The sequence below is a fragment of the Ictidomys tridecemlineatus genome, unplaced genomic scaffold (assembly GCF_052094955.1).
Source record: "Ictidomys tridecemlineatus isolate mIctTri1 unplaced genomic scaffold, mIctTri1.hap1 Scaffold_225, whole genome shotgun sequence".
NCBI lineage: Eukaryota > Metazoa > Chordata > Mammalia > Rodentia > Sciuridae > Ictidomys > Ictidomys tridecemlineatus.
In genome coordinates this window covers 22519-94607 of record NW_027521943.1, presented here as the reverse complement: position 1 = coordinate 94607, position 72089 = coordinate 22519, and the positions used below count along the sequence as shown (strand labels likewise).

The following is a 72089-nucleotide window of genomic DNA, read 5'->3' as shown; positions in this document are numbered from 1 at the left end:
AAACTGAGATCTCAACTACTACCTAACACCTGATTATTATTTTGAGGGGGGGGTACCAGGGATTGAACCCAAGGGCACTTAACCACTGAGCTACAGTCTCAGCCACTTTTTGTATTTTATTTAGAGACAGGGTCTCCCTGAGTTATTCAGGCTGCCTCTGGACTCCCCATCCTCCTGTCTCAGCATCCTGAGCTGCTGGGATTACAGGCGTGTGCCACTGCACCAACCTAACACCGGATTATTAAGTGGGGGGGCTGGACTTCAACTCAGAGGGCAGCCTCCAAAGCCCTGGGTCTTAACCACTGTGCCTCAGCACCTGCTGCATACAGCCAACTACGACAGAAAACAGAAGAAATCGAGGCTTTGCTTGTTGAAAGCAGTGTCTGCTTGTGTTTGGGGGGGCACAGACCAAGTGGGGAGGAGCTCTGAGGGAGGTTACTGGAGTCTCCCTGCTTCTCCTTTGCCAAGATATTCTCTGGATACCCAAGGGACCCAAAGCCAGTGCCAGCTACAGGAGCAAGGGCTTGTGGGCCACGGGAGGCCTTCAGCTTTTATTCTGAATAAAGATGGGGAGGACTTGGAGAGCAGGATTGGCAGGGAAGTCCTGGTTCTTCCCAAAGGAGGCTTGGTGGGGAGACTGGGGTCCCCCTCCTGGGCCCCACCTGACTCCCCAGTGCAGAGTCCTGGGAGAATGTCTTCAAGCCCGTCCTCAGCCTGCTCTCTGGACTCCCCTGTACATTTCACTGGGGTCTCCACCTGACTCAGGCACGCCCACCCGAGCTGCAACTCAGCCTTCCTCTTGTAGCTATGGCTGCTGGGTTGCAGTACCCATTTTGCCATTTACCAGCTACAGGAATTGGGTAAATCTGTGCCTTAATCTATTCCTCTTCCTCCTCCTCCTCTTCCCCTCCTTCCCTTTCCCTCCTCTTCCTCCTCTTCCTCCTCCTCCTCTTCATCTTCTTGTACTGGGGATTGAAACCAAGGACACTTTATAGGTGAGCTACATCCCCAGTTCTTATTTTTTGAAACAGGGCCTCACTAAGTTGCTGATGCTGGCCTCAAACCTGCAATCCTTTTGTCTCAGCCTCCAGAATTGCCAGGATTATTGGTGTGCACCACCATACCTGGCTTCAGTCCCTATTTCTGCAAATGGGGATGGAAAGGTTACTAATTAATAGGGTTGTTGAGTGGATTAGCTAAGTTAATATGAGTGACATACTTGGTGTTGTGTCTGACACAGAATAAGAACTTAATAAATACCAGCTGTTTTGATAATTGCTGCTGCTGTTTTCTTTCTTTCTTCCAGCTGGTCCTGGAGACAGGGTCTCGCTAATTTGCTTAGGGCCTCACTGAGTTGCTGAGTCTGCCTGGAACTTGTGTTCCTCCTGCCTCAGCCTCCTGAGATGCTGGGATTGCAGGTGTGAGCCACCATGCCTAGCTCTTTAATCCTTCTCTCTTTCTTTTCCTTCTGATTTTGCAGTGCTGGGAATCAAAACCAGGGCCTTGTGCATACTAAGCTCATGCTCTACCACTGAGCTGTACTCCAGCCTTGTTTCTTAAATAAGTCCAGGGAGCCCAATCTTCACTAGTGAAAAAAACTTTTCCACCCTTTCAAGCATACTGGAGATGTTAAATTACAAGCTTGGGAGTTCCACAGAGATCCTGGTCCCTGGCACAAACCTAGATAAGTTTCTGTTGCTTATAAGCCACCTGAGCCACCCCAAAAGACAAAGCCTGAAAGTTGGCACCCACAAGTGGGGGAGGAGCTGCTGTTGCAAATATTCATAGTGTGGAAGAAACTTTGGAACTAGAGGAGTTTTGAGGTGCACGCCAAGAAAAACCTACGTTGCCATGAACAGACTATTAATATTAAGGGTGAAAAAAATATATATTAAGGGTGATTCTTGTAAAATCCCAGAAAGGAAAGAGGGAGCTTGCCCTTCTGACCATCAAAGAGAACACTTTTGAGGCCAGGAACAGAATGCTGAGGGGTTATTAAGAGTAAGCCATTCTGATGAGGAATGTTTTTGGGAACTGGGGGAGAGGCAACCCTTGTTATAAAGTGGCACCAAATTTGACTCAGTTGTATGTCATGGTGCTTCATGAAGATGGAACCTTGTGAGCAGTAAATAACCCCAGTGATTTGGGAGGCTGAGGCAGTAGGATTGCAAGTCGGAGGCTAGTCTCAGCAACTTATTGAGAACCTGTCTTGAAATAAAAAGTAGAAAGGGCTTGGGCTGGGGATATGGCTCAAGCGGTAGCGAGCTCACCTGGCATGCGTGGGGCCCGGGTTCGATCCTCAGCACCACATACAAACAACGATGTTGTGTCCACCGAGAACTAAAAAATAAATATTAAAAAAAATTCCCTCTCTTTCTCTCTCTCTCTCTCTCTCTCTCTCTCTCTCTCTCTCTCTCTCTCTCTCCTTTCTCACTCTGTCTTTAAAAAAAAAGGGCTAGGGATATAGCTCAGTGGTAGAGCACCCCTGGGTCCAATCTCTGGTATCTCACACACACACACACACACACACAAAAAAAAAAAAAACGAACGAAAGAAAGAAGTATGTTTTTAAGCAGTGTTGTAGGTGTAGATAGTTCTTTCCTAAGTGCTTACAGTAAATGGGAGAAGACAGAAGTGTTAATCAAAAGGTCTGAGCCCTGGAATACAGGGGAAAAATGAAATGCTGCTCAGGAGAGAATAAAGGTGTCACCAGAGGACATTCTGATAAGGCTAGTGTGGGTCTGTTGTCCTAGAGAACTGGAGAATGACTGAAGGCATTGCAGGGGGTCACTGGCCTGCCCCTCCCATCACAAGCCCGGATTGCCAGACCCCAGCAATTTCAAAGGAGGTGTGGGTGCTGTGGGGCCTTGGCTGCCTGCGTCGCCCCAAGGCTCCCCACCTCCATTCTGTCTCCTCAGCCACCCAGTTACAGCCCCAGGGAGTCCCGGTATGGCACACGCTGTGCCCCCAAATCTGGGGAGGGGGGTACGGCTGCGTCCACCTGTTACCGCTGTTGACCCCAATGTTGAAGAATAACACAGAGAAGCATGCCGAGGCGAGGTCAGAGTAGAAATTAGAAGTTTATTAAAGGACAGCAGGAAAGACTTCTCAAGAAGGAGACCCAAGAGGTGGAATCCGTGGACCTGCGGTTGTCTCCCCTTTTTATAGTTCTTTTGGTGATGGAATGTAGGTGGGAAGGCCCGAGGGGTGGGGCACAGGTGGGCCAAAGAAGAAATCTTCATTAACATTTCTTTGGGATGGGCTCTGGGCCTTGGGTACATTAACATTCCAGTTGTTCCACTGTTCCGGGAATTTGTTCTCAACCTGGCCTCCCTTTTGGGTCTTACTGGATATTAGACCCGGTTTACCTGACCACACTGACTGCCTAACTTTAAATCTGGCTTCACACCTAGGTTTCCAAGAATGGCCAAAATCTCTGGGGCTCAGGCAGAGAGTAGCTGCAGGGACAGCAGAGAATCCCCCAAGGGAAACGTCCAGCAGGGCTCTGGGGCAGGGCTGCTTTGGAGCCCCCAAAGCACAAGTCCAGCCCCGGAGAGCCCCAGGCTCCGACTCTAACCACCAGAGTGTGCAGAAGCTGTAGCAGCAAAGCCTTGGAGTCGGGCTGTTCTGGGAGTCTGTCCTGGGAGTCGGGCTGTGGGGGCAGGACTGTGGGGGCAGGACCTCCACCCTAGGGGGTCTGGAAGGCCACAGCCAACCCAGAGAGCCTGGGGGCAGAGACTTGAGTCCAAGACCATTCTCAGGCCTCGGGGGTTGAAGCTGCTCTTGGACCTGTTACCCCTTCTTCCTCCCAGTTTCTCAGGAATGTCTCCGCTGAGCAATCTGCCTCTTGTGAGTCATCCAGTCCTTCCCAAATCTAATTTAGATAATCTTTAGATGAGACTTTGGACTTAGACTTTAAAGTTCAAGGAGTGAGTTCAGACGTTGAGGCTGTTGGGACAGAACAAATGTATTTTGCATGAGAGACAAATAGGAATCAGAGGGCTAGGAGCAGCCTCTGGGAGGGGGTGATCTTGCCTGAAGGCCGAATTCTCCAGAGTCCATAGGTAGACACTGGAGGCTGGAGGGAGATTTCCTGTCCACCCTCTGAAATTTTACTGGAGTGAATTGACATTAGGCAGATTAAATAGGAGAAAAGATACACACATTTATTAACATGAATGTGGAAAAAATCAGAGACAGGACTCGCACAAAACATGAGACTCTCCAGCAGCCAGCTTAAGTAACTTTCTGAGCTACCTTAATGAATAGTTTTGAATAGGGAGGTTTTTGGGGGATCTGGAGGTGCTGGTGACCAGGGATGGCAGAGGAGAGGGGAGAGATACCTGGTAACAAAGTTTGTTTCATTATAGGTAAAGTCTCTCAGAAGAATAGATGAGACGTCTGTCCAGATAGGCAGGTGTCCTGGTGTGGAGATCTTTAGTCTTTTCTCTCTGGTTAATCTTACCTGATTAATGAAATTTCATAATTGTTGCAGTCCTTCTGGGAAAGGGACCTCAGAGGAAGCCCCTCCCAGCACTTTGGGAAACAGAGAAAACCCAGAGACAAGACAGTGGCGGGTCAGGGACATGTGAGGGACTTCCCAGGGTGACCTGCTCTCCTGGGTTCCAAGTCAGGGCACTTTGGATCCGGTGTGTCGTGATCTCGGTACGGCATCTACACACAGAACTTTTAAAAGTGTTTCCTCAGGTTTCTTATTACTATAGTGATTTAAGTTACAGCCAACAACTTAGTCCAACTTTTCATGGCCTAGAAGGAGTGGGAATGATATCACTCCCAGGAATCAGACGCCGATACAGCAGCCCTTCAGGTAATCGTATAGGACCGAATTCTTCATAGGCAGGGCAATCATATCAGGTATTAGGAGACCGGACCTTGCAAAGTGGTAGGTCATGAGGATGGAGCCCACCTGGATGGAATTTGTGATCAGTGTCCTTATAAGGGGCCCCAGGCAGCTGCCTCCCCGCTCTTCCACCCTTGAGAGCACTGTGAGAAGACCCCAGCTAACCAGAAGGCAAGGCCTGGCTACACACTGAATCCGCCAGTGTCTTGATCTTGAACTTCTCAGTCTCCAGAACTGTGAAAAATACACCTCTGTGGTTTATAAGCCGTCCAGTTTATGGTAATTGGTTATAGCACCGCCTGGATGAAGACAGCGGGCGGGCGGGTCGGTGGAGGTCTAGGGAACAGAAAAGAGGAGCTAAGCAGGCCAAGAAACCCAAGTACAGGGATGGAGAAGCACCATTCGCTCACTACAAAAGGCTGAGTTCTCCTAGTAGAGAGCATCTTCTTTTCAGAAATAGAAAGAAAAGTGTGCATCCAGTGGGGAAGCGACAGAGAGAATGAGCAGAAAAATACACATGGCTCCTGAACATGTCGAAAGAATGCTCACAGAAAACGAAATGCAAACTAAACTACAGAGATGCTGCCTCCCTCAGCGAGGCTGGTGAAATCAGGCACCACGCACTTTGCTGCTGGGGACGTGCATGGTAGGGCCAGTGTGGCACCATCTGGCAGTGTCAATCACCACTACGGAGATGCACCTGTTGATTCAGAAAGTCCATTTCTGGTCATTTATCCTGCAGGATATGCCACAAAGCATAGAACAGCTATGCTTTGTAACATTGTTAAGGTAAAAAGAGGTGGGGTAGAGGCTTGGGGTGGGTTAGAGGCTGGGGGTGGGTTAGAGGCTGGGGGTGGGTTAGAGGCTGGGGGTATAGCTCTGATGTAGAGCACTAGGCCACCAGTTCTATCCCCAGCACCAGAACAGAGTTAGGAACAACCCAAATGTCTATCCCAAGACTAGTTAAACGAATTACGGTTTATCCATAAAATTGAATGCTACATGGCTATAAGAGGAATCAGGAAAGTGTAAATGCACTGGCGCATTATAGGAAGGGCAAAGCAAGATGATGCTTCTTGTGTACAAGGGTGAGAGAGGAGAATCTATATTTATATTTACTTTTTTAAAAAATATTCATTTTTTAGTTGTAGTTGGACACAATACCTTTATTTTATTTATTTATTTTTATGTGGTGCTGAGGATGGAGCCCAGGGCCTCACACGTTCTAGGTGAGAGCTCTACTGCTGAGCCCCAGCCCCAGCTCTTATATTTACTTTTATATGCATGAAAACTCTGGAAAAATCCACAAGAAATGAACAATAGTGGGGTGGGGCTGTGGCTCAGTGGTAGAGTGCTCACTTAGCACATGTGAGGCATTGGGTTCGAAACTTAGCACCACATTAAAAAAATGACATAAAGATATTGTGTCCACCAACAACTAAAAAGAAATTAAAAAAAGAGAAATGAACAATAGTGGTTAGCTGTGTGTGTGTGTGTGTGTGTGTGTGTGTGTCATGAGAGACTTGTAGAGATGGGAATCAGTTCAATAAAAAATAAGTGTGGGATGGGGCAGGAGTTGAAGCTCAGCAATAGAGCACTTGCCTTATACGTGTGAGGCACTGGGTTCGGTTCATAGCACCACACATAAATAAGCAAATAAAATAAAGATCCATCAACAACTAAAAAATAAGTGTGGAAATTGATTTATTTAAACTGGATTTAACACACACAATCTCTCTCTTTCTCTCTCTATCTATACACACACACACACACACACACACACACACACACACACACATATATATATATATATATAAATGTTATTGAGAAACGTTACAAATAGCATACAATGAATCCATTTAAAATATACAATTAAAAAATAAATAAACATAGGATTCAATGTTTTTTAGTGAATTCACAGAGTTGTGCAACCACCATCAAGTTTAGAACAATCAAGTTTAGAATATTTGCATCAAGTTTAGAATATTTGCATCACCCCCCCAAGAAACCCCACACCCGTTAGCAGCCCCCCCACCTCCCTGCATCCCCCATCCCTAGACGACTACTATCTATAGATTTGCAGATTCTGTACATTGCCTTAAATGGACTCACAGAATCTGTGTCTTCTTTCACCCAGCATAAAGCTTCCAAGATCATTCCCATAGTAGCATGTGTCAGTTCTTTCTTTCTTTCTTTCTTTCTTTCTTTCTTTCTTTCTTTCTTTCTTTCTTTCTTTCTTTCTTTCTTTCCTTTCTTTCTTTCTTTCTTTCTTTTCTTTTCTTTCTTTCTTTTTCTTCTTCTTTTTTTCTTTCTTTCTTTTTCTTTTTGGCTGAATATTATTCCTTTACACTGACATAACACATTTATCTGTTCATCAGTCAATGGATATTTGGTTTTATGTTTTTGTTTTGTTTTTTGGTACTAGGGATTGAACTCAGGGGCACCCCGACCACTGAGCCACACCCCCAGCCCTATTTTGTATTTTATTTAGAGACAGGGTCACACTGAGTTGCTTAGCACCTTGCTTTTTGCTGAGGCTGGCTTTGAACTTTCAATCCTCCTGCCTCAGCCTCCTGAGTCGCTGGGATCACAGGCCTCGGCCACGGTGCCTGAAGTCAATAGATATTTGACTTGCTTCCACTTTTTGGCTGTGATATCCAATGCTACTCTCAACTCTCGTGTATGGTTTTTCTGTGGACATGAGTTTCCATTTCTCTTGGGTCTACACCTAGGAGCAGAATGGCAGTCAGGGTAGCTGATTTTAACTGTTTGACAAGCACTAGTTTATTTTCCAAAGTAGCTCCATGATGTTGTTACATTTCCCCCCAGCAGGGCAGGAAGGTTCTAATTTTTTGATACTTTTTACTTTAGTTTCTGGTGTCCTGCTGGGGTTGCAGCAGCCCTGGCATGGTAAGCATGAGCTCTACCCCTGAACTGCCTCCCAACCCGGGCCCTGCTTTCCTTTGTGCACAGCATCGCTGTGTGAACAAGGTGTGGAAGAGGTGCAGGCAGGCAAGCCAGGCAAGGCTAGGGCTGTGCCTTCTTCCATTTTTTCCTCTAATATTGATGGTTCCATTGTTGGTGTGTGCCAGGCCAGCCAATGTCACCCCGCTGTGCATCTCATGTCTCGTTTTGAGCCCCCTCTTTTCTCATAACATTATAAATATCAATTACCGACACACAGGAAGTTCTAATTCATTCATTGTAACTGCTGTGTGGTGTGCCACCAAGTGACCAACCCATATTTCATTCACCATTCCCCAGGGATGGGATTTCAGCTGCCTGCAGTTTTTACTGCCGAGCTCAACCCTGTGCGGGGAAGGGGGGGGTGGGGTTGGGGTGGGGTGAGGAGGGGGTGAGGAGGGGGGGGCAGCCCTCTATGGCTCTTCTCTGCTCACTTGGCCAGAGTTTCTTTGGAGCACATTTCTAGAAGCAGAGTTTCTGTCAATCTCTAGATGTGAGCTGGTATCTCATTATGTTTTTAAGCACATTTCTCTGAATACTTCTGAGTGGTAGCAACTTTTTATACGATGATGAGCCCTTTGGGTTTCCTAGTCTCAACAAAATGCCTTTTGAAATCCTTTATTATTGTGATTGGACTGATGCTTTCTCTTCATCTCTCTCTCTCTCTCTCTCTCTCTCTCTCTCTCTCTCTCTCTCTCTCTCTCTCTCTTTTTGGAAGGGGTAGGTACTGGAGATTGAATCTATGAGTGCTTTACCACCGAACTACATCCCAGCTCTTTTTATATTTTTTATTTTGGGACAGAGTCTCCCTAAATTACCCAGGCTGGCCTTGAACTTGCGATTCTCCTGCCTCAGCCTCCTGAGTAGCTGTTACAGACTTGTGCCACCTCACCTGGCTGGAATATTGAACTCTGATGTAGGCAAGTGTACTATTCTTCCCCTCATAGTTTATGTTCTTTGTGCCTGGTTTAAGAAATTCCTTTCTTGGAGTGGGGTACAGCTCAGGGGCATAGCACTTGCTTAGCTCCAGCACCACGAACAAACAAAAACAAACAAATTTCTTTCTGTCTCAGTTAATTTAAAGATATTCTGGATTTGCCTTCCTTAAATCATCTCAGATCTTTTGAAGACAAAATTTTTAAAAGTATAATGTGGCGGGCTTGGTGGTGTGTGTGCCTATAATCCCAGCTACTTTGGAGGTCCAGGCAGGAGGTAAGTTCAAGACCCTCCTGGGCAATTTAGCATAACCATGGCTAGACAATAAAATTGCATTAATGATGCCAGAGGAATCTGTAAGATGCTCTTATATTCCATAAAAGGGCGGATGGTTTAAAAACTTGAGAAGCAACAGCGATCTCCTCTTCCCATCCTCGGGCCTGGGGGGTACCAGAATATGCCACTTGAAATGTGCTTCTTTGGCATTTGGATATTCTGAGTTAAAGGTCACTGAGAACCATCAGAAAAGCTTAAAAATAGGAACCACATTTTCCTTTTTTAGAGGAAATTTACATCAATAGAGGAAATTCAGTCACTTTCCTGTAAATTGCCTCCCCTCACCCCCCCAGTAGCCCCCAAGCCCTTTGTTCTATGTTTAGCACATGTTGTCACTGAAGCCCAAGTTCCACTCACCCCTGAGGTCAACAGCACTGGGAGCTCCTGCATACACGTGATGGATGCCCACGTTAATGAGCTTGTGTTCCTGCTTCTTGTTAGTTCATTTTGACTGGTCTAGTTTAAAGCGTCCAGTGAGGAGCCTCAGATGGGTAGAGGAAAAGCTTTCTTCTCTACAGACCTCGAGCTAAGGCCAGAATTGTATTCGCTGTCATGTGGGTTTGATGGATGGTGGCTGGGCTCTGGGATGTTAAGACCCTGGACTCGATTCTCTTTCCCTGCCTTTGATCAACAGCCTTCATTCCCGCTTGTGACCCTGGGGCTTAGTTGGGCTATAACTCCCCGCTCTGGCCCCATTTCAATGCTCTGGCTGGCTCAGAGCCCCCCCCCCCCGGGACTCGTGGGACACTTGTGGGGAAAGGGAAAGAGAAGCTGAAACAGCTGTTGCTCCTTCCTGAGACCGTGACAATATCTGATTCCTTCAGACACCTGCCACAGCATACTGTCCTTGGCCAATCGGCTTCCACTGTGGCCACAGGGATGGCCTTTCCTCGAAGCTGGGTGCTATCTGGAGCTCGGTCCATCTCCCGAGAGTCACTCGGTGGTGAATGAACTGGGCTTGGCTTTGGGTTGTCAGCTCTCAGGGACTGGGTTGTAGAAGGGCCATGGGTGGCTTCAAAATGGGAACTTCCCATGGAAACTTGCCTGCAGCTTCCTCCTCTAGGGCCATTTCAGGATCTTCCTGGGCCCCTCGCATTACTTTTAGGTCCCTACCACATCCTATTAAGCCTAAGAAAATTGCCTCTTCACGTTGTCAATAGGTGCAATTAGATACAATCATCTGAATCCAGAGGCAGTTGATTGATACTACATTTTGTAGACATATTAATTAAACATTGGTTAGTTTCAATTTTACAGTGTTTTGGTTTTTTTTTTTTTTTTTTGAGTCAGTCTTGGTCTCCAGGTCTCCCATATCTTTATGTGTCCTTGAAATGTTCACACAGTCAGGCTCTGACTTATGGAGTCTGATGGTGAAACGGTCCAGCCACCAACGTTCATCAGACCAGACTGACCAAGATCCTGATAGCCACAGAAACGCCAAAGATTCCCCAAGCACCTTCCTGGGTTTAAAATCATGGACTGCTTCCAAAACCCTTTATACAGAGTAAGTGGATATTGCAGAGATTCTTTCTCCCCTTGGCAGAATCAAGGAATCTTGCTGGACCCCTTCATCTGTGTAAGATCTTGGAATGGGGTCTGAACCCCCTTCTACATACGGATAAAACCACAGGATATTTGCAGACTTTCAGATTGTGAGTACAGCCGTGGCCTGTTGGCTAGCCTCCTCCTCTGGTGAGGGGCATATTTAGAGAATGGCCTCCTATCTCTCGCATCCTGAATGCACACAGAGTCCCCCAGGTTCATACCATGGGATCCCAGATCTAAAAGAGTCGAGCAAATGAACACCTTTCTCTTAGCAGAGTTTTTCATTATGAGGAGTTCTCTCCTGTCTTAGGATCGCCAGTGTGGAATCTGCTTTGACAAAAGGTCTCCACAGCTGGTCTCTGTCTGTAGAACTATGAAATAGAATAAAGCCTCCTCATTATGAAATCAGAAAACACTCCTGAGTACTTCCTGAGGATAGAATTTGGGGGTCGTAAAACAACTTCTTCGTCTTGTATATAGAATTTTGAAGAACAGTTAATCATGGGATGTTTGCAGAGCCCCTTCTTGTGCCTTGAGTTTTGTTCTATTTGCAGACCGCCTGCCTGGGTAGGAAATCATGGAATGTCCACAGAACCGCTTTCCTTATCATGATGGAACATCTGAAGAGCTTCCTCATCTGTGTGGACTTGGAATGTTAGCAGAAACCCCTTCTGTGTGGAATTATGGGAGGCTGATTGAGCTCTCTGCCACATATGTGCTCCGGGAACCCTGACTGAGCCCCCAACCCTGTAGGAACTCCTGAAATACTGACTGAGCCCCCAACCATGGAGAGACTCCCGAAATGCTGACTGGTCTCCTGGTGGTGTAGAATCACAGGCTGATACTTAAGGACATTCTTCAGTATAAAATCTTGAAGTCCTCAGGAGGGCTGGAGGAAGAGAGCAGACATGGGCCATGGCTGTGCTCTATTACATGTTGGAGAAAAGCAGAGGATACAAAGTGCGTGGCCAGATCATGGAGGGTCTTAAAGACCAAATGAAGGTTAGGAATAGTTCTACAGACTATAAAGAGCCACCAATGTTTTGAGGTAGAAGAATGATGTGATGCAAATTATATTTGAAGAAGCTTGGGGCTGGCTAGCTCCGTTGGTAGAGTGCTAGCCTTGCATGCACAAGGCCTTGGGTTCGATCCCCAGCACCAAAAACAAAACAAACAAATTATATTTGAAGAAGCTTAATCTGGTAAGAGAAATAGATCAAATAAACTGAAGGGTGGTAGTTTATAAAAATAATTTTAAAGACAAAACAGAAAATCGATATTTACTAAGTACAATAACCTATTGTAAATACTTTCATGAAATAAAGGCTCATCCACTAAAGTGAGGCTCAGCAAACAATCACCTCTGGGCAAATCTGGCCCACCACTTGTCTTTGTAAATAAAATTTTATCAGAACAGGCATGCACATTTGTTCATTTACTGTCTATGGTGGCTTTTATGCTACAATAGCAGATTTAAGTAGTTGTGCCAGGGATTGTACAGCTTGTTAAAACCAACAACATTTACTATCTGCCTTTTACAAAAGAACTTGGCTACAGAGCTATAGAAAACTAAGAACAGGGCTGGGAATGTGGATCAAGCGGTAGTGCGCTTGCCTGGTATGCGTGTGGCCCGGGATCAGTCCTCAGCACCATATACAAACAAAGATGTTGTGTCCGCCGAAAACTAAAAAATAAATATTAAAAAAATTCTCTCTCTCTCTTTAAAAAAAAACTAAGCAAAAAATTGTAAATGACTTAAATAGACCTCATCAGAAAAATGATTTTTAAAAAAGTGTGACCTAGTTATATGATAAAATATTATATAGAAGTAGAAATAAATAAACTCAATTTTCATGTATCATTATGGATACATGTTACAGAAATGATGTCAAGAGAAAGCAATTTGCAGAAGAGTATATTTATATTCAGTTAGGATAGGCCAGGTTATGCTGCAGTAACAAACAGCCCTGATATCTAAAGCTTAAAACAATGTTTTCTTTCTTGTTCATGCTATGAGTTCATCACTAGTCCAAGGCAGTTGGAGGATTTCTTTTCATTCTAGAATTCAGCTGCTCTGTAGAACATGATGGTTATTTGGTAGAGAGAAAAGAATGGCATAGGACCCACTGACTTTTATAGCTGCTTACAGGAAGTGATAAGTGTCCCTTCTGCTCTGAGTCTCATTTCTCCTGAGAGTGACTGATTAGCCATAGCTCAGCTTTAGGCTACCAGGGTGAATCTCAGGGTCAACCACTGCTCAGCCTTCAGGAGTTCTTGGCACTGGGAGCCCTTGATGGCTGCAGTTATATGCATGCTTGTGCTCTTTATCTGCTGCTGCTCCTGGAGTTTGAACTGATAGTCTCTGCTCTGTGATGTTATCTTACTCCTGCATGTTTATGGATTATGCAATGGCTTCCTCAGGGCGTGGGCCTGGGACCTGCTGTAGGAGAGTCAGAAGGGGTGAGCAGGGCAAGGTGATACTTATGATTTTTACCTTTAGGCTGGATCCTTCTTTTTGTGTTTTGGCTTGGGCTAACCTGCAGCTGGGCGGTTAGAAGCACAGGAGGCTCAACTATGCTCTCCTGAGATCTACTCAGGGGCCTCCCTTTCTTTAGGCCATTCTCCTGCTCCAGAACCTCCAAGGGCTCTGTACAGCTCACAGGAAACAGTGTAAGAACAGCAAGGCTCCCGTGGATTGAGCACTGTTACATGCCAGGAACTGGAGGGACTCTTTCCCGAATCCTCTTGGCAACTCTAAGGCAAGGAACTATAGGATCTCCATTTTACAGTTGTGCAAATGAAGGTCCAGGAGATGAAGCAACTGGTGTGAATGAAAGAGGAGGGCCAGGAGGAGGTAGGACCGGTTGATCAACAGTTATGGCTGGCTCCAGGGGCCTGCTGAGCTCCAGGGTCAAGGTCTTCCAGTCTCAGTCCTCACCTTTTCCTGTTTCTTGCAGGAACCAGCTGCTGCAGCCAGCCAGGTGCCTCCATCACTGCCCCTTGAGCAAATCTGTCTCATGTCCCTTCAAAGTCAATCTAGAATTTCTCAGGTTGCCTTCCCTAAGGCCAGCTACAATGAGTCCTGCCTTCACCTCCTTGTCCCAGCTTGCTCACCTCCCTGTCATCCCACAGCAGGACTACAGGAACCTTCACTTAGTCATCTCTGCCCCTGTCAGGCCCAGCATGCGCTCAAAGCACATCTGGTGTCTTTCCAGCATTTGTTCAACAATTATTGAGCACCTACTGGCTCTGGACACTGTGTAACATGCAAGAATATGGCAGAAAATGAAACAAAATCCCTGCCCTTGGGGAATGTAGTTTCTGATCTGGGAGACAGAAAAACGAACAAGTGAATACATGCATGGACCATACGATGCCAGGGGATGAAAAATGCAACAGACTGGCCAGGGATGGACAGAGAGGCTGGGGACAGGGAAGCTCCCTTGGAGGAAAGTCTTGGGAGAGGTAACACTCGAGCAGGAAGCAGAATTCAAGTCTGTTTGACGGATGGATTGAGCAGTCCAGGGAAGGAATGAATGAAAAACGAATACCCAGGTGAGCTGGAAACTTAACTTGGAGATGAAAAAGGAGCATGATGGGGGGAATTGAGACAGGGACCCCCGATATCTTTTTTCTTCCTTCTTCTCCCATTAAAAAAAAAGTAACCTGTAATCCTAGCTACTCAGAGGCAGGAGGATTGCAAGTTTGAGGCCAGTCAGACCCTGGCTCAAAATAAAATAAAATAAGATAAAAAGAGCTAGGGATACAGTTCAGCTCCTGGATCAGTCCCCAGTACTGCCAAACAGGAAGAAAAAGAGGGAGAGATGTAACAGAGGTTGGTCATCAGTATTTAGTCTGGATGTAGCAAGGCCTCCTTGTCAAGGCCTCCAGAATAGACCAGAAATTATAAGGATATGATACGATTGCTAATTTACTTGTTCTTGCTGCCTCCCTTCCCCCACTGGAAATTGAACCCAGGGGCAGGCACTCTACCACCAAGCTTTATTCTTTTTATTTATTTATTTTTAAATTTTGAGACAGTGTCTTCCTAAATTGCCTAGGTTGGCCTCAAATTTGTGATCCTCCTGTCTCAGCCTCCAGACTTGCTGGGATTATAGGCATGTGCCATCGCAGCCAGCAAGGATAACAATTGTTGAATTCAGGTGGAGAGTGTACAAATGTGTTGTATTGTTCTTTTTTTTTCTTTATTTTTTTAGAGAGAGAGACACACACACACACACACAGAATTTTAATATTTATTTTTTAGTTTTCGGCGGACACAACATCTTTGTTTGTATGTGGTGCTGAGGATCGAACCTGGGCCGAATGCATGCCAGGCGAGCGCGCTACTGCTTGAGCCACATCCCCAGCCCTTGTATTGTTCTTAAAAGTTAAAACTTTTCTGTGCATCTAAAAATATTTCTTAGACATGGGTGTTAAAAAGGTTTATTATATTGGCTAAAGAAAAAGTATTTGAAATCAGATTAGTTTAGAGAGTTTGGTTCAGGGCCTTTCCACACTACCTCACCTAATCTACATCACATCCCTGTGGGGTAGGTGGCACGGGGTGGGTCACATTTCACAAATGAACAGAAACTCAGAGAGATAAGAGGTTTGCTCAAGGTCACACAGTAAAGTTTAGGCCAAGCCGAGAGTTGAACCCACATCTATCCAAATCAAAATTCTCTGCTTCACTTTTTAAAGCCTCTTCTCTCCCATCCCATTTCCCAGGGCTGTTGGATAAGGCGAGACCCATGTGCATTTACCATGTGTCAGGCATTGCATGTAGCAGTCAAATCCTCACAACAATCTCATATGGTCATTACTAATGACATTCCCATTGTATTAAGGTACAGAGAGTTTAACTAACTTGCTTAAGGCCACAAGCTAAGAATGGAAGAGCTGGGAGTTAAAGAACCCCGGCAGTCTGGCTCTATAGCCTCCCCTTAAAAGGGTCAAGTTAACAGTGGAAAAAGTTCAAATTGCTTTAGGAATATAGAGTAGGATTAATTTTGGTTCTCACAGAATCCCTGAAAAGTTCCCCACTCCTGGCTTCTGACATATTCCAAGATGCTGAGGGCCATTACCAAGTAGGAATGACGCATCGAAATTTCCTTGCCAAGCGTACCCCATGCTGCTTAGAGGACATTTGATGGGACATTGCATGCATGCTTTAATAAGGTGACCTTGCTCAAGGACCAAGGCGGATCCAGGTTTAGAGCTGATCAGGTTTGAGGAAGTAACCGGCTCCTTGAGTTTAAGGTGTTGCCAGTTTAAGATAATGGGTTTTAGGGAAGTTGGAAGTTGAAGATTATTGCTGGGATTAGGGTGTTCCTGCTGCTTGTTCCCATTGAGTTCTCGTGAGATTAAAATGGGATTTGGAGAGAGCCTCGTGGAGTAGGTGGTTTGTGCTGGAGACGGCAGAACGCGTTTGCCCCTGGACCTGTGTGGAGGCGGTGTGAGAGCTGGAATAAAGAATTGCTGTTTGAATCTACAAAGCTGTGTGGTGGCTCGTGATTCTGGTGCCAAGCATTGACCTTGGCACCAAGACAGGGCTCTGGTTTCAGATGTGCCCACATGGGGGACACTTGCCTCTTGGATTCATCTGGGAGCTTCTTGAAGCTGGTGGGGTGCTACTGTCACTCCCCATGGGTCTCTAGCTATTGCTCACTGCCTTCTGAGGTGCTCTGGATCAAGGCTGGTCTTGAGGTACTGTTTTAGATATGGTCCCGTGCTAAATTGATGGGATAGGGCACCAATTTGCCTACAGAATGAGCTTCAGTATCCAGAGAGACCACTGAGGCAGTTTACGGCTCAGTAGTCAAGGGCCTGCCTTCAGAGTCAGGCCAGTTTTGCGTGGAAGGGGGTGACTTGCTTCTCCTTATAGCAATGTCAGTTTCCTCTTTGGTTCCCTGTTCCGTGGGATGTGCACCTGTCTACAGGTGTCCTACTTCACTTGCTGGCCTTGGGTTCAACCTGGGGCCAGAGTGGGCTTTCTCCACCTCAGGGCCTTTGCCCTGCTGTTCCCCCTGGTGGCACTGTTCTGTCCTCACTTGTGGCTGGCTCTTTCTCACCCTTGGTCTCAGCTGATGTCAGCTGCTTAGACCTTCCTTGTCTACTGTAGCCTGCTGCCAACACATCCTCCTGTTTTATTTTGCTCATATCTGTTATTAGTACCAGATAATTATTGATTGACTTGCATTTATTCTCCTCCACATGAATATAAGTTCAAATAAGACAAGAGATTTAATCTGTTTTGTTCTCAGCACCAACAACTGCATCTGGCATCCAATAAATAAATAATGGATTGATTGAATGAATAAATAAACGAATGAATGAAAGCCAAGCCCCCCAAGCATTACAATCCCAGTTCTTCTGCTGCAGTGGGCTAAACTGGCTGGCTCTTGAGAGATGCTCCCTGCAAGCCTGGGCGGTGGCCCCGCGGGGAGAGGGACTGTCGTCATTTAGTGACGCTCCCTAAAGCCGCTGCGCGGCCGCGGGGGCGACTGGGGTCGGGTGGCAAGCCCGCCGGTCTTTTGCGACGGTGCCTGGCGGCGCTGGTCCCGCCCCTCCGCCCCTGTGCGACCGCCCTCACCGCCCTCGTCGCTGCGCTTGCTCCGGGCTGCGCGGCCCCGCCCGCTTCATGTGGCCCGGCCCACGGCGGCCATTGGCTGGGATCCGCGAGGCGGCCCGGGAGGCTCAGGAGACGGCGGCCGAGGCCCAGGCGGCGGTGCACGGGAGCGGCAGGAGCAGGCCCGGCCCTCGAGCGGCCTCCCGGCTGCAGCATGTGCGCCCGCCGGGGGCTGCTGTGGCTGCCACGCCGCTCGCTGCTCGCCGCACTCTTCTTCTTCTCGCTCCCGTCCTCGCTGCTCTACTCCGTCTACGTGGCGCCCGGCAAAGGTAGGAGGGTGCCTCCCGGGACCCGACCCCGACCCGGGCAGGCGCGCCTGAGGCCGCCGCACCTTCCCGCCCGTTGCGCCCGGCCCCGGGGCCCCGCCCGCCGCCCCGCGGACCCCTTCCCCCGCCCCGGCGCGGCTCCCGGCATTCCGCGCACCGACCTGGCGCCGGCGGCAGAGCCCCGCCGCCCTCGCATCCTCCCCCGGCGCCGGAGCCCCCTGCCCGCCCAAGCCGCGCTCCCGCGCCACGTCTCCGGTCCCCCGGTCCCCGTGTCCCGCCGACCCCTGGCCCGCCCGCGCTGCCCACTCCCCCGCAGCGTCCTGCCGCCTCTGGTCCCCCGAGTCCGAGCCCGTATCCGCGCCCTCCTTTCTTCCACTCGCCCACTCCCAGCCTTGCGGGCGGGGAGGAGGCGGCTCCTCGTGTCAGCCAGCCGGTGCCTGCTTTGGGGACCGAGGGGAAGTTTGATTTGGCCCCAGAGGAGGGACTGTGACTAGGGTCTCCCGGAACCGCTGCCAGGTGGAAGTGGGGGGAGCGTGGCGAAGACAGAGAAGGGGACTGGTTCTTCTCAGAGGCTTGTCCTCCAAGGAAGACAGCCCCGAGGAGCGCACCCCGCCCGCAAGCTCTGTGAGAACCGAGGACATCCAGGTCAAACCTGGATCCCAGCCCCTGCCCGGGATGACCTTGGGCAGGTGACCGAGCCTCAGCTTTTCTTCTCTGTAAAATGGGGGTACGAACCCCAACCCATAAAGATTTAAGGGTGGAAGTAGATAAATGCTTTTTAAAGCTATTATCACTATACCTGGTGCATGAGAGTGTCTAGGGTCAGGCAGCAGGCAAGCCAGTCACCTCGGCAGTCGGAGCTCACCCACGTTGGGGCAGGAGGACAGGCCCTGGGGCAGCAGAGCCTGGCATCAGGGGAGACCAGAGCTCCCAGGCCACCTCTGTGGCAAGGGCAGGAGGCCTGTAGTGACTGCAGGCTGAGCTTCAGACTCCGTGCGCCAGGCTTTGTCTCCTGGATCACTGAGATCTGCAGGTTCCAGGGCTTGGTGGTGTCTCTGGCACTCTGTTCTAGGGCTCTTACCTGTCCCTCTCTGTCACTGTGAAGGGATAAGCGTAGGACCTCCGCATTCCTTGGGGTTTATATGGACATTTTCCTGATGCTCTGTTTTTATACAGAGTCCTATTTACAAAATTCATTGTCCTTTTAGTGTTTCCCCAAGGATGTTTGTTTTAATGCTATTCTCAATTAGTTCTCTGCTAAAAGAAGTTTTCCAAGGTCAAACACATTTGAGAAGAAATAGCTACCATAGAGGCTCTGAGTATTCCTGCTAAAATTAAACCTACTTAAATTAACCTGGAGTTTGTACCAACCAATTTGATTACAAAAAATAATCTTTCACATATTACTTTCAGTATTCTATTTAGTATTGTATTCACAGAAAATGACTCAGTGTATCCTTTTTCAGATAATACGTAGTTATTTATAGAAACATAAAATTGTGTTCGGCTTCTTGAACTCATGTGTAGCTGTTCTTTGACTCTTTGAGTTTTTTTTAGTGTGCTTACTTTTTAGACACATCTTCATGATTTACTTTGCTTGACTTCTTAAATGTAAATACCAGTTTTCTTTCTTTTTTTAAAAAATGTTATTTTATTGGATCCAATCTATGTTTCAGCTTTCCATTTTGGATCGTCGGTATTTTATATTAAGCACACATCATCAGTTTGAGATCTTTGCTATTTACAAATGCCATGAGCATCTTTATTTTAATTATAGAAAAGAGATAAGGAGAAGGAATGGTTAATAGTGGAACCATACTATAAACCATCACTCTCTGATTATGACTGTTGATCTCATTAACTAGTGACACATCCTTCAGAAGGGAAATTCCCATAGCTCATGCCTCTAGTCTTTGTGATTTGCAAATGTTTATTCAAGAGGGAAATAATATTTTCCTATTCTTAGCTCCTTCATTTTTTTCCATAATAAAATCATTAATAATTTGGTTTCTAAGAACAGTGGATGTCTTCTAAATAAGTAACACTGGTCAAGATCTTGATTTTTATTTTGCAGAAATATAAATATGTCCTATAACACCCAGTGTCTTTCCTTGCTCGGCTTTTGTGATTTCAATATATTTGTATTGCAGTTTCTATATTAACGAATAGCCACATGAAATTGTATATACCAATTGGTATAGTTTATTAATGAATACAATTGAATGCATGTGATGTAAGGCTTTCAAATTTAGCACTTAAATATAATTTCTATTTAAACATCATTTGACTTAACAGATGAGTATTTTTTTATAATTTCATGTTTGGAGTGGTCTATTATTAATTTATCTCTACACAAAGGAACAATACAATGTGTTGCTTAAATTTAGTTGAACCAAACTATTTTTAAGGTCATTTGTTTATATTTATGTAAGTGTATTTGCATATGTTTAGCCCCAACTATTCATTTCCACTAATTTGATCCTGGAGGAGGAGTTTTGATTTTTGTACAAATCACTAAGTTATTATTATTGAGAATTTGCATCTACTTTACAATAGAAGACCATCTTTCAGTTTTCATTGTTAACATTAATTAAGAAAGGAATGTACCAGAAGTAGTAGAGAGCTCAAATCCTAAGACTGACAAGTCCTGAGTTCATGATTGACACTGTGCAATTTTCTATCTGGGGCATCATGAATAAGTTATTCTGTGCATTAAAACTTCAGTTCCCCATTTGTAAAACGGACATCAGGATGGTGATGAATACCTACCTCATAGCATTGTTTTAAAGACTACATGGAATGAATTCAAGTAAAGGCCCTCCTACATTGCCTTACAAACATTAAGTGTTGGGTAATGTGATTACCAATCTCTTAAGTTTTATTTGTAAGCAAAACGTCTAAACTGTCCAGAAAAAAAGTTAACATGTAAAGTTAAACTTTTATTTGCATGAGTCTCTGGCAATCAAAACAGACATATTTCTCAAAAATTTTCTATTTTTATGATTACCTTGTATATATTATCTAATTAATACAACCTGGCAGTATATTTTAAATTCAGAATATTCAAAAGCACTTAATATGCCACCATACCAACATCATCCAAGATATTTAAATCACAACACTTACCACATTTGGCAGAAATGTATATTGTAAGTGGGATAATAGGGTCTACTGTTGTTGCATGGCCCATGTGTGGCCCAAACAGTCTATAATAAAACCAACAAAGCAGTAATTCTTTCTCATTGACACACAAGTATTCCAAATTTGTCCAGTTGGAAATGGAGCTCTTTAAAATAATTTAATTTTAGGACATGGATCTAGATATTTTGTTTCCTTTTTAAAGCTATCTAATTTGATTAAAATTTTGTTTGAATATTTTTCTTTTCTTAAATATAGCAGATATTACAAAAATAAAATGGGAAGGCTATGGGTAAAATGCCTTTGTTTGAAACATGCTATTATTTAATACTACAAAGACAATGAGGTTTAATTATCGGTCCTTTAAGTACCAGAAAAACAGACTAGCCAGCAGTCTGAGTCATCTGAAGAGACAGGCTCAGAGAAAACATCTAGTACATAGTACCCACACAATCAGCAAGTCCTTATGGATGCTCATATAGAGTGTTTCTTCACAAAGAAGCATTGTTGAAGGGATATAAGTTTAGGATAAAATATAACCTGCACTTCACTCTTTGTGGGTTCTTAGTTGTTCTCCCAGAAGATGGCAATTCTTCTATCCAGAGGGCTACTTCTGTATAATGAAAAGGTTCTTCAGGGGGAGTAAATACTTACCCTCATTTCCACTTTGCCTTTACCACTGGTGCCTTCTGACTGTATCTTTAAGGGATAGGAGCCTTCCATAGAGAACTTTATGGAAGAGACTTAAAAAGGATAACCTGGTTCTTTTTCCCCACGTAGAGCAATTAGCTTATTGTATAAAACAATTTTTTTCCTCAGTTAAAGACCACCTATTACATACACTAAATTGTGTTTTTTTTTTAATTTCATAAAACTAAAAAAAACCTTGACTATTGAAGCCTATTCATATTTCACCAAAACAAGAAGGCTCAATACGATGACTAAATTATAAGATGCTCAATAAATTGAAGGAACAATTTGAAATGACAGGATTTTCCAATAGATAAGAAAATAAGAATGTGAACTTTTAAAATTTATGTTATTCTCATTTCAAACTATTTTAAACTATTTTTATATTTCTAAAGAAATATCTTATTTGTTTTATTTAGTAATACATGACAGTGGAATGTCGTTATGCAGATTGAAATATCATACATACATGGGTTATATTTTTATTTTTCTTATTATACATGTTGTATTATTTCATATATATGACATTATATATATAATCATATATATGGAATTATATATTATATACATATAATAATACAGTTACATAATACTAATCTTCCTTACTCCATGTCCTCTCACCTTACCCCACTCTCCTCTACCTCATCTGAAGTAAACACATTCTTCTGTAGTGCCTCCCAACCTTATTGGGAATTAGCATTCATATATTAGAGAAAACATTTATCTTTTGATTTCATGGGATTAGCTTGTTTCACTGAAGGTAATATTCTCCATGTCCACCCATATATCAGCAAATATTATGACTTCATTCTTCTTTTAAGCTGAGTAATACTCCATTGAATATATATTCCACATTTTCTTTATTCATTCATCTATTGAAGGACACCTAGTTTGGTTCCATAGTTTAGCTACAGTGAATTGAACTGCTATAAACATTGACGTGACTTCATCACTGTAGCATGCTGATTTTAGTCCTTTGGCTTTAAATCAAGGAATAAATGACTTGGTTTAAAGGTGATTTTTTTCCATGTATTCTGCAGAAGCTGCATACTGCTATCCACAGTTGTTCTAACAATTTAAAGTCCCATATCAATTCATGAGTGTACCTACCCCCCACATACTTGCCAACATTTATTGTTGCCTATATTCTTGATGATTGCTATTCTGAATGGAGTGGGATAAAATTTTAGGGTAGTTTTGATTGGCATTACTCTAATTGCTAAAGATATTGAACCTTTCTTCATAAGTTTGTTGATCCATTGAATTTATTTTCCTGTGAAATCAAACTAATTTCTGAATACCTGTTTCTTTCATTAAAATTATTATTAAGTTCCCTGAACAGATAATTAAAGCAATGTGTTATGAACCACGAGTGAGGAATTCATGTGTTCCATGAGTACCAAGAATGTAGAGACTACACAATTAGAATAACATGATTTTAAATCAGAAAGCATGTATTTTAGAGAAATTCTTCAGTGTACCTCAAGGGGATATTTTGGGAAAGAAAATATGTGCAGATATAATCACACACATGTGGGATAAAAAGCAGGTTTATTATCAGGAGCTGACAAGGCTGCTCTGCAAAAATAGAGGAACAGTACCAGCAAGGATGAAAATCAGACCCAACTCCCCCTTGCATGTTACCTTTTATAGGATAGAAACATGACCACACACTAGGGGTGGTTTTAATCTTTACTGATATAGTAAGCATCCCTTGATCTTATGGAAGGCAAGTTTATTTCTTAGGAAACAAGCAAGGCTGGCAATTTTTCTGTTTCATGGAAAAAGAATAGGGAAACTGGTATGTCTGTTTTATCTTCTCAAGAAGAGAACAGAGAAAGTAGTATGTCTCCATATCAGGGGCTGGCAAGTTGTCTCTAATCTCTCATTGAAAGAACAGGGAGAGACCAGCACATTTTCAGGCTGGTAGGTTTTATCTCAGGCCACATTCTATTTCTTGGGAATAAAGACAGTATTTATGAATTAGGGATGGGTAAAAGAAAGATGGCTGCAATTATGCTAATAATATTCAGTGTTAATTGAATATGGTAATTCATTAAGAAACCTTAAAATTCTCTTTTAGTTATGTGAATCATTTCTTCTAAAGAGAGGCATAATCAAACATATCCATTTTCACACATAAACACACATATGCATGCAGAATTAAAGCTCCAATGATACTTAGTTCTAAAGTGGACCATTGATTGGAAAATGTGCATATTCAAATCAATTTTAAACAAAAGCAATGTATCCTACATGAAGGGGTGTCAACAAAACAGCCACAAATTACAGAATAAAATTTTGAAATAGTATTTAAAAATTTAGAAATCTGGGCATAATATATATATTCTCTATCCCAGTCTTCATTTCCTAGTAGATACAAAAGATAAATAATTAAACTGAAATTGGAAGTTTAGTTATACTACCTTAAAGAATTAAGAGCAATCTACAACTATTAACAAAACAGTATCCTTTTTTATTTATTACCTACAAAATTCAGCAAAATCAAATTGAATACATGGTTGTGTTAAAAACATTGAGAAATATTCACTGTTGCATAGGATCAAAACACATGCAGTATAGGAAAAATGGCTGAAGATATGACACAGTGGCAGAGAATTTGCCTAGCATGGAATATCCCTGGGTTCAATCTCCTCCACCACGTCAATGTAAAAATAGAGATTGAAAATTCTCATTAGTGACTCCTATAACATTGATAACATTACCTAGAGAGAAAAAAATATTTTATCTAATTTTCAAGACTCGAGTCTATTTTTCTTTAAATTTGTTCTTTAACTTGAGATTTGTTACACACAAGTATCTTCTCAGGGCTGAGCTATATGCGCTATGCTGATATTTGAGTACTTTTTAAAAATTTTCTGTCACATCAATTAAGAATCCTTATTAAATTTTAAGCAACTGTTCAAAAGAAGGCCACAGACCCTATAAATACAGAAATTCTCTCTGATATTTCTCATATTGAGAAATATATGGACTATAATGATGTTGCTGTATTTCACATATGTGATCATTTTTCTCAGTACTAAACAGTTTGCTAACATGTAAGTTATGCATGTTACAGTGTTCTCGCTACAGATAGTATAAGTATCAGGTTTGGATAGATTATGATTTAAAAAAAAAATGAAGACAGTTCTGACATATTCTTGAATTCTAAATCCATAGAGATTTGTAAGATATGATCTTTCATTAAAAACTTTGTCATATTCTTTACATTTTTAGGGCTTAATAACTGCTGTAATATTCTTGACATTTTAAAAATATTTGGCTTTGATTAAAACTTTGCCACATTTTTTGGCAATTTGAACTATTTTCCCATTATGAATTTTCTACTAATTAATAAGTCATGATATCACAATAAATGATTTTTTACATTCTTTAGATTTGTAAAGATTTGCTCAAGTATGAATACTCTCATGCTTGATAATACTTGAATTGCACATAGAATTTTTCCCACATTCTTTACCTTTCCAGAGTGATTTCCCCTGTGTTGAGTAAGGCCTACTCTTCAAATAAAAGCCTTGACACATTCTTTACATTTTTATGCTTTTTCTCCAGTATGAATTCTCTGATTTTATTAAGGTATGATGTTTCATTAAAAGCTTTCTCACATTCTTTATATTTATATGGTATATCTCTAATATGAATTCTATTGTGAACAATAGGCTTTGCCTAACATTAAACTTTTGCCACATTGTTTACATTTGTATCTTTTTTCTCTAGTTTGATTTCCTTGGTGCACATCAAAGCTGTTCTGAACAGTGAATTCTGTGCCACATTCCTTACATTTCTATGGATGCTCTCCAGTGTGAGAGAGCAACCATAGAAATGTGTGCCTAACATTAAAATATTTGTCACATTCTTTATATTTGTAAGGATTCTCTCCAGTATGAATTCTCTGGTGTTGAATAAAATGTGATCTTTGATTAAAACCTTTGCTACATTCTTTACATTTGTATGGTTTCTGTATAGTATGAATTCTCTCGTGTTTACCAAAGAATAAAATTTGGTTAAAAGATTTGCCACATTCTTTACATTTGTATCACATCTCTTCAGTTTGAATTCTCTGAGTTGAGAAAGGTATTGTGTCTGAGTCAAAAATTTTGCCACAATATTTATATTTGTTTGGTTTTTCTCCAGTATGAATCCTCTGGTGAGTTATAAAGTTTGAGATATGATTAAAATGCTTGCCACTTTCTTTGCATTTGCATGGTTTCTCTTCATTGTGAGTTCTCTAGTACACTATATGGGTTGCCCTAACATTAAAATCTTTTCCACATTCTTTATATTTGTATGGTCTCATTTCACTATGAATTCTTTGGTGTTTAGTAAGGTTTCATCTATGATTAAATGCTTTGCCACATTCTTTACATTTGTATGGTTTCCTCTCACTTAATGTCTATTACATGCTTCTAGAGAACAACACAGTTTTGTTAAATGTGTACTTAATTTTTGTTATAACTTGCATATTTTTGACTATCTAATGTATGTTTAGTAGAAGAGGAGGAAACCCTGATGTAAGAGAGAGAGAGAGAGAGGGAGAGAGAGAGAGAGAGAGAGAGAGAGAGAGAGAGAGAGAGAGAGAGAGAGAGAACGCAAATCCACCATAAATTGTACATATTCAGAATTATGGCACATGTATTATAGTGAACTGATTATATGCCTATCTCTCATATGTACCAAAATTTTCTCATTTGTGAAAAAGATCTTTTAATGACACTGTTTCTGTGAGACTAAGCCCAATATATTTCACACACTAGAGTATTCAATAAGCATTTATCAAATGAATGAAGCCAGAAAGCACTCACAACAGGATGGTGAGCATAACTATCTGCCAGAGATAATGATATAGGAGCACAGAAAGGTTATGTTACTTACCCTACATTATAGTAGTAGATAGAGGACTTATTTCCTATACTGTATGGCCCATATGAAGTCCAGAATATTTATAAAAATATGTTAAATTTTTCTGATATATTTCATATTGCAATCTAAGCGTGGAACCAGACAGGTTTTTTACAATCACTCCTTTTACAATATGTTTATATAATTAGAAAATGGTAAACCCTTTAATCTTAATGGAAATGGAAACAAATCTGTTCTCCACAAACAATGAAGAGTTGGTTGTCCATTGGTTCCAACTTTTCTTAAGTGGACATAGTTTATTTGATTTTCTCTTCCCATTCTCGTTCACTCTCAGAAACTCAGTTACTTTGAATTGTTCCTGTCACATACTACATGCCCAATAAGTATTTGTTGAATGAAGGAATGAATGAGTAGGAGGCTGGTTTCATCTTTTACCAAGATCTCCCTGATCTCCACATTCTCATATACCAGTTTTGCTGCACCCAGGGCCCTGGTGGGTTTTACACACTGTCTTTTGTAGTAGCATATCTCTTGTTAATTTTCTTTGGACTGATGTGCCTACTGTAACTGAGTAAGTCGCAAATCTGCAGCCCAGCCTCACATAATCATTTCAGAAGCTCTTAAAATGCTGGTGATGTGACTATCATAATCCTGTCCCTCTGTCTTTCAGGGACTCATTTTGGTGACCCTGTTATTCATGTTTCTCACTTATTTTGGGATTATTGCTCTAGTTTTCCCAAAAAAATTTCCATTGCCAAGCCAGTTTTATTTTCTCTCAGTACTAATGCCATCTGTTCATCTCATTCATTACATCTCTAAGAGTCTGGAAGCCAGTGGTGTCCTTCTCATCAGAAGTCAGGTAAGTGCTATATGTGTCCTGTAATCTACCCACCAACTTCTTGTTTATTAATTTATACCCATCTTGACCCTCACTGGGATGTTCTTGCACTGAGACCCTTACATCTTTACTGATCCAGAACTTTGCATGTCTGTTTTTGGCTCTATTTCTGCCCACATTTATAGTCATCTGTTCCTGCATATCTGTAGTGACCTGAAAATGTAGGGACATTAAACAATTGAATTTATGTCATCATGTCACCCCATTTTGTCAGTGTTGAGCAGGGTTTGGCTAATGGGCATCAGCTGGTTTACCTGGTGGTACTTAGCTGGTGTTTAGGTATCACTCACATGCCTGGCAGCTTGGTGAGGATGGCTGGCCGTTGGGCTCACATGGGTCCTTCTCCATCACCCCATACTCTTGGAGTTCCTCTGTGTGATCTCTCCATCAGTGCAGTTGGAAGTAGTCAGTAGCACAATGCTTCTAGAGAGTAATTACTTTTGAAGTCATACCTAGAGTTAGCACAGTACTTCTGATATTACCCAGAGACCAAATCACTCAAAGGCCAATGCATTCAGGGAAAGGCAATACATACTGCAGTTCTTGATGATAGATATATTTTTTAATGCAGTCATTTTGAATTTATTATACCTACTCATGCTATAGCTAGGAATTTACTTTTCCTGGAGTCACTTGAGACTAATCTGAGCCCAGATATCCTCCTCTTAGGTTAATTGCTTCTGGACTGGCACAGACACTTGGTAGTGTGGCCTGAGAAGGCATTCGACAGAAATGCTTCCTCAGGTATTGTAGCCATGCAGAGGCAGCTTCTGCATTTCTCATTTAAGGAGGTTTGAGGCCTAATACAAAGGAGTGCAAATGGCAGCCTTTACCATCAGTCTCTACCTCAGTTGCAGAGAGCCTTTCCCCCAGCATCATGCCTTTCTGGGCAGGCCACATCCAGTGGAGAGTGAAGTAGGAAGATCAAGCCTTGGCCACTTTGGTCTAGACATTTCCATCTGAGTAAGATAACACTTAGTAGTGATACTTGTTTCAGAACTCACTACTGTCTTATGTAGGCACTGTCAAGCTACATTGAAGTTTCACTTCTTCTGTTGCCAAACACAACTTCTTTTCTCTTCCTGAGTGCAGATCACCAATGAGCATGTTGTACACAGACAATCTCAGCCTCTGCTTCCAGAGTATGTGGCCTATGACAAACTTTAACAACTATTTAACCATACCTAGGTAAGCACACTTGTATGTCTATATAAACCCACACATGTGCATACACACTCAGGAATGCATTGATACATGTATACGTCCACATACATGTAGAATACATAGCGTATACACAAATATATAAAACACATATACAGTGTTAGAAAGATGCCTTGGTTTTCATCCAAGACACACTACATTTAGTTGATACTGTTTCTGTGTCCCTATATATGAGCTCTTCCTAACCAGAGAGTTCAATGTACATACCTTTTGTGGGAGAGTTAAGAAGAGCTTCTCCAACCACCCTGTGTTTTTTCTGTGGACTGTCAATCTTAAGACTGTACGTATGCCAATCGAAATTCCTAAGTGGATATATGTCCTTCACATATGCTCCCCAAATATTCATTTTCCTCTACATTGTTTCATGTATAAACTTGTTGAAGTATAAGCTCACCACAGCTTAAATGTTCAATTACCTCAGTGTATTGGGGGGCAGTGATCTCTTCATGAAATTTGTATTTTCCAAAGTCAGAGTACTCTCAAGAATATGCCTGTGATGGCAATAGGATTATATATGTGTATATAAATATATATATTGTGACCCAGGCGACAGAGACAGGGAGTCAGGAAGTTACATATTTGTTACTTTTGAAAATTCATGGAGAAATAAAAGGAGAAAAATGTGTGAGAGGTTTTATAATATGTATCTCTGATGAAGCAAAAGGCAAGTCCAAGTATACACCATGCCTCCTATCAAATGCCTCTACTTCTAGTCCTTTAGGAATATTTTTATCCATGTTACAATAAGGAGTCAGAGTCTAGTAGGTTATGGGTTAGTGTCAGAGATTCGATATTTCAAATGGCAAAATGGAAAATGGGTCTAATATATATGCGAACATGTACCACATAAAAATCTTCCACTGTCATTCACCACAATGCCTTGACATTTCTATCACCCCAAATAAGACACAATGAGAGGAGAAGAGGAAAAAATCTGTGAATATATATCTGGAATTAGAAATTCTGAGGAGCTCACAAACTTGGGTGTGGCAGAAGAGATCCCAAAAGTAGGGGGCAGGGTAAACAAACCACAAACATGGAACTTTGCTGGCCTAATGACTTCTTGACTATCTGCCTCTGACATTTGTGCCCTAGAAATATAGCTTTGTGCTTTAGCTTCCTTTGCAGTGAGACCAGGAAAGCTGGATCTCAGTCTATGTGAACAGGAGGACATGGTTTCATATTTTCCAATACTAGCAGGAGGCAGCAGTACTAAATCTTCTCTTTGTAGGTAACTATGGCCATAGGGTATGAATGTCTCCCTGGGTGGATTGTGAAGCCTTTGGCTCACCCTCCAGTTTTAATGGCATTTCTTGCAGCTTCCCTGAAAAATTGGTGGTTTTATTTATTTATTTTTTTTGAAATACATAAATGTCAATCGGGACACGGTGCCGGAGTGAGCTCTGTCACGTGGGGTGGTTCAGGGTCTGAAGGAATAAACACAAACTGGGCTGCTACCCCATATATGTTTCTCCCTTGAGCATAGCAACTTGATTCTGAGCATCGCACCAAATCCTCTCCCCACAACAACATGCCTTTTTATTTTAGGGTCTGCTGGCTGCACCTTGTCAGTCACATGTCATTTGAAGCCAATGACAGAAGCACAGGGGCCCACCACTGATGTTTGTCACACACCTGCACACCATTACTCCAGGCCCAGTTCCCTGCTGGCTCCTACTCACTGGCATCTCTGTTCTTCACCATGGTCAGGAATTCCACTCAGTCAAAAACGGCACTGGCCGGTTCAGTCATGATGAGCAACAGGAGATCTAAAGGTTCTCCAGGGATTTCTGGTCATGGGATTCTCAAAAACTTCACGGTATTGCCCTAGCCATATTTCAAGAATGAAGAAGTCTCTGAAAGTCCAGGTTCTCAGATGCACTAAGAGCTAGCCTTGCAAGCAGGCCCTTCTAAGGATGGCAGTCTGAGGCCTTCCATGTGAGCTTTTCTCTGCACACTTGTTAAACAGATTTGAAACAGTAAATGCCAATGGGTAGAAGCATTTGGGGATGATAATAAGTAGATCAGGCAAGTTATCTGTCAGCAGATAGTTACTATTATATAATGTACAAAGAGGGTAATTTGAGAGAAGCAAAAAGTCTTTGTTTTCAGGGAACTTAGAGGCAGACTGGGCTGCTATAAAAACTTGAAAAATTAACCAACTTAATCAGGACATAATATTTTGGGACAGGTTTACTTATATCATGTCAGGTACCCCTGATACTGCTCTCAGGTGGGAATCAGTGAGGCCACCAGGAAGTCCAAAGAGAGAAGTGGCTTGGTGGAGGGTGAGCACAGAGCCCGGGCCCCCAGTGGCCAGACAGCCTATGCTAGAGTTCTGGCCGCACTTGCCAGCTGTGTAACTTGGAGCAAATTGCTTTATTTTTCTGTGCCTTAGTTTCCTTGCCTGTGCCATGGAAGAATTAATAGTATCTATCTTCATAACTATAGTGTTGTGGGAAGAAGATGAGTGGATACATAAAATACTTGGAGTAATAAATGTTAACTTATCATCTACCATCAAGCACCTGCCATATGTCAGGCAGTATGTTAATTTATTTCCTTTAAGTCTTGCAACCATCTTATTAGTAAATATTAGTATCTCATTTTATAAATGAGGAAACAGAGGCTCGGCAAATTTGAGTTTGCTGCCCACTGAACTGCAGTCTGAACCTGAGTGATTGGGCAGATTTTCAAGTAGTGGATCCATGTTGGCTTTGAAAATTCCAAGAAGCAGGCAGTCTAGGTTTGGGGAACCCGTGAGCAGAACGTTCCAGGCAGAGACCAGTTTGTCTAATCAGGTCCTGGGAAGCAGTTCAGACTCCGATGGCATGTGATGGACCATGAAGGTGAGAAGGTGGCTGCCACTAGACTCACACTACTACCAAAGAGAAGCAGCAGATGTCACTGCACAATGCCAGGTGGAGACCCAACAGGTATAGGAGGAAAAGTAAGAGGCTTTTGTTGCTTCCTCCTCCATCTGCCCTTGGCAGAGGTTTCAACTAAAATACACATTAAAATCAGTCAGATAAGAAATCTACTGTAGACAGTGAAATGCAGCACCGTTTCCTGCCAGCTAGCTGCCCTGCACCAGTTACTTTGTGCATAGACCTGGAGGGAAGTGGGGAGCTGTGCGTCCCTCCACAGTGTAGTCCAGCCCTCTACTCCTGGCTCCTCACCTTGGGCAGTGGGCTCTGTCTGAATGAGGTGGGCTCACTCCCTTGCTTGCTGTGTCTCACAGAGCCCGGACACAGCAGGCATTCAGAGCCACAGCAACTACACCCCAGCCTTGTTTCTTAGGCAGTCCCCAGTGACACATGCTCGGCCAGGCCCTACCACAGTTTTGCCCTAAAGACACCTTGCTCTTTGAGGCTCTTGGGCCTTAACGCTTGCTGGTTTCTCCACCCAAGAATGCCTTTCATGTATGCTTATGTTCTGTTTCCCCCACCCCCACCCAATTCATCTGGTGAACAAAGTTCTGCTCATCCTTCCTGCCCCAGTGAAAATTGCCTGCTCTGTAAAGTCTCTTCCAGATCCTTCAGGCAGTGCTATGGCTCTCCTCATAAGTGCCCTGTGTGCTGTTCACGGTCAGGTGCATCACATTGTCTCTTCAAGATGCCACTGGCTTCTTTGTCCCTGTGCCACCTCAGCTCATTATACAGCATAATGCCTGTCCTTGGGGGAAGCCAGTAGTGGAACTGGTGCGTTGTCAAGTCGAATCGGTAGGTTTCTTTTTTTGTTGTTGTCAGTGGTTATTGTTAAAAAAAAGTTGTTCATATGAAATTTATTTGAGAAATCTGACTGCAAATATTTTATGGCATTATTGTCACTCATATGTTGGTTAAGGAACATCGTGATTGCTGTAATCTGTTCATGGTGTAGGAAGAAAGATATTACATGCTAAGATTATCTTCGTAGAACGGTGCTGTCATGTTAATCTACCATACCAAAGGGCTCTCGTACCAAACTGGATGAAAGTACTTTTGTTCATTAAGCCATAAACAGTGTCAGTTAACCTTTCTGCATTTTTCTGACCATGAGTCTATTTTTTTAAATGTGAGTGCCATTATTAGATAGAGGTTCTTTATCCATCCTCGAGGCGTTTCACTTCTGGCGTGGCAGTGGCACCTGCCAAGCTGGACAGAGGGAGAGTGATCACTGTTATTGGGGTCTTATGTCTGCTCTTCTGGTCCATCCTCCAAACACTTACCTTTCACTAGTACACTGATGTTCTTAGAAGTGGAAACTTTGGGCTGCTTTTCCTGTCTCAAGGGCGAGCTGAGAAGATTGAAATCCGTTAGTGGGAGGTGAGGGTTTCTCCCATCACCGAGCAGGTTGCACACCAGCAGCTTGGGAGGCCAGAGCTCTGAGGCTGCTGCAAGGCCCTCATGTGGCCCCAAGCTGGTGCTGAGCACATGGACTATGCATTCTGGAAGACAAGAGCTCTGGAGAAACCCTGGTGACTTCAGTGAGGTGTACTTATCTGATCTTACCTAAAACTTATGTAGGTTTATTTATTTCCATTGTCAGACAGGTTAGAGAGGCACTTAGTGTTCAGAGTTCTCAGAGTCTATGCAACCTCCTACCCCAGGCCTGCCTGCATGGAGCCACAACTGTGCAGACAGCTGGCCAGTGCACCTTAGAAAAGGCTGCGTTGATCCATGGCTAGGCAGGACATCTTGAGTTATTATTAATTACTTCCTAATATTGATATAAAAGATCAACATTCTACTGCATTTCATTTCTTCTCCTCCTTTTATAGTACATAATATCACAGTACTTACCTGGTAATTGAAGAAGGCACTTTATATTATAATTTAGCCCTCTCACCCCTTCCAGATTCTAAGACTGGTAAGGAGAGGATTGTATCTTTTACCTCTTTGTATCCATCACCTCTAACCCAGGGCCCTATACTTCATAAGAGCTCATAAGTTTTGCCAGTAATTGGGGATGATGATAGTGGCAGTGATCAAGATGAAGAAAGAACAAAAAGAAGCTCTGCCCTGTGACAGCAGACCCATGACAGAAATGTTGCACTGTTTACTCTGTAACAGGGCCTTAATCATTGCCTAGAAGAGAGATCAACAAACTACAGCCTATGGGCCAATCTAGACCTTGGCTTTGTTTGTACAGCCCTCCAACTGAAAGGGTTTTTTTTTATATTTTTAAAAGGTAAAATAATAAGAAAGGCTGTGAGACAGACACTACATATAATCTACAGAGTCCAAAATATTCACCCTGTAACTCTTTACAGAAAGTCTGTGTAGACTTGGCTCAGAGCAGAGTCCCTCAGAACCATTTCTTTGATTCAGTATTTTGTTGTCTATTGTGGACGAGGTGTGTGTTCTACAGCATGTGACAGGTTCTGAGGTTATGCCACAGGTGACTAATCCAGCAGGCAGATGATACTTGAGCTGATGTGTAATCTGCTTAATGATGTGAAACAAATGATCGAAGGGCAAAGTCAGAGGGCTGCAGGTGCTTGCTCTTGTTTTCTGTGCTTGTCCCATGACAGGCCATTGTGAGCAGTGTGTGACTGGTCCTATCTGTGCCCATTGCGCCTTTGCTGTGTGAGGGACAACTTGGTCCAGGCAGCAGGAGCCATTGCCCTTTGCCTGGAAGCCATGTTGGGTGCTGCAGACAATCCTGTGACAGACTGAAAACACTCTTCCACCCAGAGCCTTTGTTTGGGGCAGGAAAACAGCATAAGAGCAGTCCTTAAATCTGGAAAAAGAGCCATTTCTCTCTAAGATTTATATGGGCCTTATTTAAGGTTTGCAAAGAATTTCTCCCATGTTTTCTTATTTTAAAGCCTAAAAATCTCTCTCCCTCCCTCCCTACACCTCCTCTTTTACATCTCTTTTTGTTCTTTTCAAATTTTAAAGAGAATCCTAAGGTCCTCAAGGTGGGACCTGGAAGCCTACTGGGCAGGGGTGGGCCTAGCCAGGTCAGTGTCTGTCAGAATGGGGTAGATGCTGATCCTCCCAAGAACTCTTAAAATGGCTGTTTTCAAATTTCCTTCAACTAGTTAATTTGTAATTTCCCTGAGGATCTCAGTAGATACTCTGTGTATAATTAGAATCTGTTTTTATCAGTTAAAAAAGAAAAAAAAGAAAAAGGCACTCCCCTATGTCTCAGTCCACTGCACTGCAGGCTTTCATTCATTTAAATTGAAAACTGGTACATTGCCATCCTCTGGATACAGAGATGGCAGATGTTAAAGGAACCTTCATCCAAAAGTCAATTATGCTCTTCCTCTTCCAAAACAGTTCAGTTCTGGAGCCATGAAGTGAGGTGGGATAAGAGGGGTGCAGTGTGGGCAGCTGAGGTTTCCCAGTGGAAGGTCAAGCTGAGCAGCATTGTCAACACAGCAATCAGAGCCCCAAAAAAGAGGAGTGGTGCATCCCCACCAGGAGGAGTGGCGGGCAGCAGGATGAGGGGTGAGTGCCTGTAAGGGGTTGATCAAGGAAGAAATAGAGGAGGATAGGCAGGTTTCTCACTATAGAAGTGAAAGGGAAGAAGCCAGAATGAGGCTAGTACCTTTCCTTCTGTCCCTGTAGTCATGGGACAGAAGGAAAGGTACTAGTGTGAACTCATAGTATCTTATTTCCACAGGCAGCATGGAAATGAATATGGTTGTGGGCATGTATGTATGCATACATATGAAGATGCATGCATGTGTCTTTTAATTCTGTTCCCTGGGAGGGCCTGGATGCAGTGACACCCCAGTAGCAATAAGCAGATCTTGGTTTCTGAGTTTCAGTGTCAAGAAACCACCCTTCTTGCAGAAATGACTGGTTCTTAGGCTGGGGCAGGGAGAGCACAAAATGAGCCTGGAACTTTTGATTGTATCAGAAAGCAAGGAAGGACTCTAGTGATAGGGACATGTCTAAAGTGTAAAAGGGTTTCTCCTGGCCCACTTGGAGACCACCAGAGCCAAAAGAAATGACAGCAGAGTACAAAATATTTCATGAAATAAGACATCATGAGTCCATTGGAATATGAATAATTAATTAATTAAAAGTTTGAAATATATAATGTGAAAGCACCCTCCCCTCAATGCTTGTTAATTACAAAGGGGAAAAGATTAATTTTTGTGGTGGGATGCCCGGCAATTGCCACCTTGATCAGTGGGCATAGTGAGAGCACACCACCTGGTGGGCTGCCATGAGGTTTCAGCAGCACTTGTGATGTCTGCCCAGCCTGACTCCTGTCACCAGGAAACGTCACACTCAAATTCAGAGACATCTTGCTGAATAACTGGCATATTGTTATGTGTCAAAATCATGGACTCAAGAGACACTGAAGGAACTGTTCAGATGAAGGAGATTGAAGAGAAATGACAGGTAAATGCAACATGTGATTCTGAACTGGATCCTTTGAACAAAAGGAGATTATAGAGTTGGTCAAAAATGAACTGGGATATAAGGAAAAGATGGAAGTCATGTATTGATATGCCTTTTCTGATTTTGATGGCTATACTCTGGTTATATCAAAGAATACATTCAATAGTCAAAGGTTATTCAGTGGTACATGCCTATAATCCCAGTGACTCAGGAGGCTAAGTCAGGAGGATCTCAAGTTCAAGACCAGCCTAGACTACTTAAGACTCTGTCTCAAAATTTAAAAAAGAAAGAAAAAGAAGAAATGGGGACCATGCTTGTATAATTTTATCAAAATGGATTCTACTGTTATGTATAACTAAAAAGAACCAATAAAACTTTTAAATAAAAAGAGAAGGGGGGGAAAGGAATGGTAATACAGTGGTAATACACCCATGGGTTCAGTTCCCAGTACTGGGGGAAAAATAGCCAAAAATAAAGAAGCATCAGTTTGGCAACCTACTCCCTGATGGTTCAGAAAAAAAGGGTTCTTTGTACTATACCTCCTTGCTGCATATAGTTGTTTCATAGTGAAAATTTAAAAAACCACAAAATACCATTTCATACATTAGAATGAATGAATTTAAAATGATATATGAAGTGGAGGGCATGGAGCAACTGGAACTCTCATATGTGGCTAATGCAAATATGAAGTTATTCTGTCTGAAGAGCCATATAATTATCCAAAGTTAAATGCCATCCTGTGACCCAGAAGCTCGACCTAGATTCTCTATGCCTAGAAGATCCTTTCTCCCCTATCCCTGGCAAAGTCTTACCCTTTTCAAGATCTTAACTAAGTGACACTTACCCTGTGAAGCTTCCAATAATTTCTGTGCTCTAAAATAGTAGTAGTAAGAGTTTATAAAGCCTTTATATTTTACATGGCACCTTTGGAATCTGTGTTAGTCTTTGTATCCACTCTGAGTGGCCAATGTGAAAGTGGAAAAAGCAGATCTCTCACCATCAGGAGGTGAGAGTGAGAAAGCCTCAGTGAGCCACCTCACCAAGAGGGAAGGAGGCTGAGAGTTCAAGAGGCGCCCTAGGAACGCGCCTGCTGCGGACCAGGCTCCACGCTAGGCCCCTTCTCATTTCATCTTCGCCACATCCCTTTGAGGAGGGTGGCATTTTCTCAGTTTTACAGATGAAGAAAACTCAGAGCAAGAGGATTGAAGCAAGGTCATGCAGCAGATAAATGACAGGCTAGGACCAAGCCCTCTGTTGTCTCCTTGCCCTCTTCTAAATCTGTCATTCTCTGCCGATGGCTTAAGGATCCAGCCTCCAGATGTGGGGGTCTGTGGAACTGCTGGAGGAACCTGATGACCAAGGCAGTCTGCAAGGGCAGCAGGTCATCTGCTGAGCACCGGGGGCCAAGGAAAAGGCTGCCCACACCTCTCCCCTGCCAGTCTGTCAAGGCTCCTCCTGACCTTCCACTGGTGTGCCAGCCGAGGGATCTGCTGCGAGTGCGCCAGCGCTGGAAGACCCTGCTGAGTCACTTGTGCAGATCACTCAGTGCACCCGCTTCTCAGCTCTGAGTCATGAATGGATTTCATCACTTCTTTTCCTCTGATGGCCTGCACCTTGCCAGTGGCCATGTGTGCTGGACGCGTATTACTTCAGAAGAAATTTTCTTTATCAAACCGCTACCATTTCTCCTTCCACAGTAATAGCAGCAGGTGCAACCACAGAACAGTAGCAGTAATAGCTAGTACTGTGGCTGTTGGCTGTGCTAAGGAAGCATTTGCAAATAAACAAGGAATTCGACAGGAAAGATACCCTCACAGCCCCATTTTATAGATGGGAAAACAGGCTAGGAACTGTTAGGCCATTTGTCATTTAGTAACTGTAAAAAAAACCTGAAAATTCTGGTTGATACATGTCTTATTTTAAGCTAGTTTCAAAATTGGCTAATGTGTCAGGTTACTAAATTATCTTTAGCAATATCTGAGGTAAATTGTTAAGTAGCAGATGTTAAATTTTATAATTATATTTATATACAAAATCAAATGTGGAACGTTTATTCTTAAATAGATTCGTCCTTGGAGCTGTTTGTGTGATCTCTTTGCGTACTGCATCTTTTAGGTCTGTCCCTGCTGCCCTTGTCAGGAACTCCCTCTTTGCTGCCAGTGGTGCTGCGTCGCAGGCGTGTGCCACAGCTGGCTTGTCGGGTCTCACGTGGGCAACTTCAGGTTGCTTCCATTTCTTGACTAAGGCTGTTGTGAGCATGCATTTGCAGACCTTCATGTGGATACCTCTTTTCGTTTCTTTGGGATGAATACCTAAGTGTGGGTTGCTCTGCCATGTGGAGATGTTTCTTAAACTTAGTAAGAAATTGCCATAAGTTTTTCAAAATAGTAACACTGTTTTACATACCTTCTAGCATTATGTGCTTACATACATTTCAGGTCCCCACTACGATCAGGGGCTGATTGTTTCCTAAGCTGTCCCAGTGAATGCTTGGGGGTTTCTCATTGTCCCACCTTTTCGTGTGTTATCGACCATTTGTATATTTTTTCCTGAAGCATCTATTTAAGTATCTTACCCACTCGCCTCCCCTTTTTTTCTTTTTCTTCTTCTTGGTTCTTTTGTTTTGTTTTGTTTTGGTTTTGTAGTTGTGGGAATTGAACCCACGTGTGCTATACCACTGAACCACATCCCCGGTCTTGTTTGTTTTTAAACTTTGAGTATCTCACTAAGTTGCTGGGGCTGGCCTCAAACTTGCAACCCCCCTGCCTCAGCTTCCTGAGTCACTGGGATTAACAGACGTGCCCTATGTCTAGCAATATGTTACCCATTTCTTGTTGAATTATCTGTCCTTTTGCTGAGTTCTTTATCTGTTGTATATACAATTCCTTGGTCAGATACGTGCTACAAATAATTTTTCCTGTTCTGTGGTTTGTCTATTTTCCTAATAATATCTTGGATGAATAGAAACATGATTTTGAGAAAGCCAGATTTTTGAAATTTTTGCTTTCTCTGCCCAAAGGTCACTAAAATATTCTTTTATGCTTTCTTCTAGAGTCTTTTTGACTTGATGGTTTGTTTAGGTCTACTGTGTGTGTCAGATTAATTTTTTGATGGAGTGAAATGGGGTTGGAGTTTATTTATTCTTTATAAATATATACTCATTCCATCAATGTTTGTTAAACAGACGTTCTTTTCCTCGTTGAATTGACATAGTGTGGACTCCAGAGCTAGGTCCCTAAGGTCCTGTCCCAAACCAGCCGTGTGTTTTATGACCCTTATGAGTGTCCAAATTTCCTCAGGCCTCGGTTTCCTTCTTTATAAAAAGGTCATTACTACTAGTGCCTTCTTTTGATAGTTTTGGATTTGAATAGATTTATCCATGTAAGTGCTTATTAGAAAAATGGCCAGTATATAATAAGCCCCCAGTAAACATTAGCTGGCATTAATAAGTCACCCTCACATGTTTCCATTGTTCCCTTACTTACAGCCTGCCTGGCAACATGGACTTTATCACAGACCCTCCTAGCACTATGCCTGGGATTTTCACAGTGTCATATAAAGCTGTTACAAGGCCTGTTGTTTCATAACGGGGCCTGTTGTTTGATATGGCTGTGTCATTGTAGTAAAGCATAAGAAGTAAAATCAAGAATCAATAAATGGGATGGATTCTAAAAAGCTTCTTCTCAGCAAAGGAAGCAGAGTTTTTCTCTCTCATTAGCCATTTACTGGTATTTGTAAAGCATCCATTTATTCAACATGTACTTACTGAACACTATCAGTTTTCCATTACTGTGACAAAATACTTAAGATAACCAACTTAAAAGAAGAAAATGTCTATTGGTCACTTAGCCCTCTTGCATTGGGCCTGGGGTGGCAAAGGCAGTCTGTTCACTTCATGGCAGCCTGGAAGTGAAGACAAACAGAAAGGGGCCAAGGTCCCAATATCCCCTTCAAGTGCATATCAGTGACCTGAGTACTTCCCACTAGGACTCACCTTTAAAGGTGCTTATGGGCTGGGGACTAGGCCTTCGGCACATAGGCCTTTGGGAAACCCTTATCTAGACCATCAGCAAGCACTGAATGCCAGGATCCAGGGCTAAGCAGCAAACGTGACTCATGAAGGCAAAGAGCTGCTCTCACAGACAACAGATAAAAGACAAGGCATGACAGACTCATCACTGCTGCGGAGGAAGCAAGCAGGTGCAGAGGAGTGGCAGGGTCCTTGGGTAGCAGGGAGAGCCTCTCTGAATAGGTGTAGCTATGCCCCCTGGGTGGAAAAGGAGACCCCTTGTGGGAAGAAGTTCAGGAAGGAAGTGCAGAGATGGTTCCACCTCGAAGGTATTAAAGACTTGTGCTTTTATAGTTAAACTAAGTTCTACTTATATGTGGGTATATAATATGGGTCAAAATTATGTTTCTACTGTATATATATGTACACACACACACATATTCGGCAAGACTTTTGAATTAGTGTAAAACTAGTGGATTAGTGAACATCTGGCTTTGGGTTTGTTGAAGGTAGGGCCTTCACTGCCCATTCACTAAGTATGGTGTCCATCGGGGGCATTTCAGACTTCAGCCTCCTACTGATGCTGTTCCCATGCTGTGGCTGGGGACACGGAGGGTGCACAGCCCCTGCCTGAGGCAACAATGCCTATGCCTCTTTACAGGTGCCCTGTGGAGGTGTGTCCAGATAGCCATTGGTCCATGAGGCAGTGACTCTCTTCTGTTGTCAAAAAGAGTAGCATAGGTTTTACAGCAAACAATTGTTTATTTTTAGATCTAAGCTGGAACCTGAGCAAAGTACAAAGACAAGAGAATCCACATCCTCTGAGAAAGTTTCACAGAATCCTTCAAAAGACTCTGAAGAAACACTTGCCACTGAAGAGCATCCAGGTATGAGTTAAAGTTCAAGCCTTGCCCTGCATTCCTTCCTCATGGCACTAGGCAGAGTGCAGAGGACAGAAGCGGCAGCCCAGCCCCTGTCAGCTGCGTGTGTGGTTGCTGGAGCCAAGGCCGGCGGGAGGTGGCCGTGGTTTTGTCTGTCCACAGTTGGCTGAAAAGAGCCATCCAGTCACCTGGGAGCTGGGGTCCAGATGAAAGGGCCTGCTTGAGCTGTACACTGCCCGGGGATTGGGCTCTGCTGAAGGGCCGAGGGAGGCAGTGCTACCCTCCAGGAAAAACCCTGTGCTCTCAGCACCGTCCTGCCAGTCCTGCCAGGGTGAGCATGTAATCTCAGTGGCTTTTGTAGCTAGTCAAGCCAGCAGGACAAGGTGCAAGAGTGAGTTTATGTGCTGCCTGTCGCTGTGGATACTAGGTACCCCATAACTTTTTAGACTTTATATCCTGTTGTCATGGACATCTTCATTCTGTGTGTACCCAATGCAGAGGACACCTGTTAGTGCACGTAGCACAGAGATATCCACACTACGTGTCTCGCAGGCAGGGGTGCTGGGGCCAGGAGAATCTGGGCACCTTTGCTTCCTCTGTTGTGGTCTGTCGTGGGGTGTGGGGCTCAGGCCCGCGTGCTCACAGGCATGGTTGTCACCCTCACAGAAGCCCCCTGCAGGTACATTCCACGAGCCTTCCTTACTTTGGAGAGGAATCAGTTGCCTCTGCAGGGTAGGAAATAAGTGGTTAGAGTGAAAAAATGCTGCATTTCATGGTTAAAGTCCATGTAGGCACGAGGCCATCTCCTGTCTAACCCAGCTCTCTTGGCCTTTAGGAGAGCACTGTCTGGCATGTTGGAGACAGAGGGCATATGAAGAGTGCCCCTTTGAAGGTGTCTGGAGCCCAGCTCCAGCACTGACAGCACTCAGATATCAGTTCACCCATTTTTAAAATGGGGATGATAGTACCCACCTTTCAGGGATGTGGGGAGATTAGTGGTAGTCACTGGGGCTAAAATCTTTCATGCTTCAAAGGACCTCATCAAAAAAGTGAAGACAACGCGCAGAATGGGAAGAAGTGTTTGCAAATTATATATCTGATAAGGTGCTTGTATCTAGAATATAGAAAGAACTCTTTACAACTCAGTACTACAAAAACAAACTAGTTAAAAATCAGCAAAAGATCTTAAGTTTCTTAAAAGAAATTTCAGATGGCCAGTAAGCACATGAAGAGGTGCTCCGCATCCTTAGTAATCAGGGAAATGCAAATGACAGTCCCAGTAAAGAACCAGCTCACACCTGCTAGGACTATGGGAGAGTGCAAGAGCAGGTAGCATCAGATGTCCCCAAGGGTGCAGAGAAGCAGTGCTGGGCAGAAGACTGTTTTTTGTGGCAAAATTAGGCTTTGAGTTGAAGCACGGTAAGAAGCCACTGGTGGGTTTGAAGCTAGAGCATGATGTGGTCTGGGTTAGTTCCTAAAATCCCTGATACTGCTGTGAGGGGTTAGCACAGAGGCAAACAGATGGGCCAGGAATCTTGCAACAGCCCAGGCACAAGGTAGTGTGGGCCTTTGGGGAGGCCATGGTAAAGGGGTGAGAGAAGCACTTGCTGCATTTCGGAGCCTGAGCTTATCTGGTAAGTGGAACATGAGATGTGAAGGATAAGAACAACCGGGGGTGAACAGCCTGCAGGCTTGGGGTTGGAGCAATAGGTAGATGGTGGACGGGGAATGGTGGCCTTGCTGCCTGAGGTGAGCACAGCTAGAGGTGGGGTTTGGCACTAAAGCTCAGGAGAGTGGGAAGGAATCAATACAGTGGCCTGCACTCCTTCTAAGATGCCCTTTGGATGTACACAGTATGTGTTGGAGTGAGCAGGGAGAGCTTAGAGCTGGGGTGGGGGAGGGGGGTTCCTGAGAAATAGGCAGTTTGCAGCCATTGGCCTGGATGCATCCGAGAGAAAGAATGGATGAGGAGAACCCAAAAGTAACGGGAGTTAACTGTGGGCTGGGCTAAAGCACAGAAGGCCTTGAACACTAGACCAAGCATCTGAACTCGACACCACTTTGGGTGCGGCATGCAGTGAGCTACAGGGTTCAGGACAAGGCTTCAGATGGCCATGGAATCAAAAGTGCTATAAAGACCTAGACTGCTTGGTTCAGACATGAACAAGGTTTATTTTTTTTGTTTTAAAAAATTGAAATGGGCACCGTAATGAAAACAGACAGGAGACAGCAAGCTCTTAGGGGTGGAGTAGGATGGATGGAAAGTGCAACTCCCCTGCCCAAAGGATGTCATCCCAATGAAATGGTAGCTTGGTTTGTAAGGATGCGTTCAGCCAGGCCTTATAAATATATTTTTCCTGTGATGACAGTTGTGATGAAAACAGTTTTCCTGCACTGTTGTGGTGGAAGTGGAGGATTTTTGTGAAGATTTCTTTCCAGTGACAACCACATCTTTCATGCCTGGTCTGCTGTCTCCAGCCTGCTGCTGTCATGAGTCCTTTTCATGTCAGAAGACCCTGGATTTGTGCTCATCTCTTAGGACTGAGATCAACTACAGGAAATTTACTGAGGTTGAGGAAGAAAGGGAAAAGAAATGGTATTGTCTTTTGAATTGATGGCAAGCTCAGAGGTACTGCTGAGATTCACACAGGCACATTTGGAGGCAGAGACCTTTTTACAGTCCTCCTGGAGGAGTAGCCCCTGCCCTTTCACTGCTGTCCTCAAGCCCTGGGTACAACCCATGCAGATCTCTCCAGCATTGTGCTGAAAGCAGGCCTTTCTAGGAGCCTGCCTTCTCAATAAACTTCATCAAGGAGCCGTCACTTGACCAACCATGATCAAAAAGTTCTCTAGATTAAACTCTGTACACCCTCCTGTTCAGCAGTTCTGTGGCCAGGCACCCGTCTTGCAGAAACACTCCACAGGGGCATACAGTATTAGACTAGTGAACACTGACCTAACTGAAGGTTTACCAGTGGAGTTACAGTGACCTAAACTGTATCTGGTCAGACACCTATGCCTACAGCTACTCAGGAGGTTGAGGTAGGAGGATCTCAAGTAGGAGGCCAGCCTGGGAAATTTAGTGAGACCCTATCTCAAAATAAAAAGGGATAGGGGTGTAGCTGAGTGGTAGATCATTTGCCTAGCATGTGAAATGCTCTGGATTCCATCTCCAGTACTGCAAAAACAAACAACAACCAAAACAAAACCAAAGAAAACCTTGTATCCTTACAATGGAATATTAAGCAGCAGTTTAAAGAATGAAGTCAAGCTATTTGAACTGATGCAAAATGATCTCCAAGGTAGATTGATAAATCTGAAAAGCAAGTTTGAGGACAGTATGATATCATTGATATCTGTGAAGAATGAGCCACTGCACTCACAAGACTGTATTATTTCTGGGTGTGGGAGATATACAAGGAATTGCATATCTATATGTGAATATGCTTAAATAAAGTCAAGGAGGCTACATCAAAGCAGTGACTCTCAAGAAAAGGAATGAGATTGGGGAGCAGAATTTCATATATATTTTTTATTTTCCCAGTGAAAGCATTCATATGTTGAATAACCTTTTAAAAGTGGAGGGAGGATGTTAGCATGAGAGTGTGTTGTAAAATGAAATGTACTAAAAAAAACTGGTTCTGAAGAATGTCCATTTAGTCTGTAGCCACTGTTGAATTCAGTGCAATATTGCAACTGTCCCTATCTTCCCCACCCTCACACATACACATGCACACATCCACACAATTTAAGGCCTAAATATTGCTGCATATTGACCAATGGATAAATAGAGACAGAGCTGCAAAATAACATTCAGTCTCTTGTTTGTAACACATCTGTATCCTCAGTGACACTATGCTAACATGACTATTTGGCCTTCTATTTTCTTTTTCTTTGTGGTTGTTATTTTGTTTTGTTTTTTTAACAGAAAAGATTTTGACCAAAGCACAGCCTGAATTAGGAACCTGGAGAGATGGCAAAGGTGAAGATGAATTATCCCCAGAAGAAATACAAATGGTAATGCCATTCTCTGCCTCATTATTTATTTTTAATGAGTTATCCTAAGACCATTTCATTGAGTAGTAGCCATCTTAAATGCCCTTCCCTGATATTTGTACCAAAGTTTTAAAAATATAAATATATATTTTATGCATTCCCACTTGATTTCCTAATTCCTGATATGCTTTACATGTGTTTTAAATTTGCAATAGCATAATTGAAAAAGAAATTGCCTTGGGATAACTTTACTAATAATAGATGTTATTTCACCAGCATTAAAATCATCTTTAGATTAAATGGGTCTTTTGTAATTGCCACAATGGTACTTTGTAATTGTTGGAGTGACTGATGCTATGGTAATGAGGGGAAAGCTAAGTAGCACCTCATTGCTGAGATCACCTCCGTGTGGTTACCATTCCCTGTGGCTGGCTGCTCTCCTTTGTCATCTCTGGGTGGGTTTAGAAGAACACTAAGAGGTTGGGCCAGTGCTCTGCAGCTCATCCTCAGCACTGTCTGCCTGTGGCTCCTCCCCCTGTGCTACCAGCTGCTTCCTGGAGTTGCCCTGATGTCATAGTGTCCTTGTCCAGCTTGGAGAACACAGTTCCCACACAGCATGCTCCAGTAGCAGGGTCTGCCAGTCAGAGCCCCTTCATGATTTCTGAGCTTTCTAGTGTTTATTTTCCTCTTAGTGCTCTTGATAGTGGCATGAAGAGGTGGTGGGGTGTCACCTTCTCCTCCTGCTTTTGGCAAAAATTCGGAAGGGTCTTCCCAAAGTGCCCTAACAAATAGGGAGTGAGTCTAGATTTCTAGTCTCTGTGCAGAGGAGCAGTGCAGCCAAAGCCTGTCCAGAGAGGACAGCCTGGCCTCCACCCAGCCTGGACCCCCACAGGTTGCTTCACCTGAAGGCCCTTTTCTCTCACTCCTGTCATGTCTGAGGTCTCCGAGGTTATCTCTTCAGAGAGCCTCCCTGACCAGCCTCCCTGGCCTGGCTCCCAGCCCCACCCCAGTGCTCTACTTTATTTCTCTTCCTCTCCACATGCAGGTGCCACGCAGGCAGCATCTTGGGAATCATTTGTTGGCAGATAAGTGACTCTATTGAGCACAGTGTAAAAGCCATGGTCTGTTCTAACAGGTAAAACAGGATCCTCAGTAGTAACTACTGGCATGCTGTCTTCTCATGTAAAGTGATTATTCATATCTGTGAATGCCCATCTGCCAGGCCTTTCACACATTGTCTCGTTCAGTCTTCACTATGATCAATGAAGTAGGAATGGCCACTATAATACAGATAAAGAAAAGGAGGCACGAGAGCTCCTGACCCCTGCCCAGGGTCACGGGCCAGCAGAGCACCAGAGCCAAGCTCTGGGCCGTAAGTTTCACCTCCAAACCCGGCACATTCTGTACTGTGTCCCTGGTGGGTTCTGTGGCCTAGGTGCGTGGGGCCGCACATGGCTAGCACAGCAGAGTGCCGTGGGTGGCTTCCAGAGGAATCCATACAGCCCCTGGAGCCCCCAACATGCTGAGACCCAGGGGATGGCCAGTCTGTGTCTGCCTCTTGAACACTTGAACCTCAGTTGTTTGGAGCACCTTTCATACAGGTGTGGAATGACACACTCTTATCCACCTCACCTTGGAAGAATGAAACTGATCCCAGTGATCGTTAACGGTGACCTTCCCAGGGCTTGCCTGAGCTACTTTCTTTGCAGTTATAAGCAGGCTGTTTTTGACCTGTACAGACAGAAATAATTGTGAGCTAAGAAAGTAGCCCAGACGCCTTGAGGCCATGAGACTCCCATCTTCCTCTCCAGCAACACTCCAGGTCCAGAGTCTACCCTCTGACTTTCTTTACATGCCTAACTCACTGCATCCAGTAGGACACATGCCTTGGGAGCCTTGTGGCATGCAAGGTGTAGAGGTGGCTAGAGACTACTGCAGTGAGGACTCACTGAGGCAGCACATGCATCCAGGCTGGCATGGGGGCTCCAGGGAGCAGCACTGAAGGGAGAGAATGGAGACAGGTACCTTAGTGATTGTGGGGCACGAGAGAGAAAAGAGGAGCCTGAGCTTTCTCACATAGACAATCAGGAGAAAGGGGACACAGACAGTGGGCCGACAGGAAGATGTTCCCTTCTTATAGATAAACGATGGCAAAGTTTCTTAAAATCTCGTAGTTTTTCATCAATTTACATAAAATGATTTAATTAGTGGAAAGGATGAGATGTGTTCCTCCAGACATCATGCTCTTACCACACCCCTTTCCTGGAGACAAAGGTGTGCAGCCCTGGCTCTTCATTAAGAAAGAACACATTGTTCGGGTGGCTGTAAATTCTGGGCTGGACTGTCTTTGCATACACCGCTGTTTTTTGTGAAGGAAAGAGCCAGGTACACATAGTTGTCTGTGAGAGGACTTTGCATTGGCCCCGTAGGCAGCAGTGAGCAACATGGGTGGGAAAGCCCCCGGGGGTGTGCTGCGTCTAGCAGTGTGGAAGGATACAAGGAAGGCTGGCAGCGAGGCCATCTGCCCTCACCTGATGCCACAGTCCCACAGAGACAAAAGAACATGGGCTCTGATGACAGGGTCTGTTAGGAATCCCCCCCTGTCACTTGCAATCTTGTAATATGGGGAAGAAAATCAGCCTTCAGCCCAATCAGAGTGGATACCCCATAGCATCGTGGCAAGTGCAGGGTGCAGTGGCACCTGGAGGAGCCTGTGGCAGGAGCGGGCACTGAGTCTCGGCTCAGCACACACCCACCTCACATCAGATACACGTGGGAAGGCAGAGGCATGTTACTCAGGCTCCGCGTGTGCCACACACCCAGGGCAGCACGGCCCTTCCTCCCTTGTGACTGGGAGTTCCTCCTTCCACTCCTTCCTGTCCTGAGTCATCAACTAAACACATGGCCTGGGACCCTTCCCACTAGCTCTGAGTATTTCAGTGTGGTGGCATCAGTGACTAAAGCCACTGGGACTTGGTAATGTTTTTGTCACTATGAGTGGTTAGGCAGTGCTCCTGAGATAGGCTAAGGTCTAGGTAATGTCTGTCTCATTGGGACTCATAGCGAAGTACCATTTTTTACAGTGTGACTAACTCAAATCCTATCAAAAAACTTAACTCTGAAAATGAAGAGAAAGCCATACCCTACTGTTGGTTTCTAAATTGGAAAGCGGTGCAGCAAACTGGTCATAATTCATAGTCACTCTTTCAGAGTTTTTCCTCAGGGTAAAAGAATGAATTAAACCCAATACTATATTAAAATAATTCATTATTTCACTCAGAGGAGCAATGGTTACATGTTGCAGAATGGTTTGTATGATTTGCATTGTGCATTTTCATTTCTGCCTCTTGATACAGGTATACAAGAGCTTGTTAGTTAGCAGGTATTCTGTGGTCAGGCTGAGTGGAACCAAATTGTTTTCTAATGTTATATCAAGAAGTCCTCCTCTTGTCATTTAACTCATGCAAAACCACCTACATTTATTTATATATTTCTTGGGAATGTTTAAGACAAGTGACCTCTGTCTCTTGGATCTACATGAGAAGTGTCCCTAGTGAGTGTTGCCTGTGTTGTCCCATGAAATCCCAGGCAGCCAGCTGGCAGGGCTTGCCATGCATGGCCAGGCTCTGTTCATGCATCAGGGACATAGGAGTTGTACAGCTCACAGACCCCAGGCCAGCTCTAGGCTCAGAGGGGCACCAAGTGAGCATTAAGGAGAGGGTTGCAGAGTGGGACATGTTGAAGGGCTTGTCATAGAGAAACATCCTGGCTGTGAGCCTCTGAGCTGAGGGGCCAGACAGCCATCTAGGAGGCCCAGCATCCTCACTTGGCTATTCTTGCTCTTTTCCATGCAGATTCTTCTCAAGCCTCATTTTATACCCAAAGCCTTTGAAGAAGAGATTTATATTTTTAAAACTATAGTGACAAGGATTAGATTAGAAAAGGATTTCTATAATGATATATCCACAGTGTGGAGCTGGGGATTTGAAGCCAGATTAGAACCCCTTCAGCAGAGCCCTGCTGAGAGGGCTGCCCGACCCTGAGCGAAACGCAGTGGCTGTCACAGTGCCAGGTGCTGCTGTGTGCACATGGTCCAGGTGAATTTATGTAGCCACATGAGAGAGAGGGTATTGCTAGCCCTGTCTTACAGAGAGCCTAGGCCATCTGCGCAAGGTCGCCTAGCTCCCTAGACCCTGAAGCAGAATGCTGCCTCACTACTTAGAAGGCAGAGGTGGGAAGGGGGTCTGGCTGGAGGAAAGCACGTTTGACTAGGAGACCTGACAGTCTGGAGCAGGCAGACCCTGGCAGGAGCCAGAACAGCAGCTGCCACTGTCTCCTGTTGGAGGGCCTTACTTGTCCCCACAACCCATTTAGGACTCTCGTGCTTCTTTTATTTACTTTCATACTGAAGTAAGTATTCCTGAGACTGTAGCCAAATTTGTCTTCTGGGGCATATACACAGCCTGCCCGTGGTGCTGACTGGGCCTTTCATTCAGCACTGCACTGGCGAAGTCCCCACTTGTGTCGAGAGAGGACGTGGCCACATGCTCGAAGAGGGACAGTAGAAGAGGGTGTATGTGTGCGTGTTTCCCAGTGCCTGAGTGAAAGGGCCATAGCAGCCTCTAGAACTTGACCAGACAGGTGGAGGGGCTTTGAAGTATCTAGCCCCTCACCGTGCACGTCTAGAATCTGCCTCCCGTGGTCATGCTTCCTGAGAGCTTACGGTGTGCCGTGCACTGTGGTAAACTACTCACTTTGGTTTAACTTGGGTTAAATTGATAATCATAACTTGAACTGTTATGGAGGCAGTATTATTGAGAAGGAAGAAGCCAAACAACAAAGTAGGATACCCAGAGACTTGCAGTTTATGAAGAAGAAAAAATCAAGTTTAACTCAGAGATTTAAAAGTCCAAGACAACAGCTGTGGTGGTACACCCCTGTAATCCCAGCGACTCAGAAGGCCGATGCAGAAGTATTACAAATTTGTGGACAGCCTGAGCAACTTAGCCAGATGCTGTCTCAAAATAAAAATAAATAAAAAGGGCTAGGGATGTAGCTCAGGGGAAAAGCCCTCTAAGTTCTAGCTTCTATACCTAAACAAACAAACAAATAAATAAATGTATGATAAACATTCTGGGCAACACAGCCCTATTGACAAAAGAAGAGTTGGGAGGTAATATTTTGGTTTGGATTCACATTGGATAACATTTTGGCCAAGACAGGATAATTCGTTTTTTGAAGTTAGAGGCTTAGGTTACTATGGTAGTGGGTTTAGATCCACAGGGACAATTGGGTTGTCTTTTGTTAACTCACCAGTGTTCCTGCCTATCACCTCATTCTGTCATGTTTCATAGGAAAGAAAGCTGGAATCCAATTTTTCAGATTTTTTCCTTGGGTGATTTCAGGATATATTGTTCTAACAGGAGGCCCTTTCATGGAGTTCAGAAGGCTCAGTACTTACTTCTCCCTGGGGCAGCTACAGTCTTGAGTTCTCTCTGCTGTCTTCCCTGCTGGGCGCTCTAATTTTTACTCTGACTATCTTCTAGACTAACATTTTCTTCCAGCAGTCCTATAGGCATCTACTCTTATAATTTCTTGTACTGAATCCCATTCTACAAAAAATTCCTAACTGGCAATGTTCTTGAATCCTGAGACTAAAGCATCTTCCATGTGAACATGATATGAATAATGACTGAGAAAGAGATACTGTGTGTGTGTGTGTGTATGTGTGTGTGTGTGTGTGTGTGTGTGTGTGTGTGTGTGTGTGTGTTGGAGAGTAAATCAAACCAGTAAAAGACGTAGAAAAGAAATGACCAGAAACTTAAGGGGAAAAAAGGAGCAGATCCTGTAAAGCAAGGCAAATGAGTCAAACTGTGAGGCCAGAGATAATTTTTTTCAAGTAAAGGGACAAAATAGAGAAAAGGAGAATGTACATTGAATGAAAGGTATAATATTTATCATGGTGAATGACAACTTACAGGGGTTCAGTAGTAGTGTAATGATATTCCTACACATTTAACTCCAGATGCAACTACAATGATGTTACCAGAACAGTGGCCTAACATCCCAGTGGTGGGCTGGTTAGATGATCCACATTCCTGGAATTTGGTTATGACAAAGAACCAGAGTTGTCAAAATCCCTGAGTTTATAGAGGGAACCCCCAAAACTTTCTCTGACATATAAAGCAAGTTTTTATGTGGTCTTGAGAAAAGGCATTTGACAAATTTACTAGTGGCATACCAGGCTTTTAGCAGGAGACAATATCTTGAATAACTGTGCAAGGCAACATCACCCACTTATAGGTGATTAAATTTATGTTAATCTGCATAATTCTGTAAGATCTCTTTTTTTTTTTAAAGAGGGAGAGAGATATAATTTTTTAGTATTTATTTTTTAGTTTTTGGCAGACACAACATCTTTGTATGTGGCGATGAGGATTGAACCCAGGCTGCACACATGCCAGGCAAGTGCACTACCACTTGAGCCACATCCCCACCCCAAGATCTATCTTTTGTGGCATAGTTACATAGTTAAATGGAGAGATGACATATTTCTAATTTTTCAAATTTGATCTCTGAAATATTATTTTGATTTTGTAATTATTAAATGGAGGGGCTAATATAGAAACTTTCACTTGGAAGTTCATACCTAACTGCCCTTACTCCATAGATCCAAGAGCTAAAGTGAGTTTGCTTCCCATTGTTGAATGTAGTGTTTGCATCCACAGACCTCTTAGCTAATCATAGGTGTGTTTACAAACCCCCTCAGTCTACTGCAAGAGTGACTCTTACTCCTTCTGCCTTATAACATAGAGCTATTACTTTCTCAGGACCACACACCCACTCTCAGGACCATACTGACACCATCCTGCCATGGGAACTATGGGAAGTTGTGTTAAGCTCCAAATTAGTCTAATCATCTGTGAAGAATCTATTTGCCATATTCTATACACAGCTACAAGAGATAATGACTTTCACTGGAATTCAAAGAATAAGACTTAAATGTCCTTATTGTGGTAGTGTGTTGGGGATATTCTTGAGGCTATCTGTCCTACCTTTAATTGAGGATCTCTTGTCGGTGAAGTGACTCAATTCTTGGAACTGAGTAAGTTGTGATTCTCTACTGTATTGATAAGTTAAGACTGCTCACAAAAAAAAGTTTCTTGCTTTTTTAAAAAATATGATAGTCCAAATATGTAGGAATATCATAATTAATTAACTGCTAGTAGTTATATCTGTGGGTAGAGCTATTTTGGTTAGTGCTATAGTCATGCTGCCTATTCTGATAATCACCTATAGGTGTCCCTGAAAATTGGGAAATCACTGAGCCCATTTTGAAGGAATGATCTCTAAGTATCATTACTGCCCTGAAATATATTAAGCTTTTCGAAGATGTTGGCTCTTTCCTTTCAAGTAAATTTCTCAATGTACTGCTGAAAAGAGTGTTCTCTGGGCATATCCAAGGGTGGGTAAGTGGGTAACTACAATAAGAAATATATATTAGTCTTGGACCCTAGTTTCTGAGACAGAGCTCCTAATACCCTCATAGATAGAGTCACTAGAAGAATCTTTTGTTCTAATAGTTGGTCTTGGCCCTTGTTCCTGGCACATAACTCCTCAAATCCTTGGCATCACCGAAGTGTTTTCTTTTTGTATGCTATTGAGATGACTAAGAGCCAAAGGCTCCTGGATAGCTATATGGGAGGCTAGTTGTCAGGGGAGGTAACCAGGTGATCAGAATTGGCAGTTTCTCTCTTACCTCTCTGTATCCTCCAGGGGAGGGCACAAGGCTGAAGGCTGAGTTCATCAACATCACTTGATGACTTAATCAATTATTTCACATAAGGAAGCCTCCATAGAAATGCCCAACTATTGAGTTGGGGGAGCCTCTGGATTGCTGAATATTCAAGGTGCCTTGAGGGTGTGCACTGAGAGAAGGCATGGGAGCTCTGCTCTTCTCCAATATCTTGCCCTTTGAGTCTTCCATCCAGCTGAACATCTATGTTATTTGTGAGACCCTTTATAATAAACAATTAAACAGAAGAAAAGTGTTTACCTGAGTTCTATAAGCCATAGGAGGGCATTGTGGGTAACCCTGACTTATAAGCATGTGTCACATCCTGGCCTGGTGACTGGCATCTGAAGTAGGGTGGTTTGTGGGACCAAGGCCCTCACTTGTAAGACTAATGCTAACTTCAACCACATTGAGGTAAATGGTACCCTGACAGTGCACACTGAGAATTGTTTGGTTTCTCAAATTTGCTGAAGTTTGAAAAACTGTGAGGATAGAAAGCCCCCAAATTTAGTGCCCAGAGATAAGGTCTTCTACAGGGAGTGAGAATTTAATTTTTAAGTGTATATTTTTTCTTCAGTCTACATGATAAACTCACTCCAGATTTCTATTTCCCCAAGTCTTTAAATCCCTTTATCTATAATATACCAAAGATGTTCTGAAATTCAACTTCATTCAATTTGTATACATACGTGCATAGAACAAATAATAAGACATACATGAAAATTATAACATAGAAATTTCAGGACAAAGTGTGCAAAAGGGAGAATGGGGAACTGGGATCAGAAAAGCTTTGGTTATAATTATGATTCTAACCAATTTCTGAAAATAATAGACATATCTGAAACAAAGGCAGTAACTTTGTTGGATCTTGATGGTGTGAACACAAATGTTTGTTTATTCTTTGACTTTTCTGTGTTTTCGAAATATTTCATATTAAAATATTTTACCATCTTAAACAATCAATGAATCTAACAGTTATAACTAAATATGCTCATAATACAGATCATATTACAAAATTTGCTGAAATTTGAAAAAGTCATTTTAAAAATAAATACCCTTGCAAAGATTGTTTTTTTAAAAAAAGGTGATTTGCCACTGAGTATAGCTCAGTGATACAGCATTTGAGTAAAATGATGAGACCCTGAGTTTGATTTCCACCAAAACAAACACACACACATACACACACACACACACACACACACACACACACACACACACACAGAAACACAAATTTCTAGGAAGACAAAAACAAAGGGAAATGAAAACAAATAAATAAATTTGTTTCTCAATTAATTATTTATGAATAGATCCTAATTATGTGGGTTTTTTTGATGACTAGTTAGGCCAGCCTGATAATTTTAATCAGCTCTTTCTGGAAACCTGCAGATTCCTGAGCTTCCTTCTTCCTAATGTATACTAAAAGTAGGGAGGGGAAGAAGCACAAGAATGGAAAAATTATAGTCTACCATTAAAGTTATCTCAATAATTAACACTGAGCACATATGTTTTGTTTAACACTTTTCACTTGCAAAGGGTTTCTCAAAGCGTGAGTTCTATGTCAGAAAGTCACCTCTACCTTGATCATCTTACAATGGCAGCTGTGATTAGTATTGTCCTTTTCAGTGGTTGCAATAGAGTGAAATGAGAGGAGCTACTGAAGTGAAAAATGCTACCTATCCTGATTCGGGTTCATATATTTTATGGGATTTTTTGTATCTTTAATTCAGAAAGAGTTTAAACCAAGAATCATCAAAGAGGAGAAAGGCCCAGCTCTTAATAATCACTTATATTATTAATAATAATAGAATAATAACTGATCAGGCAAATCAGCTAGATGGAGATACCTAGGTAGTAGAGTGAGGTTTGGACTCAGATGCGCTGAGTTCATACAGTATGACAGTAATTTGAAAAGGGGACATTTAGGAATGCCTGAGTAAATACATTCTCTCCACAAACTGAACCACTGGGCTCCACCCACTTTCCCCTACCAAGTTCCCTAAGGGAAGGAATGGACCAAGACAACCTGGGTGATGGTCCTAAAGCTTTGGAAGTTCAAAGGACTTTAACGAGGCCTGTTTTTATTTAACCCTCTCATTCACATGCAATGTAGAACTTCATCATTAGGTGCAGACGCCAAGGCCTAACAGGCTGGATACAGTTCCAAGGTCTCACAGGCAGGTGATAGAGCCTGGCCTCCAGTACCTCTCTTTGACACTTCATAGATTCTTCATTCTTTTTCTCTACATGTTCTCTTGATCTTAACCTTATAATTCCAGGGAGCAAGGGAGAAAATCTAAGGTAATCCCCTCTTGTAATTTTTTTTATCAATTTCATAATTCATTAGAAATGACCTCTAGTAATGGTTGTTTCATTACCATAAAACTAATGAAGTTTGTCTGCTTTGACTAAAGTAGCTGATTGTGGAAGATGTTAACCACACATGTATCCATACCAAAAGCTCTCATTTTGTATAGAAAAAGGTCAGATCAATACCAGTCTCTCTTAATATATAGCCAGATTTTTTTTCTTTTAGGAGTAAAGCACTAAGTAGAGTGGGGAAGGCTTTTTTATACAAAGTTATATGACATTTTCTGCTTTTGATATACTGATAAATTCATCATCTACTGCTTCCTAACATATCACCCCCAAAACTTAAAAGCATCAAACAACACACATTATCTCAAACTTTCTGACAGCCATTTGACTAGAAGTCTCTGACTCGGGATTGTAAGGAAGGTGTAGGGAACATGTGGAATGGGGCTGTGGTCATTGAGAGTCTAACAGATCCACTTCGGGGTTAGTTCACTCACATGGTGAGAAAGTTGATCTTGGCTGTTAGCACCCTCAACTCTTCTCTACACAGAACATTTATCTATAGAGCACCTTGCTCCCCTCAGAGCAAATGATACTGGAGAGCAAGGCAGAGCAAGGAAGAGCTTCTGAGATGGAAGCTGCAGTCTTTTTATAATGGAATCTAGAGTAATGTGTCATTCTACTGCCATATCCAGTGAATTATAAGTGAGTCATTAAATGTAACCCACATACAATGGAAGGGAAATTGGGTTGCATTTCTTGGATCAAGGAATATCCAAGAATTTGTGGACATGGCTTTACAACCTTGCTTTGACCAAATGCTCAACTTTTGTAAGAGAAAGCACATAAAGTGAATTTATTTCTTTTCAGAGGGTTCACATGCTGGTAAAACTGATAAAAACAGATAAAAGCTCTCTTGCTATTTCATTGATAGTTCCTTCTATTTTCTTTGCAGCCACCCCCTCCTCTGCAGGCCTTGGAAGGCTGGACTTTCCCAGCTGCTCAGCCTCAACTTTATGGACACTTTTACCTTACAACTTCATCCCAAACTGTGCTTTATATACCAGTCTCTACTCCATCACTCTCATATTTCTAACTTCATCCCTGATCTCTCCTTTCAATTTCCATTTTATATATCCAGCTGCTCCTTGACATCTCCACACAGATGGCATCAATTTAAAATGTACCATGGCTAACAGAGAACTCTCGGTTCCTTCCACTTCTTTCCTGGCCTTATCATTTTTAGTAAATCTACCCCCATGTTTAAACTCTTCTTATTACATATCTAATCCCTGAGCAAGTCTTGTCATCACTTCTTTATAAATATTTTGCCCGAATCTACCAAACTCTCTCCACCTCCATTGCCACCACTCTGGCCCAACCTAACTTTCTTTCTCACCTGGACTACTGTAATAGCCTAAAGAGAGCCTTTTTCCTGATTCTCTCCTTCCACTTCTCCCTTCCTCCCTCCTTTTCTTCTTTTTTCCTCCCTTTCTTTCTTCCTTTTTTCTTCCTAGTTCCTGTAACTATTTTTCATTACAGCAGTGGTGGTATTGTGAAAATGTTGTCAGTTCATTTTACTCTGCCATTTAAAATTCCATGTGGCTTTTTATTTCACTTAGAACAATAAATCTCAACACTTTGGGCAGATTTACAATCTTTTATCTGTCCCTTGTCTCTGCGAACTTTCCACCCACATTAATCTTCATCATTAGTATACACCGTGTGTGTGTGTGTGTGTGTGTGTAGGTGGGTGTTTGCATGTATACGTGTGTTATGTGCATGCTGTGTGTATTACTGTATTAGTGTGTGTGTCTGAGAATGTGTCTGTGTGAATTGCGTGTGTGTGTGTGTGTGTGTTTGTGCACAATGGTGTGTATCTGGTATGCTCTTGTCTACACAAGCCATTCTGATTGATAGGTAGTTTAGATAGAATAGAATAGAGAGCACCCTGGAGAATACTCAAGAGACCACAGACATCCTCTCTCTCAATATTTATATTTCTCTGGAGATTCATTAAGTTTAAGTGGTCTCTTGTCAATTGCATCTTACTCTAAACTTGGGTTGTTTAATTATATTTCTGCCTGTTTAGGGTCCATGTAAATAAGTAAATAGCAAATATCACAGAAAACTGGATCTTGCTATCATTCACTTAGCACAGTGCCAGAAATGTACAATGAACTCACAAAGAAAATGAATGAATACACCTATTTCACAGCTTGCATTTCATTATGACCTTTTGGTGTACTGTTTTAACCATAGTCGAAGTACCATGCAATTGTCATTCCTTAAAAAAGGATCTCTTTGCTTTTAGAAAATCTCTTGGAATTTGTGTAATTTTAAGCTGCAGGCATTATGCTGTCCCTTAGGGAAAGCTGCACCTCACTGTTAAATATACAGGGTACACTGAGCATTGCATCGTGTGAGGAAGTTTTGCCTCCTTTTTCTTGGAGTGTCCAAGTTCTTCATGTGGTAGGTATAATGATTAGTATGAACCGGAGGATATGGGTTTGTATACATCTGGGATCTTTATAAATTACAAAGCCAAAGACATCAGCTTAGTCCTTTGGAGAAAAAGGAAAATAGATTAGAAGCTCAAACATATAGTTTGAAAACAAGAATTTAAAATTCTTGGTATCCCCTTTAAGGTCATGATCAAAAAAGAAGATAGCTTTTTGACAACCGCCCCATCAGACACAGTTATGTTTAGGTCTAAAACAAATTTACCTAAGAAACGAATTGTATTTTAAGAAAAAATCTGTTTCTTTTTCTTCTTTTTTTTTCAGTTGTAGTTGGATGCAATAACTTTATTTTACTTACTTATTTATATGTGATGCTGAGGATCGAACCCAGCAACCTGCACATGCTAGGCAAGTGCTCTGCCACAGAACCACAACCCCAGTCCCTCTGTTGCTTTTCTTAAAGTATCCTAAAGAAGCATAGGTTTTTAATAAATTTGTAAGTGAATAAACAATGAGTTTTTCTTACCCATGTGAGTGCCACAAATCACCAACTAATAGCTTACCTTTTTCTTCCTTGTGCTAGTGTGAGTTCAGTTATTCTACAGTATTTAAGTTTAGAAACAGATAATGCTCTATGGAAATGCCAAGAATGCTACTTCTGATGATTTCCTTTAGGAAGATTTATTTAAAAGCCTATATATTTCTACATTATACATTTCTGCAATCAACAAAAAGAAAAAAAAACAACTTGAAGTTCTAGTGATCACTGGGAAAGAAAATTTTTTGTTCAGGATTTCTTTCAAACTTTGTTTCAACAGGGGTTAAGATAGATAGAACTTCACATTCTGCCTATCTTCAAACCTGTGTGTGGTGTGTGTATATGAGCACATCCATGTGGACACTCTTTTCTCAAAATTTCTCTCATAAGTTTGATTTGAGAGGGTTTAGTCAGATCTGGCATCACCATGACAAAAATGCCTCATAAAAACAATGTAGAGGAGGATATGTTTATTTGGGGCTCATATTTTCAGAAGTTCAGTCCATGGTCAGCCAGTTCCATAGCTCTGAGCCCAAGATGAGGCAGGACATTATGGCAGAAGGCTGTGGCAGAGGACAACAGCTCAGGACATAGCAATGAAGAAACAGAGTGCTTTGCTTGCCAGGGACAAAGTGTAAACTGCCAAGTCACAGCCCTGAGACCTGTCTTCTCTAGTCACACCCTACCTACCTACCAGTTAATCCATATCAGTGGATTAATGCCCTCATCAGGTCACAACTCTCATCATCTAAACATTTCACCTCTGAACATCCTTGAGTCGTCTCCCACATGAGATTTTGGGGGACAACACATAACCACACCATAACAGAGATACAATAAAGATAATTAATTGCAAAACATCTACATAAATTTTATGACAATTTATGATTGCAAACACAAATAGAATAGAAGAAATTACCCAAGAATTTGTGTTTTTATTGTATTGCTTTACCTGTAAATGCACTGGGTGTTTAAGTTAGCTTGTTTGGTTTTCTCTTATATTAAGAAAAAGCATTTGTTAGGGCTGAGATTTTAGGATACATTTTGGGCATTGAATATATTTTCCTCTTATTTATGAGAAGACACGGAGAAATGTGACAAATTGAACACAAATGCTAGTGATTCTAAAGCTCATTTTAGTTTAAATTTTTACTACAGTCAGGAAAAATTATAAAAATATTTTATTAGAATTGGGAATACTCCACAGAAACTGAAGATATCCTCACTTTTAAAATTGTGGTCTTATTCTTACTCTTCTAATTTAGTTCATTATTATCATTTTAGCATTGAGGATACATTTAAATTGAAATACTTATAATTTGTGGATGTATATGATAGGGAGAATGTCCTGAATTAATTTTGGTTAACCCTTCAAAACTCACAAGTTTATATCTAATAGAAAATAATTGCATTAAAATATAATTATATTCTCATAGTCTTTACCAATAAAGTGAATTCTAGGTAAACTAGTTAAAAAAACTTACACGATGTTGAATTCTTCTGGTCTTCCAAACTTCATGTCTCCCAAATGATATCTGGTTCTCAGTTCTTCCAGTCACTCATGGCTTTCTCACTCTCATTAGTTAGCTCTTGCGCATTTGGATAAATAAGCACATTTCATTTTAGATAGTGGAACAGTCTGTTATATAAAAACATGCCCCTTATTCATAGTGTGGTGCGATTTTTAAATTAATTTACAAGCTATGTAGTCCTAGCTTGGGAGAGAATAAAAACACCCAGAAAAAGAGTTTTTAATCCTCCCATAAGGCAATTTGGAGAAGTTGTATTATTTTATAATAATTCTTAAAAATTAGAACTTATCATATAAAATTAAATAAAATATAAAACTTTTGTAATTTATTATCAGGATTTGACAATAATGAGCTGTATGTAATACATTTGTGTTTTACAGTTTAATTTTTCATGTAAAAGAAGTTTTGTATATAAAATTAATTCAGTGAATAACACATTTAGTATTCAAGTCGTAGAAAGGGGAAGACTGAAGTGGAAGGTAAAGAGATATTATTAATAGAGCAGAGTTATTTTGGAGCATAAAACAAGCAAATGAAACCCAAAGAAGAAGTTTTATGGAAAGTAGTTATATCCCAAGTACTATTTTAAAAGATACATTAAATTTTCTACAGTTCCATATAAAGCAAATGTTGGTATTTACACCTTTATTGAAGCTTTTTATTTTGGGGAGTACAAATAAAAACTATGACAGACAGAAAAAAAATTGGAATTCTTTATGAGGATGAAAAAATCCAGGAATCTTTGTAAGTGTACCATATTAATTTGAAATACTGAATTGTGAAGTTATTTTTCCAATTTGAATCTCTCTGCACCTTATTTTGCACGTGGTATTAAATGCCAATAGACATTTTACTGTCACTTTCTGAAATGTTTGTCTGCAAAAATTTAGACAGATACAAAAGATAATGAAGGGTAAGAATTATGATTACTGACATTAATTCCAAAGCATTTCTGTTCCATTATCATTAGCCTCTAGGAGTTGAACTGTGAGTCAATTAGATATACAAGCTTAAACTATAGCCCTGACCTTCAACTTTGAAAGGTTTTGCAGGCTTTGTTTAGATAGGGGAGTGAGACAGGGTGGATACTCTAACACACAATTCTGTCTGTTGCTGTAAAAAAGAAACAAACTAAATGTGTATGCTGTACCAAGATGGAGGTGTTGGAAAAATCTTTGTCAATTAGACCAGCAATATATTTCATAGTTGTTTTCCATTTTATTTTAACTTACCAATAGTTAACCATGAAATTATTAGCACATTTTTCAAGTTAAGAAAGAAATTATGGACCAAATGGGAAGACAAACTGATTGTCTTTTGTAATGACTTTGCAACCACTAGATTATAACTATAACCAGCCTCCCTCTGGGTCTCCCAACATTTCCTTTAATTTCTGTTCTAGTCTCCAAGAAGCAATAACATCAACATTTTTATACAATAGAATTCTATCACCTAAATACAGGATTTCATTTAAAATGTTTTATTATCTAAATTAGGAAAATCCAGAGTCATTATTTTTCAGTGTTAAAGTTTTCTCAAAAGTAAATGTGGAATACAATTACCTAATGGAATGGTACATGTAAAGTGATTATTACAGTGTCTGGCATATATTTAAGACCCAATGAAGTTAGCAGGAATTATTATTGTTTTTATCTTTTCATGGTTATTTTAATCATCATTATTTTGTGCTCACTGTGAATGTATTGAAGAAACTGCATACTGAAAAGGATGCATTAGGATTTTAATTCTATGGTTTGCACATTGATTTCTTATCAGGTTAACTGAGGATGACACTATTATAAATTTAGATTCAGTCCTATGTAAAATTGTGATGTACATAATATTTTTACTTTTAAAAGGTTATTTTAAAAAAATTCTTAATACCTTTTTGATTGTAGATGGACACAATATCTTTATTTTTCTATATTTATTCTTATGTGGTGCTAAGGATCAAATGCAGGACCTCACGAATATGAGGCAAGCACTCTACCACTGAGCTACAACCCCATCCCTGTTTATATCTTCTTATATAAAGTCTATAACGTCTTCTGTCTCTCCAAGCAGGTATCTCTGATTGGGAAATTAAACAGGTTCATTTACTCAATTCATGGTCCATTCAACATCAATTCTTTGTATTTCTTTTTATCATTTCTTAGCCCTAGTTTCTTATTCTGCTGTGTTAGGGTCCTGTTCTCTGTTGTACAGGGAGTCTCAGAGATATCTGAGCAATCTAATAGTGAATGATTATTAAAAATTGATAATAGGTTAATCTACCTTTTGGTGTTGCCACTCACAGTTCTAAGAAGGCAATTAAAAAGATTTAAGCCATATTTTAAAATGTTTAACTGTCAATTAGAATCTCCTCCTTTGTATCCCTTGTCAAGAGGTTTATCATTGTCATTCAGGGTTGCTCCAAATCTCTCTCTAGATCTTTAGCACATTCATTCAATATCCTCCTTCAACCATTCCCATGTTTTGGAATTGACATAAACCCCTAAAGCCTACTTTGTGGTGAGTGCTCCTGATAAGAAAGAAACTTACCTTTCTTCTCAGATGTACTACTTTGTTGACTCATTCTTTCAGATATTTCAATAGAGCTTGTGATGTTAGGATTCACAGATGCATTGTTACTCCTGCAAAACTATTTTAACAGCTTTCTTCACTTTCTCTCACATTGCAGTAGGAATGGTGGAGTTCATACTTGGTAAAGGTTAGTTTTTGTTTTCATTTATTAAAAACATGTTCAACTCTTACATGTAAAGCTTTGCCTCTCTTATCTTTTTTTGTTTTGTTTTTCCTTTCTTATTTTTCCTCCAAGATTTATGTGGTGGCTCCTCACCCCCATAATAATAGAACTATTGCCACCAGAAAGAGGATTTGAATAGCATGATGGAAAAAGTTGAGAAAACACTTTGAAGAACACTGTCCTCCTATAACATCTGTTGAAGAGATGTCTTCAGGAGACTGAGGCAGAAGACTGCCTGTCACTATGGCTGAAAGAACACTGCCTTGTAAAAATGTGAGTAGCAGGATGAAGCAGAGAGGACTTTGAGCTATTTTTCTATGTAATCCCTTGAGGAGTTTTGGTCTGGTTTCTTTTTTCTTTTTTTGGTGCCAGGAATTAAACTCAGGGGCACTCGACCACTGAGGCACATCCCCAGCTATATTTTGTATTTTATTTAGAGACAAGGTTTCACTGAGTTGCTTAGCACCTCGCTCTTGCTGATGCTGGCTTTGAACTCTCAATCCATCTGCCTTGGCCTCCTGAGCCTCTGGGATTACAGACTTGTGCCACAGTGCCTGACCTGGTCTGGTTTCTTAATCTCTGTTTCTCTAGCATCGGTACAACATCTAGCTCTTCCCAAGTATTCAATGAATGGAGTTTCATGTAGAATACACAGTGGGTACCTAATGGACTTCCACAGAGAAACCATAGTTAAAAATGGTGAGGAACAAGAGGCGCCTGCCAAAGAAATAATTAGTGTTGAGTAGAAAAGAGGGTAAAGGCCACATGACAAACCAACCATTAGCAGCCATGGATCCCACAGTATTTCAAACAGAAAACCTTTGACAACAAAATAAGTTTTATAATTGTCTTAGGCTAACTTGTTCAAAAATTAACTCTTTGGAGAAACTTTTACTGTCTCAAACACAATTAGATGAGGTAAAGTCAGTTTAAACCCTCATTTTAAAAATAACTGGTGTGCCTACACAATTATGTTGAAAATTCTGATGATATTTACACAGTGCAATAAACAATGTTGTACTTGTGTGTTAATAAAACAAATACCCTAATAACATCCTATTCAAGAGAACATGCTTTATTTTTTTTTTAAGAAGATTCTGCGGATCATCTATCTGACATCAAGAACCCTTTATATTCTTTTGAGAAATGTTACTGGCATTGATTAATATCACTCCTGGAGGCTATTTCCAAGCCAATGTTGTAACTAAATTGAAGGAGCAGGCAGGTGTGTTGGACCTTTTTAATGCAGGATTGACACCTCAATAAATCAAAGGCCGTAAAGGAAAATAATTAACAAGAAAATACAGAAACTATTTACTCAAAAAATCATACACAGCACTAGCTAAATCAGTTCCTATTAAATGATTTACTTTGTCTTTTTCCTCCTTTTACTAATAAACACTTAACATTTTCTTGCTCTTTTTCTCCTCAGGATATTAAAAAGAAACCATCAGTATGTGCATATTATTAAAATGAATGTAAGCCTATGAATATATATTATTCATACATATACATAAGCTTATATTCATTTTTTAGATATATATATATATATATATATATATTCACATTAAATATTCACACATATAGCTAGACAAATCTCTGTTTTCGTATATAGGAAAAAAAAATCCTTTGAAAACTTAATGGAATTCTGATCAAAACTACTATCTCATAGCTTATATTTTTTTTCTTTACTTATTTTCTTTCATTATTTTTTGGTAGCAGGAATTGAACCTAGGGGTGCTTAACTACTGAGCAGTCCCAGGCCCTTTTTATTTTTCATTTTGAGACAGGGTCTTGCTAAGTTGCTTAGGGCCTCGATAAATTACCTGAGGCTGGCCTTGAACTTGAGATCCCCATGCCTCAGCAACTGGGATAACAGGCATGTGCCACCATGCCCATCTCAGAGTTTGTTTTTCCCAATCCAAGTGGTAGTAATGAAGAAGTTTATAAGATTCAGGAACTGGCCTTACTTAAATGACCCTAATTTTTCTGTTAAAATTTCTTCCTAAATCCCCACTGTTGATGTAAGGCTGCTGTGTCCACCAGTTCAGACTAAATTTAAGTGTTGAGTTCTAGTCCATACATGTCACAGGCTTCCCCCAGGTATGAGTGCAGTGCATGTTATATTTTGTAAAGAAATGATGTCTAAGGAAAAAGGGCAACTGTCAACCACATTGTCCTGTTCAAGCATGCACATGTTTTATTTAAGTATGCTCCAAAGGTCTATTTTTTCCAGCACAATGCAGGTATTATGCTATTCTTTGAAATAAGATATATGAACTTCAAACAAAATCGTCAAAACAATGACCTTATTTATTCCATATGGTACACAGAAATAATTACATTTCACTTACAATACAGATGCACTTAACACAGCCATCGATAGTCACTCACCACCAACACAGTATATTTTTTAAATCACCTAAAACATCAAAAAGTTTTTTTCTTTTCCAAACATATAAATAAATTAATATTTTGGTTAAGTGATAAATGAAAAGAGGAGGAAGAATTGTCAACTAAAATAACCTAACTTCATTTTCCTTGATATAACACCAAGAACTTGAAAATAGAACTTCTTGTTGAGAATCAAAAGACATTAAGTATTCCTGATTGTAATTCCTTAGTCTAGTTTTAAAAAAATGTTCTCAATAAATGCCATCAAAGAAGTTTCACTATATATTTTCTCTAGAAGCATGAAGTGACAAGAAGCAGGTGTTAATATAATTGTTAATATTCACACTGCTGGAAGATTCGTAGCTTTTTAAAAGACATACTAGGAATAAAGCCAATTCTTCCCAAGAGACAGTAGTTTATCTTACTTTCACTCAGCAAATGTTTATTAAAAGCTACTATGTGCACAGCATGGTTCTAGAAGCTATTCTAGAAATGGGAAGCAAGAATTTCTGACTTTACCCCAAAAATGATTGGATTAATTAATTTTTATAAGTTATGATAAGCATTTGAAGATCTCTATAATAGAGGGATAATTATTAACTCTTTCCATGTATAGAAACTAAGCTTTATTCCTTACAGTGGTGGCTCAGAATGAACAAAACTTTATTTGACATAAAACTTTTTTACACTGTCTCGTGCATTCATGTCTACTGATTTATTTTAAGGATGTAAAGGTACAAAGACTTTTCACTTAAATGTACACAGAAATCAATCTTGCATCATCAGGCTCCTGTCCTCCCAATTTCGTGGAGAACGCTGCACCTGGCCAAACACAGGACCTTTCTGAGATAAATTGGTGCCCCCTACATGAATGGCATTGGCCGAATGTTTTCATCAAATACTGTGACATGAAGCACTCCCATTTATCTCTGCATTCCAATTCACATTATATATTCTCAACATGTATTCAAGATCTAAAGCAAAATAAATAATACATCAAATAAGATTCTGAGATCGTCGATCCTGTGATATTAGTCCCAGTCGTCTCTTCAGGAAACACATCCTAATATATCTAGTATCTGGGCTTTTCCATAAACAGCAAAGACATTAGTGACAATTCATAGAAGTCAACTCCTTCTCTCTAGCTTTTGACAAGGGGATTGATGACAATCTAATTAGGAGATAATTTATTGGGGAATACAAAAGTAGGAAAGTCACTTGAACTACACTAAACACTGATGATAAACACTGTTTATCTGATTATAATGAACCCAATACAAAGGTACCCTAGAAATACAGAATGCACTGGGTCACAGCAATACAGTGGACCAAAGAATACTACTGAAAAACATGGATGGCACAGTAGTTTGGGATTAAAAATTTACCTAAACCTTGCAACACCATAACTTTTTCTATGGATATGGCTCTTACTGTACCTATAATCTGGAAAGTACAACCACCAAAAAATCCAGATTCCTGATACAACATGTGTGCAGTGAATTATTGCAGTTGTAACAGTCACTAGGTGCAAGGTTAAACAATAATACTGAACTATCTCAACACTTCAGATTTACTAGTGAGCATCCCCATGAGAAATGCTGCAGTTCTAAAAGGAGTTTATTTGCACAGCCCACCATGGACAATCAGCTTGTTGTAAGTGTACAGAAATTCCCCTTTCTACAATTATGGTTTATCATGCCTATTCTGAAGACAACATAAGAAAACCGAGATCACTGCTCCAAAGAATCCTAGCATGCATTATGATGGTTTCCTTCAGTCAATACAAATGTGTTGTATGAGTCTTTTTCCCATATGTAATAATCTTCGTCATAGCCAATGTTCATGGTTTTAACAGGAAAAATTTTTATCAAAACTTTTTTCATATTTTTTTTGTTTTTCATTCAACTGGAAAATTTTTATTCAAAGATTTATTTTATTTGTTTTGTGCTCATTCACAAAGTCAAAGGGCCACAGAATATTCCTCTGTATAACAGGTCAAACTCTGTCTAGAAATGTCATTGGTGGTTTTATTCACATCCTCGAGTTTAGAAGATTTATTTTTGTTTCACTATCAGCCTTCTTGTTTTGCTGTCTTAGTCTGCAAAATATTTTTTTTTCTTTCATCTACTTTGAGATTCTTTCCACAGCCAGGGCTCAAATTCTCTTAAACCTAATCCAATTGTCTTACAATGCAGACACCCTGACAATATTTCCTCCTGAGTACTCAGGAGATTCTGGCCTGTCATCATCTTCTGGTGTGGTTACTAGAGATGTTGGGATGCTTATTATTGCTGTAGTCACATAAGGTTGTTCACAGTTTAGTTTAACACACTCTTCCATTTTGGCATTTAAGTTGGATTGGCTGATGAGAAAAAAAATAGATTTAAGAAAAGAAGATATTTATTTAATTTTTCTCATAAAGCTGAAAAATGTACATTTTAATGCATGTAAGTAAAATTTTAAATATTCAGGAAAATTATCACATAAAAATGAAACATTAAAACTTAATATGAAATATCAAAACTTAATGTATAGTATCTTGAACATTAACAAGTTCATTAACGTTAAAGACAATTCTTAAAGCCAGCTCAACTGTTTCTCAAACAAACTGCATTATAAATGTAAGAAAGAAAAAGGACCAGGTAAGATCTGGACAACCTGAACTGAGCAAAGTAAAATAACTTTAAGATAGAAACTCAGAGTTTGATATTTCATGTGATTTCTCAATTCCTTTGTCCACAAACTCCTTTCATCATTATGTCTTTTCGAAGTACATAATGCAAATAAACCCTCAATTTAGTGATGATCATATCTTAAGAAGCCAAAAAAGTTAGCTGTTCCCATTTAGTAATTGAAGGTTTTCTCAAAATATATTTTTAACCAGTATGTTATACTCTTTGGGAGAAGGAGGAGAAGGATCAAGAAGAGTATAAACAGGAATTGAAACTATTTTCATGGAAAATGACTAAAATGTTTATGTCATAATATTTTCTTCTTAAAACTGTCACCATTTTCTACTTTGTTTTATGATAGATGTAAAATATCTTAAAGATAAAAATTCTTCATTGTCCTAAATTTTAAAATTGTGGTCCAATTTTTATAAATCAACGTAGTCTGAATTCAAAATCTCATCTTGGTTTTCAACATAGCTTCTTAAATGCCAACAAAGAAGCAAGACTGAACTTATAGAGGGTCACTTTCTTAAATGCCAACAAAGAAGCAAGACTGAACTTATAGAGGGTCACTCTAATAATATATGCTCTTCAAATAAAAGAATGAAGTAAAAAAACATTTTGGCAGAAGTTGATCTTTTTAATGTATAATTTAAATATATTACTTTTTATTAGACATTTATGGTTAAAAAAAGTAAATAATGAAAAGTAAAGGGAAAATGTCAGTGTAAAAGTTTCACATAAATTTTCCATAAATTAACTGGTAAACAATTTTAGAATTTAACTTATCTTTTTGATATCAGATTGATTTTTGTATTTTATGTGGCCAAAAAACATATTTTGGATCAAAAGTATAGGTTAAGAAAAGATTTGTGTAGGCATAGTTTTAATTTTCACTGTTCCATTGAATATGTTAGTATATTTTAGGTACTATTGAATAACTTTCAATCATATCGATGTCGGTTTCACTTGTCTTTTTTAGTAGTTTTGACTGTCATTTCAGGCTCTTTGAGTTGACATATGGGGCTCCTGGGTATAGAGGTCCTTGCTCAAACAAAAAATTGTAGAGTTGAAGCAATAAAAACATTGTTAGTCATCTTTTCTTCTTCCTGTTGTTAATACTAACATAATTACTATTTTTGACCCCAAGGGATATGCCAGTGGACTCCTTCTACCTGCTGCACAGTTTTGTTCCTTTCTCAGCCCTAGGAGCTAGGACTTCCCTGCTCATAGGTGGCAATGTGACAGCAGGGACAGAGCCTGTGAACCAGTAGATTCATCCAGGTACCTGTTAGATAGAGGAGTTCTGTCCACACACCGGATTGGAATCATGCTGAGTTCCTGCAGGCTGCCTCCATGACTCCCAGATACGTCGGCATTTCGGATGCAGAAAGTTTTTTGTGTCAATGTGAACAGCAAGTGCTGGTGACTCCTTGTTGTGAAGAGAGAGATGGGCTGTGACTTGAAGGACAGTTAATGGTGGCAACTTCCATGCAGCTTTCTTCAAAGACTTGTTTATCCACGAATTCATGATACTATTTCAGAGTTGAAAGAAAATGTGAAGAAAGCAGAGAAGCACATTTGAAATTAAAATAAACAAAATGTATAGCTTTCTTTTACTAACACCATTTTCCAACAGATTAGAATATTAGAACCACTTTTCTTTGATACTTGTGTGGAAATAAAATCTCTCTAGTTAGACTGAGGGATTGACATGTGCCAGTGGATCCAGTGTTCATTGACAAATTAACTTTATCTTAGAATATAATTTATGAATTTAAGCATAAAATCAGGAAGTCAGAAGTTAGAAGGGAAAAACCCTTGAAATGAATATAGATAATATCTACAGGAAATTTAAAAATTTACATTGACTTTTTTTTTAAACAAATTGAAATCATGAAAAGAGGTTATTTTATAGAACACCATGAGTAATACTGTTAAATAATAGCAAATATCTTCACATGGGAATGAAAAAAATTTAATCTGAAAATAAGATATTGAAGACACTTCCAATTTCTTTAGATGCTTCCCTAAAATTTCTGGTATATAAGAAAATATAACGTATTAGCTAAGAAAATAAAATGTTTATCTGTAAAATGGGTCACTGTGCTTGACTCAGAATGAATGAGCACTGAACTTTCATGGCCTCTTTGTGATATATCACAGGGAGAACTCATGACCTCAGTCTGTGTTCAGGGTGTGTTTGTGTGTGTGTACACATGCGTGTGCATAGTGCTGGGGATTGAACCTTGGTAGAGAACACTGCTCTACCACTCAGCTACATTCCAGCCTTCTTATTTTTTATTTTGAGACAGAGTCTTGCTAAATTGCCCATGCTGGCCTCCAACTTGCGATCCTCCTGTGTCAGCCTTGGGATAAGCTGAGATTGCAGGCTTCCACCACACTGCCCCAGCTGTTCTCCACCCACTACCTTCTAGCCCATAGGCAATCAGTAATGGGCATCATTTCACACACCCTATTTTATAGGTGCACAGGGTCAATTTTACTTTTAAAATATTTAGTAAAGAATTGACTCCTAAAATGCTTATGCAAGAATTTTACCTCAGAAATAGAAGGGAAATATTTTGGTCTGAATTGCTAGAGAATAACTTCAATTACTGTTTTTCCTTTGTGTGCACAGAAATGGCCTTCTAATGGAATACTTTGCACATATTGAATTTCACTTAACCATCTCTCATCCTAAAATATTAGTAAAACAATTGAAGCAATTCACTGGATAATAGGAAATAGATTGTTTTAGTTACTCATTTGTCATCTCTTTGCTGAGAAAAGCATTTGAAACACATGAAATTTAACATTCTACTGTTTAGAGTCCAGAGAATAATTTGATTAGATAAGGCAAAATTTCATGTTAAATATTACATTTTAGAGGAAAAAAAGTGCACAAAAGATTCATAATCTGATTTCTTCTTTTACAATGCACATTTCACACACATAAAGCAAGTTATCCTGAATGAGATTTTAATTTATCTCCTAGCAATTAGAATTGAAGGAGTCATTCTGTTATTGGTTACCCTATATTTTTATAGGTGGTGTGGAAAGTAATTTTTGATTTAAAAAATAGTTTTCATTGGTAAAGTAATTGAAAAAAGAAAACAAGACAAAGGTAAATGCATTCTACCATTATCATTTAAGTTCATCTAATATCATATAAGCTCCAAAGTATCATTATTTAAAACTGAATACAAAGTAAGCACTAAGAATGTACTAATAGATTATAGACTTGTCCATATCTTCGTTTAAAAATTCAAATATAATTATGTATTATCCTGTTAAAACACTTAACTGATTTCCATCTATCAGGACACAAAAACTAAAATTGCTCACTTGACTCCAAAGACTGACATTATCCAGCCACTGTCTCTGCTTCCTCTTGGGCCATGCTACACTTGCTCCTTTGAGTCACCCTCAAATTCTTTTGACTTCTCTTAGGCCAAGTTCCTCTTTCTTCATTTCCTTGGTTTCTTTGACTACCAGCCTTTCTTCTTTTTTCCTTCCTTCCTTCCTTTCTTCCTTTTGCAACTACTATATATATATATATATATATATATATATATATATATCACTCCTATATAATATCAACTGTTTGTCTCCTAAGCACATTTCTCCTATTCATCCCAATTTCTCAGAAATTCAGTTTTGCCTAATCCTTTCTCAGTCAGTTGCAAGGAATGATACGTGTAATGCATAAAATCCAAATGAACCATATAAAGCAAATCACTGGTTCTGTGGCCAAGACACGATTGGGGAATGTTGAGATGTTAGTCAGGTTTTCCCCAAAGCTGGGTTCTTCACGACATATGTGAGAGTAAAAGGAGGATACAGTGTACAATTTTTTTTAAATTAATTTGACATGAAACAGACTCCCATGCTGACAAAGCATTCAGAAATGAGTATGCAAGGTAAAACAATGGCTTTTAGCAAGGAGATGATTCTTAGTTATGATAAATAATATTATTTAAATTTATAATGTATTTTCTGGAACAGAGGCTGAGCACCAATCAGAAAAAGATCCCTAACAAAATACCTTTGAGTTAGCAATTCGCTTAAATGAAGAGCCAACTTCTAAATAAGATGTGCTGCAGATTGAGGGAGGTTCCTGGACCATCTTGTCATCAAATCACAAACTAGTCTCAATACTTTTGAAAAATTAAGGTATCCCAGGCCGCTTAAGGGAGAAAAACAGAAAATCTTTTTCCTTGGTAATCTCAGCCAATTACTTATTCCTCAGATATCAGCCTACCATACTTCCCGTACCATGTGTTCTGGAATTTTAATGTTTGGTTGTTTCTTTCATTTATGGTTTAGTAAAAAGCTTCATGTGGATTTAACACATTAAGCTTTCTCAGCTTTTAAAAATTTAAAGAGTTTATCGGAATCTTTTCATTTGCTAAGGAAAGTAACAGCCCTAAAAATGAGATAAAATTTTAGTACCAAACAATAATAAAAAAGTGAGAGTGGATGGAAGTCAGTGGAAGGCAGTAGATATTTCCTGCCTGGTGATTCCTGGGATGGCAGTGCTGGGCAGAAACAGTCAGGGAATTGGGTCAGCTGAAGAAATGACAGGATGGTAAGAGGACTCTGGGTAGGTAAAGGTAAGAACTGAAAGAAGATGTAGAAGGGCATCAGAAGCAAAATAATGCTTCCTATTTATTTACTTTTTGTGCCAAGTATTGAACCCAGGACCTCTCACAGATACCAGTGCTATTTTGTGCCACACATTTACTGCACTATTTATGGTGGAGAAGAGGGACATGATAATAGATTATACATACTATTGTGGGAGAAAAAAAAAGGAGGAATCAAGGTTGCCTACAATACCCAGAAGAATTTTTATGGAATCAGTGATATGTAACCTAAGTGTTGTACCCTGAATAGGAGTTTGCTAGGTGGCAACATTAGGTAGTGTGTACAGGAGTGAAGAGCTAACAGCAGAGGTGATTAAACAAGGCTAAACCTAGAGTAGGTAGGGAGACGTGTGTAATCCAAAATTCCTATGTGAGTGTATAGCAAG

General features: G+C 41.1%; 1 long non-coding RNA gene across 2 annotated transcripts; it reads left to right on the top strand.

Moving 5' to 3' along the window:
- The first annotated feature begins 40494 nt into the window (after window positions 1-40494).
- On the top strand, window positions 40495-68679 carry LOC144373084 (uncharacterized). 2 transcript variants are annotated; one of them, XR_013432875.1, is made up of 5 exons: window positions 40495-40612; window positions 44535-44623; window positions 61923-61952; window positions 62061-62261; window positions 68205-68679. It is a non-coding gene; the product is annotated as an uncharacterized LOC144373084 (long non-coding RNA). The 2 variants fall into 2 exon arrangements; XR_013432874.1 differs by lacking the exon at window positions 61923-61952.
- The last annotated feature ends 3410 nt before the right edge of the window (window positions 68680-72089 follow it).